Source organism: Anas platyrhynchos, chromosome 37 (assembly GCF_047663525.1).
Source record: "Anas platyrhynchos isolate ZD024472 breed Pekin duck chromosome 37, IASCAAS_PekinDuck_T2T, whole genome shotgun sequence".
NCBI lineage: Eukaryota > Metazoa > Chordata > Aves > Anseriformes > Anatidae > Anas > Anas platyrhynchos.
Window position 1 is genome coordinate 3578545 of NC_092625.1, and position 60948 is coordinate 3639492.

Here is a 60948-nt window from a genome sequence, read left to right on the forward strand (position 1 = left end):
CATGTCCCCTGTCCCCTGTCCCCATGTCCCCTGTCCCTGTCCCTGTCCCCGCAGCGCCCACGACCTGACGCCCTGGCAGCTCTTCGAGCCCTGCACCCTCCTCCTACGGCGCGCGGCCGACACGGGCGAGGTGCCCCCGCAGGTACCTGGGGACACTGGGGACACTGGGGGACACTGGGGACACTGGGGACATTGGGGACAACTCCAGGGAGGGGACACGAGGCCACCGTGTGTCCCCACAGCTCCTTGTCCCCGCCATCACCTGCGCCCACTTCCACATCCTCTGGGAGCTGTCGCGGCTGGCCAACACCGACGTCCCCCAGGTGAGCTTGGGGACATGGGGACAACTGGGGACACTGGGGACAGTTGGGGACATTGGGGACACTGGGGAAGGGGACAGGGACATGGGGGCACTGGGGGAGGGGACGGGGACATGGGGACACTGGGGGTAAGGGGAGAAAAGGGACGCTGTGGGGACAGGGACTTGGGGGTTTGGGGACGTTGGGAAGGGGGCAGGGGTGTGGGGACGGGGATGTGGGGACACTGGGCGGGGCTGGGGACATGGGGACAGAGGGACATGGGGCAGGGGACAGGGACAGGATATGGGGACAGGAATAGGACACGGGGACAGGGACATGGGGACAGGAATAGGACACGGGGACAGGACAGGGGGACAGGAACAGGGACATGGGGACAGGAATAGGACACGGGGACAGGACAGGGGGACAGGAACAGGGACATGGGGACATGGATGGGGACATTGGGACAAGAATAGGACACAGGGACAGGGATAGGACATGGGGACAGGGACATGAGGACAGGAATAGGATGTGGGGACATAGATGGAGACATGGGGACAGGATGTGGGGACAGGGACAGGACACAGGGATGGGGACAGGATATGGGAACACGGATAGGGACATGGGGACAGGAGTAGGACAGGGACAGGACTTGGGGACAGGGACAGGACACGGGGATGGGGACAGGATATGGGGACGGGGACAGGACATGGGGACGGGGATGGGGACACCACATGGGGACACATGGGGACAAGGACCCCCAGCAGCGCCACCACCCCAGGGTAGGGACAGACAACAGGGGGACAGCGGGGAGGGGACAACAGGGGGACAACCCCCTCTTTGCGAGGACGTGGCCCCGGCTTGGGGACATCCCCAGGTGCCAGCCGGCTGTCCCCAAATGCCACCCGGCTGTCCCCAGGAGCAGCTGCTGAGCCTGAAGGACAAAACCACCTCCTTCTGCGCCCTGTGCCAGAGCTGCCTCTCCAACGGCGACGCCGGCGTCCGGGAGCAGGTGACAGCGAGGGGACAGAGGGCGAGGTGGCACCTCGGTGGCCCCGTGCCGACCTTGTCCCCGTTGTCCCCGTTGTCCCCAAGGCCTTCGTGGTGCTGAGTGACCTCCTGCTGGTGCTGGGGCCCCTCGGGGACACGCGGGGCCGGGGCGCGCTGGTTCCCGCTGCGGCTGGGTGCCGACGTGGAGCTGCGCTCCCAGCTGGCCGCCATGCTCCTCGACCACATCTTCTTGGCCCTGGGGAACAGGACAGTCGCCGGTGAGGTCCCCAACGCGTCCCCAACCCCGTCCCCGGGAGGTGCACCCCGGGGGCCTGGTGGCCCCGTGGGCGTGGAGTGCACCCCGTGGTCCCGGAGTGGTCCGATCCCAAGGTGGCCCTGACATCTCCAAGACAGTCCTGGTGGCCTTGGAGATGTTCTCTGAGGTGGCCCTGGTGGCCCCAGTGTCCTCATGTGCAACACGTGCCCAACCCGTGCCCAAGGTGGCCCCCGTGGTGATGAAGTGGCCCACCGTGGCCCCAAAGTGGTCCCGATGTCCCAAGGTGAGGAGCCCCGAGACATCTCCGAGCAGTCCATGGTGGCCTCAGGATGGCTTTGAGGTGGCCATGGTGGCCCAAGATGTCCCCTTGTGTCCCCTTTAGATGTCCCCAAGTGTCCAAAAGCCCCCTGAAGGACTTCTCCATCTGGTTGTGGCTTCCCTTTGGTGCCACAAATCCCCTCAACATCCCCTTAGGTGCCCAAACCCCAGGAGGACCTCCTCAGCTGCTTCCTGGCGTTCCTCTTGGTGTTCCAGGCTGTTGCCCAGGCTGTTCCCTTGTCCCCGCAGGGAGACCCGATCCCGCCGACAGCCGCGGTGAGGACCTGCACCGCCGCCGCATGCTGCTGGCCGGCTCCTGCAAGCTGATCATCTACAACGTCCTGGAGCCCAGCGCCGCCTCCGACGTCTTGAAGTACTATGACAAGGTGGGGACAGGGCTGGGGACAGTGTCCCCGCTGTCCCCTCGGTTCTTTGGGACCCCCGTTTCCAGTTTCACGCCGAGTTCCGGGACATCATCAAGGAGACGCTGGCGTGCATCCGCCGCATGGACAGCCAGTGGGCGCGCGTCGTGCTGCTCAGCCTGCAGCAGGTACCGGGGGCGTCCTGGGTGTTTGGGGGATTTGGGGTTTAGGGGAGGAGGCTTCCAGAGGGAGGGAGGTTTGGGTTCTTGGGATTAGGAGGGGCCCTAGGGAGAGAGCTTCAGAGAGGGATTTGGGGGGCCTGGGGGGCTCCAAAGAAAGGGGGTGTTTTGGGGGTCCTCGGGGGTTCCAGGAGGTCCTGGGGGGCTTCAGGGGGATTTGGGGGCCTGGGGGGGGGCTCCAGAGGGGGTTGGGGTTCCTGGGGGGCTTCAGGATGTCCTGGGTGGGCTTCAGGGGATTTTGGTTCCTTGGGTGCTTGAGATGGGATTCAGGATTCTTGGGCTCCAGGAGGTCATGGGGGGCTCCAGGAGGGCTTTTGGGGTCCTGCGGTGCTCTGGCTTCAGATGGATTTGGGGTCATCTGGGTGCTTGGGGGACTTTGGGGGCCCTGGGGCCTCTCAGAGGTTTGGGGGGGGGGTGAGATGGATTTGGGGTCATTGGGGTCTTGCGGGGGGGGCTTTTAGGGGGTCCTGGGGGGCTCCAGGTGGGTCTCGGATTATTGGGGGCTCTGGGGGGGGCTTTTAGGGTCTGTGGGGTCCTTTGGGGGGCTTTTGGGGTGTATTTGGTGTCATTGGGGGGGGGCTAGGGGGGCTTTTTGGGGTCTCTGGGTCTCTGGGGTGGCTGCAGTGGGTCTGAGGTGATGGCTTCAGGGTCCTGTGGGGGGCTTTTGGGGTCCCTGGGGGCTACTTAGGTGGATTTGGGGTTGTGGGGGCTCTGAAGAGGGGGGATTTTGGGGTCTTTCTGACCGTGCCCCCCAGGTGATGTAACAGGAGCTGCTGATGGAGCACAGCCCCAGTACGGTGCCGCTTTTGCGGGGCTGTCGGATTTTGGGCGCCAGCCTCTCCCTATTCTTCGGCCCCCGCCCCCAACCCGCAGCCGCCAAGTGCCTGTGCGCCTGCACCGGTAATGAGGGGGACCAGGGGGAGGCCCGGATGGGGGGCGGTAGGTTGGGGTGTGGGGAGGGGGTTTGGGGGTGGGGGGTGGGGAGGGGGTTTGGGGTGATAGGGGACTTTTGGGAGGGGCTCTGGGTGTTGGGGCAATTTGGGGGGGGGTCAGTGGGTGTTTTGGGGGGGCTCTCGGTTTGGAGGTCCTGGGGGTCTTGGAGGGGCTTTGGGGTGGTGGAGGGGTTGCAGGGCATTTTGGGGGTTTGGGTCCATTTGGGGCAGGGTTTTTTTTGGGGGGGGGGTCGGGGTAATTGTGGGCTTTGGTTTTTTTTTTTGGGGGGGTCTGGGGATATAAAGGGAGCGGGGGTTGAGAGAGAGAGGTTTGTTTGGGACCTGAAGAAAATTCAAGATATGAAAGAGGACTTGGAAACCTGGGATTTGGAGCCCTGGGGGACTTGGGGTCCCGGCCCTGACCCCTGCTATCCCCCAGGGACAGCATCGCCTTTGCCCTACAAGGGTGCCGGAGGGGGTGCCGGGGGGGATCCGGGGGGGGCCCCCCTGTACCTGCCTTCCTGGAGGTGCTCAGCGGGTTCTACCCCCGCCTGCTGCCCCGACCGAGCCCTGGGAGTTGGGGGGGGCCTAAGGGGGGGGGATTTAGGGGTATTTAGGGGGGAGTTTGGGGGTTTGAGGGGGGATTTGGGGTCTTTGGGGGTATTTGGGGTGTGTGTGTGCGGTATTCGGGGTCCTCAGGGATATTTGGGGTCCTGGGGGGCGGTCATTTGGGGTCCCTGAGGGGGATTTGGGGACCTTGGGAAGGGTTTGGAGTCCTGGGGGGATTTGGGGTCCTTGGGGGGGGATTTTGGGGAGATTTGTGGTCCGGAGGGGGCGATTTGGGGTTCCTGGAGGGGGATTTGGGGTCCTTGTATGGGATATGGGGTTCCTGGGGGGGGGTTGGGTCCTGGGGGGGATTTGGGGTGCAGGGGGGGATTTGGGGTTCTTGGAGGAAAATTTGGGGGGCCCTGGGGGGTGATTTGGGGTCCCCCTAATTTTTGCCCCCCCCCAGGCTGACCCACCTGCAGCAGAGCTGCCAGCAGCTGGGGATGACCCCCCCGGAGCGGTCCCCGTGGCCCCCCCTGGCCGCCTACCACCGCTCCCTGCAGCCCCCCGAGCTCCCCCAAAAGAGGAGGTGCACGGAAGGTGAGGGGGGGGCAGCGCCCCCCCCCCGGGACCCCCCCACAATGTGCCCACCCCCCAATCTTCCCCCCTCCCTTGTCCCTGTGACCCCCCCTTGTCCCTGTCCCCCCCCTTGTCCCTGCCCCCCCCCCCCAAGGGAGGGGAGGTGACAAATTGGGGGGTGTCCTTGGAGACAAACCCTGTGTGTGGGGGGGTCTCACATCGCCCCCCCCCCCAGAGACCTGGCAGGGCCCCAGCCCCCCCTCAGCCCAGCGGTCACCTCCACGGTGCTGCGGGCCCCCCCCGCCCCCCTGGAAGCTCCGCGTTCCCGGCCCCAGCAGGTGAATTTGGGGGGGGGGGGCACCCTCAAAATGGGCTGGGGGGGGGCAATGGGGGGAACTGGGAGGTACTGGGAGGGCACTGGGATGGGATAGGGGGGGCACTGGGCATACTGGGGGGCACTGGGAGGGGGACTGGGGGGGACTGGGAGGCACTAGGGTGAGACTGGGGGGGCACTGGGTATACTGGGGGGCACTGGTGGGGGCACTGGGGGGTAGTGGGATTGGACTGGGGTGTGCACTGGGAATGCTGGGGGGGCACTGGGGGGTACTGGTATGGGATTGGGGGGGGCACTCGCGTACTTTGGGGAGACTAGGGGGGATTATTGGGCATACTGGGAGGGACTGGGGTGGCACTGGGCATACTGGGGAGCACTGGGATGGGACTGGAGGGGCAATGGGCATACTGGGAGGACACTGGGGGATACTGGGATGGGACTGGGGGTGCACTGGGCATACTGGGGGGTGCACTGGGCATACTGGGAGCGACTGGGGGTGGGCACTGGGCATACTGGGGAGGCACTGGGGGGTACTGGGATGGGAGTGGAGGGGCATTGGGTATACTGGGGGAGACTGGGGGGGTTATTAGGCATACTGGGAGGGAGTGGGGGGGGGCACTGGCATATTGGAGAGCACTGGGATGGGACTGGGGGGGCAAAGGGCATACTGGGAGGGACTGCGGGGGGGCACTGGGCATACTGGGGGGCACTGGGCATACCGGGGGGGCTCCCAGCGTCGTCCCCAGACTGAATGTGATAGAGGAGGAAGGAGGAGGAGGGGGGGGGGGGGGGGCAGCAGCGAGGAGCCCCCCCGCAGCTAGACCAGGTGAGCCCTGCCCCCACGGCCCCCCAGCACCAAGGGGGGGTCCTGGGTGCTTCCCCCCCCCCCCAGGTCCGGGACCTCTTTGACTCCACCATCCTGGGAATCGAGGTGAGGGGGGGGGCGAAATGTTGCCTCCCCCCCAAATTTCCCCCAACGTCCCCCCCTTTTTTTTTTGTTTCCCCCCCCTACTCCCCCCCTCCCCCAAATTTGAGCCCCCCCACCTTAAAATTGCCTCCATTTCCACCCTCCCCCCCCCAAATACCCCCTCCAATTTTACCCCAATCCCCCCCCAATTTTGCCCCCCCAAATTTGCCCCCCCATTTTCACTCTCCCCCCTCCCAAAGTGCACCCCCAAAAATTTGCCCCCCCACCCCAAAATGCACCCCCCCAATTTCCACCTCCCCTAAATCCTGCCCCCATTTTCACCCCCCCCCTCCCCCAGCTCCCCCCCTCAAATTTGAGGACCCCCCCCAAAAAAATCTGGACCCCCCCCACAAAATTTGAGACCCCCCAAAAAATCTGCCCCCGCCCCAAAAAACAACCCCCCAAATCCTGCCCCTGTTTTCACCCTCCCCCTTTACAGCCCCCCCCCCCAAATTTGGGGACCCCCCAAAAAAACTTTGGGACCCCCCTAAAAATTGGGGACCCTCCCCAAAATTGGGGGACCCCCCCCAAATTTCCCCCTCTGCCATTTTTTGGGGGGGTTCTCTCCCCCAGGACTGAGCGTGGAGCCGCAGCCGGAAGGCGTCGTTTCTGGTTTTGCCTGTTTTTTGCTGTTCTGAGCCCAAAAATGTTGGGGGTGCCGCCCCCCACCCCCCACCCCCGCACCCCGTTTGGTTCAATAAAGAGCGGGATTGGCAACGCGGCCTCAAAAAAGTTTAGTTTGGGGGGGAGGGGGACAGGGGGGGTTGGTCACAGTGGGTCCCCCGCCGATGTCCCCACCCCATCCCCGTGTCCCCCCCTCTTTGTCCTTGTCCCCCCCCATCCTTGTCCCGGTGTCCCCCCCATCCTTGTGCCCCCCCTCCCCAATGTCCCTGTCCTCGATGTCCCCCATTGGGGTTGTCCCCATCCCGATGTCCCCCCCCACAATGTCCCCACCCTGATGTCCTTGTCCCGATGTCCCCATCCCAGTGTCCCCCATCCCCATGTGATCCCAGCGTCCTTGTCCCAATGTCCCCACCCTGATGTCCTTGACCCAATGTCCTTGTCCCTATGTCCTTGTCCCAGTGTCCCCAACCCAATGTCATCCCGATGTCCCCATCCCAATGTTCCCATGTCCCCATCCCAGTGTCCCCATCCTGATGTCATCCCGATGCCCTTGTCCTGATGTCCTTGTCCCCGTGTCCCCACCCTGATGTCCCCACCCTGTCGTGGTTTAACCCGGCCGGCAGCTAAACACCACGCAGCCGTTGCTCAGCCTCCGCCCTCCCTCTCTGGGACGGGGAGAGAAATGCAAAGTGAAGCCCGTGAGTTGAGATAAAGACAGTTTAATAAGACAGGAAAATAATAATAACAAAAATAACAATAACAATAAGAATAATACAATGGTGATAATAGGAAAGTAATAATCATATGTACAAACAAGTGATGCACAATGCAATTGCTCACCACTCGCTGACCGATGCCCAGCCTCACCCCGAGCAGTCCGGCCCCCTCCCCCGGCTAGCCACCCCTATCTATTGTTAGCATGACCCCAGATGGGATGGAATACCCTTTGGCTAGTTTGGGTCCCCTGTCCTGGCTCTGTCCCCTCCCAGCTCTTACTGCACCCCCAGCCTGCCCGTTGGCAGACAGAGCAAAAGGCTGAGATGTCCTTGGCTTGGTGTAAGCACTGCTCTGCAACAATTAAAGCATCGGGGTGTTCTCAGCACTCTGCTCTTCCAAGCCAAACACAGCATTCCACCAGCTCCTAGGAAGAAAATTAATTCTGTTCTAACTGAAACCAGGACACCTCTCCACCCTTATTCCATACCATTTCTGTCATGCTCAGGTTACACTCTTTTCCATACATTCTAATTAGTCACCTGTAGTAGTCATGGTAGTGATAACATACAGTATTATATAATAATTAACGTGGTGCAATTCAGTTCATGGGCTATTCTCACCCAGTAGTAAATCTCCTTGAGGTACACACCGCACCTCTCCGTTCTTTGCATCACCCACCAAGTGTATCCAGGTCCCTGAGCGAAAACAATTCCACGAAGAGGTTTGCCTTTTCCTGAGGCAGGAGTAGCCCAGACTGTTTTACCCAGCGTATTTCTTACATGCGCTACAGGAACTTTATCCCCCATCTACAGTACGTAACAGGTTGGATTGGCAGGTCCCGCTCGGTTGGCAGATCCCCTAGTATTGACTAACCAGGTGGCCTTTGCCAAATGCGTATCCCAGTTTTGAACGTCCCAGCGCCCATTGCTTTCAAGGTAGTCTTTAACAGGCCATTGTATCGTTCAACTTTCCCGGAGGCTGGTGCATGATAGGGGATGTGATACACCCATTCAATACCATGCTCTTTGGCCCAAGTGTCTATAAGGTTGTTTCGGAAGTGAGTCCCTGTTGCGTTAAAGGGGTGTAGCTGATTAACCGTTACGGGTCCGGTTGGGTTCAGAGTACTGAATCAGTCGGATATTCACCAAAAACGCATTAACGGTCTGGGGGTCCGTTTGGACATTCACCAAAAACGTAATAACCGCCTGGGGATCCACTCAGACATTCACCAAAAACGTACTAACCACCTGGGGGTCCGTTCAGACATTCACCAAAAATGCATTAACCGTCTGGGGGGCTGGCTAGATTCAGAACACTGAACTATCACGGATAACCACCCTCACCCTAGTTGCATTAATGAGAGCTATCACAATGCAATCAAGTATGGTTTATTAGAGCAACAGATAATCAGGTTCTTTTGGATTGCCGGCGATAGTGACTGTCTGCAAAAGCAAGCTAGTATGCATGAAATACACAGGTGTTATAGGTGTTACAGGTGTTCTAGGTGTTAAAGATGTTACAGGTGTGTTAGATGTTATAGATGTTACAGGTGTTCTAGGTGTTACAGATGTTACAGGTGTTATAGATGTTACAGGTGTTATAGATGTTACAGGTGTTTACAGGTGTCACAGGTGCGCAGCCTAGAAATAAACGCGTTAAAAGGATTAAAGACTCTATAGAGATTTATAAGCAAATATTCAGATCTCAGCCAAAGGCATCCCAATGTGGGGGGAAGAGAGGCTCAGCCTGTCGACTGATCCCAGGAGTCAGGAGGTCCTAAGGATGTTGTATGTCCTCGGGATGGTATCTCCCCTGACGGTGGTATCTTCCCTAACATCCCCTCTCTCTTGGGCCAATTTATATTATTTTCTATCTTCTAGGTGGAGCTTGAGTGGCTCTAGTCAAGCATATCTTAGTTATGATTGGTGTAAAGTTTTCCCGTCTCCGTTTAAAGTAATAGGCTCCGAGAAATTCAGGGCGCATGCTCGGTGGGGGGTGGTCGCACCTTGGAGGCGGGTAGCTTTTGGGATGGAGGTGTGTTTTGGTATTATAATGATATTATAATGAGCAAAAAGTACACTAGGGTACAGCATTTGTCAAAAGATGACAGGTCTTTGGCTTAGGGTGGCAAAAAGTGCAGCTTTGTGCACAAGAACAATCGAGGCCCCACCTGATTACAGAGCCTAGCCGTGGTGTCTCCACTCCACTCCACGCTCCGTGGTGTTCCTTAGAGCTAGCACACCAAGTTTCCCCAGTGCGATAGCATCCAAGGTTGGGAGCCTCAGGTAATGCAGTTATGCCCTACCCTGAAAGCCTCTTCAATGCTGTATCTTTTTCTTAAAAGCATGAATGTTAATTTTATTTTCCTAGTTACTTCAGGCATTTACACCACAGAATCCACCCCGTGACTATAGTCACTCAAGCTTCACGACAGTTGGAATATGTCGGGGATATCACATACGTTCTCGGAATGAGGTTTATCGAGTGTATGTACATTGTGTAGTGATGCTAAACGTTTCATCATAAACCAGAGTTTAGCATACAAACTAATTGTCAGTATAAAACATAATACAGTATTAGCAGAACAATAACAGGGTGAAGCATCTTGCTGAAGATTCCCTTGGCAGCTGGCGATCATCCAAACGAAGTGTCCCACCAACGGTGTCTCTCATCTCTCTTCACTCTTTCCATCACTCGATGTATTTCTTGTGCATCATGATGGACAGTAATCAGAGTCTTTTGTCCATGTTCTCGGACTTGTGTCATCAGCTGCTTCAGGTCCTCATGTACCAGCAATTTCTTCACCAAGGTGAGGTTCATTCCAATAGGAGTAGGCAGCAGTTCATGAAGCAGAATATAATTAGATGCAATAAGTTGATAAGAAGTGACAGGAGCTGAGTATTTAAAATCACATCCTAGAATTTTGGTAAAATTGCAAACACAAACATTAGAGTGATTACTGTTATCTACAACTGTATCATCTATGACTATAGAATCACAATGAGTTCTCATACAAACACAACCTTTCCCAATATATACAAGTACAGTTTCAAGGGTTTCATTAGGATGTATCTCAAAGTGGCAAATGTTTTGCTCAGTGTCAAGACAAATGTCTTGAGATTCCAGCATGTTACTTTCACAGACGAAACCTTTTTGTTCACGCACAATGCATGCATTTACATCAATTGTTTGCCACTTTCCTCCCTTTTGATGGGCCCATACTTTATGCTCTTTAGGATAAAGTATAGTTCCATTGTGATTGAGTCCTAATGCAACGATTGGATCTACATTGTATATGGTGGCATTACTTATAGTAAGTATAAAGGCAACAAAACCATCAGAGGAACTACAACATAATTGTTTGGAGGTAATCGAGACCCAGACTAAAGTAAGACCTGATTTGAGAGATACTGAATTAGAGAAGGGGGAGATGCTATTCATAGATGGTTCCTCCAGAGTAGTGGAGGGAAAAAGAAAATCAGGGTATGCCATAATTAATAAATACCTGGAATCTGTGGAATCAGGCCCCCTGAGTCCATCATGGTCAGCTCAGGCTTGCGAGCTGTATGCCCTACACAGGGCCCTGGAACTATTGAAGGGAAAAAGTGGAACTATATATACAAATTCTAAATATGCATATGGAGTGGTTCACACCTTTGGAAAGATTTGGGAGGAAAGAGGTTTAATGAATACTCAAGGGAAGAATCTTATACATCAAGAATTAATAAGGAAAATTTTAAAAGCATTAAGGGAACCTAAAGAAATAGCAGTAGTACATGTAAGAGGGCACCAAAAAGGATTGGAATACCACACTAGGGGAAATAATCTAGCAGATAAAGAAGCTCAGGAAGCAGCTTTAAGAATTCAGGCTGCTAAAATTAATATAGTACAGGAAGAAGAAAGACAAGAAGAAGAAAAAGAAGAAGAAGAAAAGAGGTTCACTCCTGAAGAACGAACAAAACTGGAGAAAATAGGTGCTAAATTGGAGCGAGGAAAATGGACATTGCCAGACGGGCGAGAGATGTTACCGAAGGCTTATGCAAGACAAATATTGGAATGTTTGCATACACAAACACACTGGGGTACAAGAGCATTAAGTAATCATTTCCTTAAACAATTTGGTTGTATAGGGGTTTTTGAAATAGCAAAGCAAGTCACACAAGGTTGTTTAACTTGTCAGAAAATAAATAAGAAAATATTCCGACAGGCGGCAGCGGGAGGAAGAAAAACAGCATATCGGCCTTTTGAGAGAGGACAAGTTGATTTTACCGAATTGCCTAAAGTAGGGAGGATCAAGTATTTATTGGTAATTGTGGATCATTTAACACAATGGGTAGAAGCTTATCCTGTGGCACGAGCTACGGCACAAGTGGTGACAAAAATTTTATTGGAACACCTGATACCTAGATACGGGATAATCCAGTACATTGATTCTGACCAAGGCACACACTTTACTTCTAAAATAATAAAATTATTATGTCAATCATTAGGTATTCAGTGGGAATATCATACTCCGTGGCACCCACAAAGCTCAGGGAAAGTAGAGAGAATGAATCAAACCATAAAACAGCAATTGGCTAAATTGATGGTTGAGACACAAATGCCTTGGACTCAATGTTTACCATTGGCACTTTTAAACATAAGAACTAAATCACACAGTGAGACTGGATTATCACCATATGAAATGTTATATGGTATGCCTTATTCACAGGGAATGCCTCTGGGAGACAATGTAGTTGAGGATCGTAGTATCCAGAAATATATAATTACTATTGGGAAAAGGTTGCGAGAACTAAGAGAAATTGGAATACTGGTTCAAACACCACCTTTAGGATTTGCCATCCATAAAATACAACCAGGGGATGAGGTCTTCATAAAAACTTGGAAAGAAGAATCTTTACAGCCCCAGTGGGAGGGACCGTACCTTGTTTTACTTACCACTGAAACAGCTGTGAGAACAGCAGAAAGGGGTTGGACCCATGCATCCAGAGTAAAAGGACCAATAAATACCAAAACTTGGAGGGTTGAGTCCGCTCCTGGGGAACTGAAGTTAAAACTAAAAAGAACTAATGTTCCAGAAATAGGGCACGCTCTACATGAAATACCAGAAGAAGGGGACAAGCAAGCCTGCAATGAAGAAAGGTGAGAAGGCAAGACCGGGGCAGGACTCTCCACTGCGGTGTGTATGGTCTACCGAGGGAGGCAACCCCTACGGGTATTGACTGCCGAGTGTGAAGGCCTCTACCGGACTTCTCCCGCACTGAAATCAAGCTGTCCCAGAGAAAGAAACAAATGAGCAAACGGAAAATGTATGTATATAGTAAGAATTTTGTTTTTTTTTAACCTATTGTAATTAGTTTTCCAGGAGCTGAACCACCCTCAAAGGCTGAACAGTGACACGACTTTAAATAGATTCTGGAGGTGGATCCAACCCCAAGGCATTTCTCACACCTTTACGATACTCTCTGGACGACGCGGAAGGATGTTATACTTCCTGGTACTATTCTTACAAGGGCAATTAAGCCATGGAAATATTTTTTTCATTTTGGGGGAGGAAGTGGCTAAGGCTTTTAATCTTAGCAATTGCTGGGTTTGTGGGGGACCAGGAGGAGCTGAAAGTTGGCCTTGGGTAGCTGGCCCAGTCGAACCTAAGTGGTGGGTTAGTAATTTGAGTGAAGTTCATAATGGAACACAGTTCTGGAAAGAGGAGGAGGACCCGTGGCAATTGCATTCATCAGAAAAAGGTATATATTGTTTAAACCGAACAGGAACAGTAAAAGTAGGAGAAAGCATTTGTAAATGGACTCTGTCCCCTGGATATGAATGTACTGATCCTGAATGTGGACCTAGAAACTGTACAGCAAGTAAAGGGAAATGGAATACCACACATGTCCAGCTGAAAAATGGGACTTGGCTGAGATGCTCATCTAAGGAATTTTTTGGGCCTGGGTGTAAAGCCATGGCAAGAGCACAATCAAAAGGACAATTCGACGTTCAAATCTTGAGTTGTCAGCGTGATAACACCACTAGTGAACAGCATGTGGTAAAAGTCTACCGCTGGAGGTGGCAAAATGAGAACGGGACACAAGTTTTTTTTAAACATTTCTGGTCAGCTCGTAATATGACAAATCGTGAAGGAGAAATTAGTTGTAATTGTGAGTGGGAATCTAGTGTGGGGGCTTGGAAGTGTATATATACAAGTATTAATGAGGCAAACATTGTAACGGGGCCACTTGGTAATGAGAACACCTTGTATTTTCAGGCCCCAAGGAATAAAAAGGGTTGGGATGGTCCTTTTCCAAATGGGGTGTGGGCTTTAAGAGGACATTATTGGATATGTGGCAAACGGGCCTACAAAAGGCTACCAAAAGATTGGTCAGGAGTATGCTATGTGGGATACATAATGTTGGGAATTGGCATAATTGTTCGATCTAAGCTTGCTTTAAGCAACCAGGGGTAGGCCTTAGAAATCTCAGGGCCTGCTGTAGCTGAGCAAACCAAGCTGCCAGAGGAACTGTGAGAAGCTCCCACGGCAATGACTCCCACATCGCCCAATTAAGGAACTCAGAAAATATTGTTAGCAGCAGCTGGCCTCAAGGACTAGGCCTACGTGACCGCTAATCACAAAGGGGGTTGTTTTCCTGACTTCTAATCAAAAGGGGGGTTCTTTTCTTGCAGGTGGTGTTATTTTCTTGTAACTGTTTGTCTGAGTGCTTTTGACCAATAATCTTGTGTGAAACACTGTCCGCCCCTGTAAAGTTCACTATAAAAGTTGGGCTATTCGGGCAATAAAATGGTGAAGCATGATCTGACTCTGCTGGTGTCTGTCGTGCTTTCATCCGTGCATCGCAACACCCCACCCGTAAGAGACCCCCTGGAGACCCCCAAGGACCCCAAAATGGGGATGGGGTCAACCCTATGGGGTCACCCCAAACCCTGGGGACCCCAAAATGAGCTCCCCCATGGACACTCCCCCACCTTAGGGACCCCAGACCAGCCCCGTCCCCAGCCCCTGGGCTCACCCCACAATTTAGGGACCCCAAAACGGGGTCAGGGCCATCCCACGGGGGCACCCCAAACCCTGGGGACCCCAAAACAGGGCCAGGGGCACCCCTAAGGCCCCCCATCCCCCCACCACCTTAGGGACCCCCTGCAGCCCCCCAGGACCTCCAAACCTCCCCCCCCCCCCACGTGCTCCCCCCAAATCCCACAGACCCCAAAATGACCCCAAAGCCCGCCCCAGACCCCAAAACCCGTTTTGCCTCCACTGAACAGGGCTTTGCTTGGCAGTAGGAATACGTAGAGAAATGTTCAGGATGTGCAACCATTTTCCCTAGAAGGGATAGGGGGGTGGGGGAGATTTCCACGTGCTGCTGGTGGTGTCGGTGTCTTTGCGCCTGGGTTGGCAGTGACGCTGGGGTTAAAAAGCAATGTTGAAGAACTGCAGCAGGTGAGAGGGTTGTGCTGTGTTGTGTGATTTTGAGGGAAAAACTTCCCGAAAGCCCAGCACGTGGTGATTCAAAGATGGAAGCCGAAATTCCTTGAAGTGGTATATTCTTTATTGCAGCGCTGGATGCACGGGGGATCTCTCCACCTATCGTGCATACCCAAAGCGGAAAGCAGTCTTGAATTTCTACAAGCAATCTATCAATATTCTACAAGCGCCTCTACATATTCATTCCGTCTCCCCGCCTTCCCTGGCTTCTCATGTTAATTAGCCTTTTGGCTAATTAACACAGTGTACTTTTCACCTTTGGTCAGGAATCTGCTGAGTTGGCATGTTTCTTAATTGCAGGCGCTGGTTGTTGCTAATTCTTCCATTTGTTGTATCTTTATAATGAATTCCAATGTCCAGTTTTGAGATTTATAGTCCTTCCATTTGTTTCTCTGTCCGTCTGCCGCATCCTTATCATGAGTTCCAGTGTCTTGTTTCGAGATATACAGTCCTTGTCTGGGGATTGTCCTTGCCTCCCCAATGCCTCCTTAATCAATCCCCCCTTTTCTCTTCCCATGCAAATTCTTTTGCTTCAGATGCTTCTATTATTCGCAGTAACACAACAAAGCAGGCATCTAAACAACATGCACACAAATATTCCTAACACTACTACTGCGATTAGAGCTATGAAAACTTGTTTCAACCATTAGAAATTGGCCAACCAGGAGGTTAACTTATTCCATATTTCACTAAAACTAAACTAAATACGAAAGATCATCTTTACTGCTCTCATGTAGGATCCTTGTCTGCTTCCATATTTCTTCCAGGTCGGTAGAGATCCTTCCACTCTGATCTACATACATACAACAACTTGTGTTTATTACTGTACAGACTCCCCCTTGAGTGGCCAATAACAAGTCTAGGGCCATTCGATTTTGTAATACTACCTGGGATAAACTAGATATCTCTTCTTGTTGAGCCTTTATAGCATCCAGAATTTTCTTTCCTAACTTCTCTATAATTGCAGAAATATTAACTATTTCCTTTTCCAATTCACTCACTCCTAACCATGTGATAAACCATCGAACAGAACTATGAAAAGCGGTGTGTCTCTCTATCAATGGATTGTTAATTTTTTGTCTGGTTCTCTGGATATGAGTTCTCAAGTAACCTCGAGGCACTACATCATGTACTGTCATACTGGGGACTACTGCTCCAAGAGTGCAAGTTCCCTTCCAGTTCTTGGGCAAGACCTTACGGGCTGTATCATTGCATAGCCAATACCACCCTTTTCCTTCTGGAACTGGCCAGCTGGTTGAATTTGCCCAACTGCTAGTTGTACTAATATCAATTGTTTGATTACAAGATGTCTGATTTCCCACATAAGTAGTACCCGTATTTATACAATCCTGTTTTCCCATACCCTTAGGCGGGTTACGCCTTTGTACACATACATAGTAAGATTCCAATGGCACGAAGCTACTAACTTCTAGTTCCAAAACTTCTTCATATTTTTGACCCCAAGATGTGTTTTCCCACAAATTAGTCCAAGATAAGTTTGCAGGCAAGGGAATCCCGATTAATGATACACCCTTATTCCCATGCTGTGGCAGATGGGTGCATACCCAACAGTTGGTCTTATTAATTACTTGAGAAATTGTTTGTATCAGGGACAGGTGTAAGTTCTCATCCCAAACTGCCCACCCCGAATCTGAGAACCACATCCCTGCAATCATTAGGATCTGGAAAACTGTAATTTTGTTGGTCCAGTTGGAGTGGTGGTCCATATCCTCGCCGGGGCCTTCTTCACCCTTGAATGGTGGATCCAAGCTGCTTGCTCCTTAATCTTAATGGCGGTGTGTGTTGTCAGCAATACCTGGTATGGTCCCGTCCACTTTCCTTCCATTTTTCCTCTAGGGCTTGTCCTGAAAAAGTCTTTATATATATATGTGTCTATATATATATATATATATATATATATATATATATATATATATATAAAATCCCCGAGCTTAAAGGCGTGGATTGGTTGATCCAACCCTCTAGCCCTGGTCCCTAAAACAAACGTATGTACTTTATATAATTGTTTCTGAAGTTCAGTTATATAAGCATATAAATATTCTGATCCCAACTGCGTTAAGTCCTCTCCACTAAATAGAAATTGATACGGCCTTCCATATAAGATTTCAAAGGGGCTCATATTCCCTTTTATTCTAGGTTTAACTCTGATTCTAAGTAATGCTAAAGGGAGGGATTGAGGCCATGACAAATTAGCTTCTTGTCCGATTTTAGCTGTTTGTTGTTTAATTAAATTCGTTTTTTCTACCTGTCCACTTGCCTGCGGTCTATAAGGAGTATGCAGTTGCCAATCTATCTTTAGAATCTTACTTATCTTGCGCACAAAACTGTGAAACTATCAGAAGACATTGCTACTAGAATCCCAAAGCACGGCATTATTTCATTTAACAAGACTTTAACCACTTCTCTTGCTTTGTTTGTTCGACAGGGAAAGGCTTCGGGCCTTCCTGAAAATGTGTCAGTCAGAACCAGTAAATAACGATACCCCCCTTTTCTAGGGAGTTCTGAAAAATCAATTTGCCACTGTTGCCCCGGATAATTTCCTTTACCGATTATTCCAAATTTTATTCTCTTCTTGGTATTGGGGTTATTGTGTAAACAAATGTTACAGTGCTGAGTTACTTCTTTTATTGTTGTATATAAATTTCGTCCCACTAATGTCTGACTCCGGCTCTTATGCAATGTGTCAGCTCCCCAATGTGTTTTATTGTGTTCTGTAAGAACTCTGGGCCATGTCAAATTAGAGGGTATTATTACGCGGTTATCTTTTACATATACCCATCCATCTGGTTTCATTTTACCTTTCAAATCTTCAATTAATTTTAAGTCTTCTTTGGTATAATTTGGATATAGTTTGGATTTTACAGTCTGGCATCAAAGACAATGCCTTCACCTCCGTTATTTCAGCTGCCCGCTTAGCCTCCTGATCTGCCAATCCATTTCCAATTTCAAAATCGGCAATTTTGGTGTCCTCGACAATGCATGACAGCTACCTTTTCTGGTTGTTTTACTGCCTGTAACCATTTTAAAATTTCTTCAGCATGTCTTATCTGTTTTCCCTGAGCGGTCAGCAATCCACATTCTTTCCAAATCGCTCCATGAGCATGTACCACGCCGAATGCATATTTAGAATCTGTCCAACTATTTATTTTCCTTCCCGCTGCTAGTTCCAGTGCTCACGTAAGAGCAATTATCTGTGCTTTCTGGGTGGACGTCCCAGGGGGTAATGGTTTGGACTCGATTACCTGTTGAGTGGTTGTAACGGCGTACCCTGCCTTACGTTGTCCTTGTTTCGCAAAGCTGCTTCCTTCAGTATACCAAGATTCGTCAGCATCTTCTAAAGATTCTTCCTTAGGATCGGGTCGGTTAGAATACCCAGTCTCCATTGTTTCTCTACAGTCGTGGGTGATGGGTTCATCCAGAGTTCCACTAAGGAAAGAAGCTGGATTTACGATGGTAGTGAGCACAATTTCCACATCATCTTGTTCTACTAATACTGCTTGATATTTTAAAATCATCAATTCTTGTTTAAGTTGTTCAAAGAATTTTTGTGCTTCTCCAGTCCAGACTAACTTTGACTGGTTAATCTTTATCAAATCATATAGAGGCTTTACCATTAGTCCATAATTATAAATCCAAAGGCGACACCAACCTGTCATTCCTAAAAAGGTTCATAGCTCCTTTACCGTTTGGGGTTCTGGAGTGCGGCAAGTGACTGTCTTACGTTCAGTTCAGTTCCTAGTTCTCGTCGTCCTCCCGAAATTTCAAATCCCAACTAGGTCACGCTTTATTGATCCAGCTGGACTTTCTGTCGAGAGACTCGATATCCATTTAAACCCAGAAAATTAAGAAGACTTAGAGTCCATTGAATACAACTCCCTTTAGTCTCAGTAGCTATTAAGAGATCATCTACCTCTTGTAACAAAGCCCCTTCAGCGTTCGGAGGCATCCAAGTTTCGAGTTCCCTTGCTAATTGGTTTCCAAAAATAGTGGGGCTATTCTTGAATCCTTGAGGTAGCACTGTCCACGTAAGCTGCGTCTTTCTGCCTGAATCGGGGTTTTCCCATTCAAAGGCAAATAGGTTTTGTCTTTCTGTGGCTAAGGCTAGGCAGAAGAAGGCATCTTTTTAAATCCAGTACGGCAAACCAGACTTGACTATGCTTTAATTTAGTCAGCAAAGTATAAGGGTTTGCCACTACTGGATGTATATCCTCAGTGATTTTATTTATGGCCCTCCAATCCTGAACTAGCCTATAGCTTTTTCCATCTGCCTCTTTAATTGGCAATATGGGTGTATTGTATTCTGATTCGCATTCAATCAATAATCCATACTGTATAAATCTATCAATTCTCTCTTTAATTCCTTTCCTATCTTCTGTCCTCAAAGGATATTGCTTAACCTTAACGGGTTTCTCTCCTGGCTTTAATTTAATAATTATTGGGGTCACATTATTAGCTCTTCCAGGGACTTCAGAGGCCCAAACTCCTGGATATACTTGATTTATGATCTCTAAGTGTATTTCACTTTTAGGATCCTTTTGTATGAGTGCCAGGCTTAACGCATTTATTAGTTGTTCTTCTCCTATCCTTAATTCCATTTTCCCTTTTTCAAAGATAATTTCTGCTTCTAATTGTTCTAACAAATCTCAACCTAATGGAGATCTTGGAGATCCAGGTGGATATAAAAACCTATGTATCCCCATTTGTTACCTCTTATAAATGAGGGCTGAATTTTGTAATATCTATAAAACAAATATTTCTAAAAGGTAGAAAAGGCAAGTAAACAGTGCTGGGTGTGCGGGGAGTCTACGCTCCACCAACACGCACACACAAACATCAAACATTCTCAATACGTGTATACAGAATATTGCTTTACATAATAACCCGAGTATGCCCGGCACGGGACCGCCCAGGTAAGGGGGGGGGTAGGGGGGGATTTTGGGGGGGTTTTGGGGTCCGGGGGGGGGCTTTGGGGTCATTTTGGGGTCTGTGGGATTTGGGGGGAGCACGTGGGGGGGGGGGGGGGAGGTTTGGAGGTCCTGGGGAGCTGCAGGGGGTCCCTAAGGTGGTGGGGGGATGGAGGGCCTTAGGGGTGCCCCTGGCCCTGTTTTGGGGTCCCCAGGGTTTGGGGTGCCCCCGTGGGATGGCCCTGACCCCGTTTTGGGGTCCCTAAATTGTGGGGTGACCCCAGGGGCTGGGGACGGGGCTGGTCTGGGGTCCCTAAGGTGGGGGAGTGTCCATGGGGGAGCTCATTTTGGGGTCCCCAGGGTTTGGGGTGACCCCATAGGGTTGACCCCATCCCCATTTTGGGGTCCTTGGGGGTCTCCAGGGGGTCTCTTACGGGTGGGGTGTTGCGATGCACGGACGAAAGCACGACAGACACCAGCAGAGTCAGATCATGCTTCACCATTTTATTGCCCGAATAGCCCAACTTTTATAGTGAACTTTACAGGGGCGGACAGTGTTTCACACAAGATTATTGGTCAAAAGCACTCAGACAAACAGTTATAAGAAAATAACACCACCTGCAAGAAAAGCACCCCCCTTTTGATTAGAAGTCAGGAAAACAACCCCCTTTGTGATTAGCGGTCACGTAGGCCTAGTCCTTGAGGCCAGCTGCTGCTAACAATATTTTCTGAGTTCCTTAATTGGGTGATGTGGGAGTCATTGCCGTGGGAGCTTCTCACAGTTCCTCTGGCAGCTTGGTTTGCTCAGCTACAGCAGGCCCTGAGATTTCTAAGGCCTACCCCTGGTTGCTGAAAGCAAGCTTAGATGGAACAATTGTTCCACGGGCACATGTTCAGATCCTGTATGCCAATTCCCAACAGTGGGGGGCACCTTAGGGTTGCCCCCGGTCCTGTTTTGGGGTCCCCAAATCCCCCCCAGGGTCCCTAGGGGGTCCTATTGGGTTGTCCTCGTCCCCTTTTGGGGTCCCCAATTTGCGGGGTGACCCCATAGGAATGGCTCTGGGGTGGTTTTGGGCTCCCAAGGGGTCCTCAGGGTGGGGGAGGGTCCTTAGGGCCGCCCCCAGCCCAATTTTGGGGTCCCCAAATCCCTCCCTGGGGTATAGGGGGACCCTGTAGGGTTCCCCTGGCCGCCTTTTTGGGGTCCCTAAATTGTGGGGTGACCCCATAGGATTGGGCCAGGTCCCTTTTGGGGTTCCTGGGCGTCCCTAAGGGGTGGGGGGGACTCTTAGGGTTGCCCCCAGCCCCATTTTGGGGTCCCTAGGATTTGGGGTGCCCCCTTGGGATGGCCCCGACCCCGTTTTGGGGTCCCTAAATTGTGGGGTGACCCTATAGGATTGGGCCAGGTCCCTTTTAGGGTCCCAGGTGGCCCTCAGGGGGTCCCTAAGGGGCTGGGGGGGGCTCCTTAGGGTGGCCCCCCCCCTCAATTTTGGGCTCGTGGGGGGGGGTGTTTGGGGCATCCCCAAGCTGTGGAGTGACCCCATAGAGCCCCCCCATTTTGGGGTCGCAGGGGGTCCCTAAAATTCGGAGTGTCCCCACAAGGTTCTCCCCCTCCCCATTTTAGGGCCCTGGGGGGGGTCCCCAGGATATGGGGTGGCCCCATGGGGTTTCCCCCCCCATTTTTGGGTCCCTCACTGTTTTTTTCCCAACCCCCCAAGGAGCCGCCGCCGCTCCCCCCCAGCTCAGCCGCCGTGGGGGGAGACACCCCGGCCAGCCCCCCCCCCCACCGAGCCCAAGGGCTCCGAGGCGCCGCCGACCACTCCAGAACTCCCCCCGCTGGAGGTGAGACCCCCCACTGACCCCCCCTCTCCCCACAGGTCTTGGCTGACTGAGCCCCCCCCGGTGCCTCTGCAACCCCTTACGTTGCTGTTTGCCCCGCTCCCAGTAAAGGCGTTTGCACCGCAGCGACCCCCCCACCTCATCTGTGCCCCCCCCTCCCAAAAATTTGGGGGGGTTGGGGCTGTTTCCGGGGCCCCCCCACCCTAAAAAAAAAAAAAACAACTCACAAGGTTTCGGGGGGGGAGCATCGTTTATGTACAGCGGTGGGGGGGCAAATTGGGGGACCCCTGGGAGAAAACCCACTTGGGTGGGGGGGACCCCAAAACGCCACCCCAGAATTATTTAGGGTGGGGGGGACCGCAAAAAGCATCCCCCCCCAAGTCATTTAGGGTGGGGGGGTCCCAAAAAGCCCCCCCCAACACATTTGGGGTCCTGGGGGGGTCCCAAACAGCGGGATTTGGGGGATTTCTCCCCAAAATTTGGGGTTTGCGGGGGGCATAGGAATCAGAAATTACTTTTTTTAGGGGATTTTCCCCCAAATTTGAAAAGGGGGGGATGTGAAACTGTAGGTTTTGGGCGATTTCTCCCCCAAAATTAAAGTTTCTTGGGTTTGGGGGGGGGGGGGGGGTGTCCCAAAGTGAGGGTCATGAGCGGGTTTCTGGGGGGATTTCCCCAAATTCTCCTGGGGGTGTTCATTTGAGGCCTCCCCCTCGAGTTTTTATGGGGGCAGGGGGGGGTGTCAAGGTCTCAAGGGGGGGGCTCCTTTGGTCCCCCTTCGATAGTCTGGGGGGGTAGGGGTCACTTGTGGCCCCCTTGAAATATTTCATGGTGGGGGGGGTCTCATTTAAGGCCGTCCCCAAAAATATTTTCTTGGGGGGGGCCTCATTTGGACCCCCCCTCCATTTCTTTTTTTTTGGGGGGGGCTCATTTGATGCCCCCCCCCCGAACATGTTTTTTGTGGGGGGGGTCTCATTGGGGCCCCCCCTCAACTTTTTTATGATGGGGGATCCCAATTTCCAAAGTTCAAACCTTTGTACGTGGAGCGGCGCCCTTATCCTATTACAGCCAGACCGCCCAAGGAGCCCACCAACACCTCTGTGTCTGGGACCCGGACAGACCAAGGGGCCGGCTCTATCAATCGCCAAAAGCCAAAGCTCAAACCCAGGCTCCCGACACCGCGGCCCCGTCCACAGTGAGCCGAGCTTTGATTGCCCGGAGCTGCAAGAACGCCGTCAGAGGTGGCAAAACAGGTGCGTGATCCACATCCCTGTTCCTTTGGGGGCTCAAGCCTTGGAGGCAAGTAGTTCTGGGGACAGCGGGGCCTCTCCAACGAGATCTCAGTTTTGAGCCGGGGGTTGGCTCGATCCAAGCAGAACCTTGGGCTCCTCCATGGCTAGCCTCAAGTCCCTCCAGTTCCCTTCTGTTGCCACGCAGACACACCTCCACGTCACACCCACATCCCATTTGGAAAAGGACCATGCCATCCTTCTTTATTTATAGGAGCGTGAAAATACAGTGTTCTCGTTACCGAGTGGTCCTGTTACAATGTCTGCCCCATTTGTACTCGTATCTGCACACCTCCAAGCTCCCGCATCGGATTCCCGCTTACAAGTACAATCAAGTTTTCCTTGGCGGCCTGTCATATTACGAGCTGACCAGGAATGTTTAAAGAACACTCACCTCCCGCTCTCATCCTGCCATCTCCAGCGGTAGACCCTTACCACGTGCTGTTCCTTAGTGGTGTTATCACGCTGACGGCTCAAGATCTGAGCGTCAGATTGTCCCCCTGCTTGTGCTCTTGCCACGGTTTCACAGCCAGATCCCAAAAAAGGTGCGAATGGTGCTAAGCTGAGGCAGGGGAGGTTTGGGCTGGACATCAGGAAGAGGTTCTTCACCGAGAGGGTGGTCACACACTGGAACAGGCTCCCCAGGGACACAGTCACTGCACCGAGCCTGTCTGAATTTAAGAAGCCATTGCACTGTGCACTTAGTCACAGGGTCTACATTTTTGGGTAGACCTGTGCGGTGCCAGGTGCGGAGTTGGACTTGATGATCCTTATGGGTCCCTTCCAACTTGGGACATTCTGTGATTCCATTTCCATTATCCTTTTCTGATTTCTACAGTCCTATCATTCTAATTTCTACAATTCTACAATCCCAGTTTCTACAATTCTTACGATTCTACGATTTCTACAATTACCTGTGATACGTTGATGTCCTCCCCCCAGCACAGAGGTGCTTGGGCAGGCAGCAGCCTGTTGGTGCCGGCGTCACCGTGGGCAACAGCCAGCACTGCCCGCGTCACTGTGATGTCACAATGCAATGACACATACGTCACAGTGGCAGGACCATATAAAAGGGGCTGCGCGACGGGTCCTGCACCAGAGGTACCGAGACGTTCGGGCAGGATGAGCTCAAAGATGGCTGATGCCAGCAAGGAGCAAGCTGCTCGCACGAGGCGTACCACATTAGACTGTTGGGAGAGCAGTGCGATGGAGCACGTCCCCGCGATACGAGGCGTCACTGACCAAGGTGCGAGCACCCCCAGCACTACAGGAGCGCGCCTGACCCCCGTCTGGGGCTTTCTGTGGGGAGGACCTGGCTCCGTGGTCAACTCGGGGGGGGGGGGGGGGGTCTGCGTTTGGGGACGGAGATGTGACGGCTTTTTTCCTCTGCCACCAAAACGCGGGGGTGGGGGTGCTGGAAGGCTGGCAGCCACCAGAAGCAGCACGGGACCTGATTTTCTTTGCCTTCCAGAGCGATCATCTGTCTGGGATGCAGTGTCAGCCTACATCCGGGAGCACCTCCAGCTGCGCCAGGTAGGTTGGCCCCTACGTCGCCCTTGTTCCCCACCCCAAAAGCAGGAAACTCACCCCCAAAGGCCCCACCAAGAGACCAATAGGTATCGCACAAGTGCGGTGTTGCTTCTGGTAGGTGGTGTGGCATCTCAGGGCTGACCCCGGTCGCTGGAAGCCCCTGGGTCCCCTCAGCCTGGCTCCCGACAGCAGGAAGTGCACAGCAGGGCCCGAAGCACCGTTCCCGGATGGGACCGCCTCCAGCTGATCCTTAACCTTCGGCCCTTCCGTTCTCTGCCACTTGCAGGGCGTCCGAATTCCCACTCTTGGCTGCTTTGACGTCGTTTCCAAACGGGTCGAGGATGGGAACAAGTCCCTGACGGTGCAGTGGCCCACGTTCTGCCTGGCCAGGAACCTCGTTGTCGCCCACAACCTCACAGCCGACCAGGAGTACCTGCCAGGTAAGAGGGTGCAGGAATCCCTTGCTGCATGGATCTCAGGTGCTTCTCAGAAGCAAAGCGTTGCCTGCACAGAGCAGGTCCCAAACCAAAGCCTTTCTGGGTGACGACTGCCATGAGCAGCACTGGGGAACGCGGGGAAGGGCCGCTGGTGACCGACTCCATCCCTCTCGTGTCGTTTTCCAGGCCATAAGGAGCTGAAGCCCCTCCAATACCCTGAGGTGGCTGCAGCTGCCTCCATGTCCTGGAAGAAGGTGGAGAGCTGCATCCGAAGCACCACGTCCCTCATCTCTCACAGCCTGGGGAGGGGGGAGAACATCGCCCTCGTCCTGAGGGATGTAGGGGTGCTCCTCATCGAAGGCACGAGAGTGCAAATCAAGTTCTATTATGACTTTTTGGAGAGCCTGTCAGAACAGGAGAGCCTTCAGAAGGCTCTTTTCAAGGTGAGGGTTTTGTTCTCCCCACGGCCTGGGCAGCCTCACATGGGGGCAGCAGCAATGCTTGCCCTTGGCCCACCAAGACCTCTTGGGTTGGAGCTCTTGGCCAGCCTCTTGGGGTGGCCAAGAGCTGCGGTCCTGCCGGCTCCCGCTGCCCTGGGCTCCTCCAGGACCTAGTGGAGGCCAGGCAGAGGACATTTGCCATCTCCTTGCTCCTCCCCTGCAGGTCCCCCAGCTGATGGACATGGTGGTGTCCCGGGTGTCAGCCGTGGCCTCCCTGACCTTCTCTGGCCGTGTCATCGTCTTCCCCAAGTGAGTATGTTTGCGGCTGTGGCCGCTGCTCGGGCTCGGCAGCGTTTGCTCCTTGCCAAATGTCTCCGCGAGCGGGTGAGCATGGGGAGTGGTGGTGCCCTGGGTCACGCCGATCTCTTCTTTTGCCAGCTTTAAAATGGACAAAGCGCCCCACCTATCACCCGGGGAGCGTCTCAAGGCCCGCAGGGATGACAGGCAGGAGAAGGAACGGGCTGTGTTGTCGTCTTCCAGCCAAGGTGAGAGATACAACGCGGCTGCTGGCTCCTCGTGTGCCACAGCTTCATGCCAGCTCGGCACAGCCTCTTGTCTCCGGGCCTCCAAAATGGAGCCCCCGCGTGTGACGTGCCCAAGGTGCCCAGCCCTGGGTGCTGCAGGAGGTCGGGGATCCGAAACACCCCTAAATTGGCTGTACCCAGCTCCTCTCTCCCAGAACTTGGCCCCCAAACCACCTCACAGCCTAAGATTGAGCCGGCTGAGGCTGGTGCCAAGGAGGGCCGAGGCCCCTGGAGATGGAGGCTGGGAGGGGAGCACAGCGGCCCTGGGACAGCGCAGGAGGAGGCCTCAGCACCCGGCGTGTCCCGGGTACAGCAGAGACATGGAAATGTGCTTCTGACATCTCTCCTTGCCGATTCCAGAGAAACAGCCTGAACTGCCACCCTTCCCGGGCACCTTGGACATCATTTATCAAGAAAAAGTGCAGCCCTGGAACAGGAAGGCCCAGCAGAAGAAGGAGCCTTCGTTGAGGTGAGGCTGGAGGCTCCGGGAGGGGGGAGGAGGCTGCCAGGAGCCCCCCACTTCTCAGGGCTGGCCCCTCTGTTTGGGGTCTGCAGCCACGGGCGCTGCATGGAGGGGTACAAGATGGGGCCCCAAAGATGTCGTGCAGGTGGATGAATTCTTTTGGCTTTGTCCTTTCGGCAGGCTGCCGGTGATGCCCAAGCTGCCTCCTGCCATAACGGAGCATTTGCGCAACCAGCTGCAGAAAGGAACTGCGCCCAAAACAGAGCCCAGGAGCAAATCCAAACAAGAGCCCAAAACAGCACCCAAAGAGCACGTGCAAGACCAGGGCCGGGAAAAGGCTGAAAAATCTGAAAAACATCAGGAGAGCAAGGGCCAAAAAGCAGCAAAAGCCCCTCCTGAAGTCAGGACAGTACCCATCCTGGAAGCCCTGCCTGTGACGGAGCGAGTGAAGCGCCCCAAATCTCAGAAAGCCCCAGGCCCGCTAGAAACACCCATCGTGCCCATGCTGTCCCTGTCGAGATCGGAGGGCAGCATACTTCAGGAGCCCAGCGACGACAGCGGCAGATTCCAGCGAAGGAGCTCCAGCTTCCAAAGTCTGCCGAAGTTACGGGCTGGGAGGTTCTGGTCCGTGCTTCCAGACCGCCCAAAGATGGAGGCATCCAATTGCAAGCCCTCTACTTCTGGCACACAGAAGGACCAGGGGGCCAGACCTGCGCAATGTCAAAAACCAAAGCTCCTACCCAGGCCCTCTACGCCGTTGCCTGTAGCTAAGAAAGCCAGCCTGCTGAAGGAGCCCAGCGACCCCTCTACTTCTCAGACAGCGGCGGACAAGTGGGCCAGCTTCGAGATTCAGCCACGACCAAAGCTCCAATTCGGGCCCTCTCCGCGAATGCCTACACCTAGTAGAACAAGTCCGCCCAAGACGTACAAAATGCCAAAGTTCAAACCTCTGTATGTGGAGCTGTGCCCTTATCCTATTAGAACCAGACCGCCCAGGGAGCCCAGGGACACCTGTATTTGTGGAACACCGACGGACCAGGGGGCCAGCTCAGAGCATATGCAACCACCAAAGCTCAAACCCAGCATCCCGACGCCGTTGCCTGTAGCTAAGAAAGCCAGCCTGCTGAAGGAGCCCAGCGAGCCCTCTACTACTGGGACAGAGACGGACCAGGAGGCCAGCTCTGTGCATCCTCAGCCGCCAGAGCTCAAACCCAGGCTCTCAGCGCCGCTGCCTGTAGGTAAGAAAGCAAGCCTGCTGAAGGAGCCCAGCGAGCCCTCTACTTCTCAGACAGCGGCGGACAAGTGGGCCAGCTTCGAGATTCAGCCACGACCAAAGCTCCAATTCGGGCCCTCTCCGCGAATGCCTACACCTAGTAGAACAAGTCCGCCCAAGACGTACAAAATGCCAAGGTTCAAACCTTTGTATGTGGAGCTGTGCCCTTATCCTATTAGAGCCAGACCGCCCAGGGGGCCCAGCGACACCTGTATTTGTGGAACACCGACGAACCAGGGGGCCAGCTCTGTGCAATTAGAACAACCAGAGCTCAAACCCAGGCTCTCAACACCGCTGCCTGTAGCTAGTAGAGCAAGCCTGCCCAAGGAGTCCAGCGACCCCTCTACTTCTCAGACACAGACAGACCAGGGGGCCGGCTCTGAGCATCTGCAACCACCAAATCTCCAACTCGGGTCCTCTACGCCGTTGCCTATTAGACCCAGTTTGCCCAAGAAGCGCAAAATGTCGCATGTCAAAGCTTTGTACGTGGAGCGGCGCCCTTATCCTATTACGGCCAGACCGCCCAAGGAGCCCACCAACACCTCTGTGTCTGGGACCCGGACAGACCAAGGGGCCGGCTCTATCAATTGCCAAAAGCCAAAGCTCAAACCCAGGCTCTCGACGCTGCGGCCCAGTCCACAGTGAGCCGAGCTTTGATTGCCCGGAGCTGCAAGAACGCCGTCAGAGGCGGCAAAACAGGTGCGTGATCCACATCCCTGTTCCTTTGGGGGCTCAAGCCTTGGAGGCAAGTAGTTCTGGGGACAGCGGGGCCTCTCCAACGAGATCTCAGTTTTGAGCCGGGGGTTGGCTCGATCCAAGCAGAACCTTGGGCTCCTCCATGGCTAGCCTCAAGTCCCTCCAGTTCCCTTCTGTTGCCACGCAGACACACCAGGCACACACATGCAGACACACGTTATTTGGCAGCATTTAGAAGGCCTAACAAAGCAGGAGGCTGCTCTTGGCCCGAGAGGACAGTGTGTGTTTGCAGCTGGGTGCTGGTTTCCAGGCCGGGTGGGAAGAGAGGGGCTTTGTGGGTGGGCCTGGCAGAGCTGAACCCTGCTGCTGGCCAGGTCTGGGGATGGGGTGAGCAGAGGGAGGGAAACGGCGGGACCTGAAGCCATCCACGGGGTCCGCGTGTGGGCAAAGAGCCCCAAAAACCTGTAGCAGTTTTTGCTCAGAGTCTCACTCCCTTCACAGAAATCCATCTGACAGCAGACTACGAGATACTGGAGGAAAACGCAACGACCTCTTGCCAGAGACGACCAACTCCTCGTCTGTCCACCATGAGCATGAAGATTTTCCAGCCGTGGCACTGCAATCAGCCCAAACTTGCGCTGGGACAGGGACCATCACAGGGATGATTCCAGCTGAGGGACCTTCTCCACGGCCTCCATGGCCAGGAACCTCCCCTTGCTGGGACAAGAGCTGGGAAGCTGCCCTCAGAGCAACGTGGAGAAAACCTGCACATCCCTGGAGGGGAAAGGAGAGGATGCGACGGCAGCTGGGGAGAAAAAGAGAGCACCATTTCCATCCTGCTGGGCTGCGCTTTCACAACGGAACCTGCCAATTAAAATGATTTTTCAAAGTGCTTCTGCTTGTAAAGTAAAATTCCGTACTGCAGTTGCGGCACTTAAGACTCACTTGGGTTTGAGGGGGATTCTATTGCTCGAGAATTTCAACTTTTGATGGCTAGCCTTGTTTGGGTAAATGCTCATTGGTGGCTTTTGATGGCAAATTACAGGCTTTGATGGTCGGCTTAGTCCAAGTACTGAATGCTTCTGCCCCTGAGCCCCGCGTCTGAAACTCCCAGCACAGCAAAGAATCAGCTACCGTTTGCTGCTAACCCTCTAACCTTGCTTAGCTTTCCGTCTTCCCTTGACATTTCTCTCTGTCTTTTGTTCCCCGGACCTGCTCCTATTTCTTTTTGTTCTGTTTCCTGACTGTGTTTTTGCAGCCCTCTGCACCCTTTCTGATGAGTGCTTTTTACTCATCAGCCCCGAGGGAAGTGGCAGAGTTGAGGGCACAAATCTTTTCCTTCCCTATTTCACCAGCAGCTTTCTTAATGCTCCCCCTGAGGCCTACTGTCATCATTTTGCCTCGACTCCCCCCAAATCCTCATCCCAGTGGCGGAAGGCTCTCTCAAGCACCTCTGGGTGCAGGGGAGGAGCAGCTGGTGGAGGAGCTCTGTTTCTCCCCCCTCAGTTCTCCTGGAAAAGCTCTTCCTCTGTGCTGGCTTCTCCCCTTCTGCCGTGGCAGTGCCCCCTCCCCTCCTGCCTCGTCCTGGTGCTTCCCTGCTCGGAGAGATGGAGCAAGGACGTTCTCGTCTTGACACCCTCTCAGACCTCCCTACCTCCTCTTCTCACTGCTGGCCACTTTGGGAGAGCAGAGCGGGAGCAATTTGCTCAGACACCAAGCGATGGGAGAGAAGAAAGGACGAAATAGGCACTTTCCTCTAGGAAATAGGAAAGGGGTGTTTAGAGCTGGCTTACCTGAACCATCGCTGGAGGACCGGAGCCCAGTCCCTTGCTCTCCACGTGCTGCTGCCTCAGCACCACAGAGGAGATGGGCATCTCCTTTTGGGGGGGTGTGCGCGTGTCTACCTTCTGGGGACAACTTCCAGGCTGCAAAACATTTAAAAAGTCAACCTAAGATTTCCCCTGGGGGGCAGAGGGCGCAAAATGGCTCCGTATCAAGTTCGCCAGCGCTGGGGCCGTGGCTCCAGTGCCAGAATGCTTCCTTCTATGAGCTCACCCGTCACCTTTCGTTCTTAACTGTCCCAGGCCCTACCTTTCCTCAACCCTAACTGCTAACCCAAACTCAAAATAACAACCCCAAATCCAAACCACATGCCTAAACCCAAACCAGAAACCTTAACCACCAACAGGAAGCCCTATCCAGAATCTCAACCCAAAACCCAGTCCTACACCTTCTAACCCCTCCCCTCAGGATACCTGCCATCCCTCAATGCCAAAACAGAACTCGAGCCTTTCACCCGAACCCTTAACCCCATGCATAAACCCCAAACTTAACCCGTATTCTTGCACTCCAACTCGAAATCCTGAAGAAATAGTCACAAACCATAATCCCCAACCCAGAACTTTGCCCCTCAACCCCTTTCCCAAACCACTACCCCTAGCACTAACCTCTGCCCTAACCCTAAACCAGAACCCGAACGCAGGGACCTCCGGGCTGGGAGGTGTCTGGGAGCACAGCTGAGGGGGGACCAGCGCCTGGTGACGCTGGCGACGCCGTCACCCTGCCTGGCCACAGCAGAGCTGTGTCACCCACCCCAACGGCTCCATCGACCACAGCTTCCCCCAGCACCTCCCAGTTGGGGGACCCCAAACTGCTGACACACGAGGGCAGTGCAGCCCTCCAGGGACCCAGGTGGGCTGGGACACCGGGGACAGGGACCTCAGGACACTCACCGATGGTCTGGGGCAGACACCACGTCCTGCCACCACCACCCAGGGGTCCTGCTGTCCCCAGGGACCCCCAGGACCCAGAGAAGGTCCCCACTGCCCCCAGGGAGCCCATCAGCAGCATGAGGGCAGATCCAGCCATGTGCTGGGCTTTCGGGAAGTTTTTCCCCTCAAAATCACACAACACAGCACACGCCTCTCACCTGCTGCACTTCTTCAACATCGCTTTTTAACCCCAGCGTCACTGCCAACCCAGGCGCAAAGACACCGACGCCACCAGCAGCACGTGGAAATCTCCCCCACCCCCCTATCCCTTCTAGGGAAAATGGTTGCACATCCTGAACATTTCTCTACGTATTCCTACTGCCAAGCAAAGCCCTGTTCAGTGGAGGCAAAACGGGTCAAGAAAGGGCTTCTCCACTCATTGCTGACTGGGAAAAGCTACAGAAGAGCTGGTGCTGGGTATGGACACGGAGGGCTGGAAATGGCACAGCCAGCTTTTGCTTTCTGTTTTCCGCCCCCAGAATCACAACTTTTGGCTCCCCAAGGCTGGGGCTGCCCTGCAGGAGCACACGGACGAGCAGCTGTGGCAGCCGGCAAACGCAGCCACAAATAACCCAGGACAAGCAAAAGCGAAGAAAACCACCCTAAGCACAAGGTGACCTCCTTTCGCACCCGCTCCCTCTCTGCCTTTCTCAGCTTTTCACTCCCCAAAACGACAAATGCGGCTTAGCCAGGCACCACAGCCTGCGGCTCAGGACCAAACCCAGCAGATTCGGGTTTTCAGAGGTTTGCAATTCCCCAAACGGTGCCTTCTGCATGCGTTCTAGCGCCCCCCCCTCAGCCAGAGACCACCCCCGCAGTTATTTCTGGGGGAGGGTAACTGTAAAGGAGAATACAAATGCAAACCAGCGGCACCTCTCTGGCCTCAACATGGCGGCCGCGCGTGTGGGGAAAGCCCCCGTGAGGGGACGCCTCTGCTCACAGCGCTGCCCCCCGGGCCCCACAACCGAAGAGAAGAAGAAAACCGAGAGAAAAACGCGAAAAAGCGGTGAAAACGGGGTAGTGGGCGGGCCGGGGAGGCTGCAGCAGGGCTGCGACACGTGCCCGAGGCGGCGGCGGGTCTCCAACGCCTCAGCCGCGGCCCGTGAGCGCCGCCATTGGGGAGAGGAGGGAAAGCGGCGGAGGGGGCAGTGGGCGGGAAAACCCTCGCCCCTGATTGGCTGGTGATGGCTGGAGGCGGGCAGTGGCAGCCACTCAGGAAGCGGGGCGGGCAGCAGCCGCACCTTGATTGGCTGAGAGCTGCCGCCTCAGCGAGGGCGGGAAGCCTGAGGCGCCTCCGGAGCCTGGGGACCCCAAAAAGGTACCCCCCAAACACCCCCAGGGACCCCCATCCAAAACCCCTCAGGGCTCCCCCCAAACACCCCCTGGACACCCATCCAAACACTTCCAGTGCGCCCCTAAACACCCCCAGGACCTCCCCAACTCCTTCTAGGGCCCCTTCAGGCACCCCCCCAAAAAACCCAGCCCCCCCCCAACCTCTCGGTGTCCCCAAACCATCCCCAGGACCCTCTCGAATCCCCCCGTGGCTCCTCCAACCCCCCCAAAGGCCCCTGGACTGCCCCCCAAACGCCTCCAGGACCACTACAACCCCCTCCCAGGATTCCCCAGAACCCTCCCAGGTCCCCCCAAATCACCCAGCCCCCCCCGGCAACCTCTCAGGGACCCCCAGACATCTTCAGCACCCCTCCCAAAGCCCCTCCAAACCCCCCAAGGGACCCTAGACTGCCCCACAAACGCCTCCAGACCCCCCCAGCCCTCCCCCACCCCCTCAGGTCCTCCCCCCAACACCCCTGGGGCCCCTTCAGCCTCCCCCCAAGGGTCCCCAAACCTCACCGCTCTCCCAGGCTCCGTCACCAACATGGCCGCCCCCCCTTGGGAAAAGCCCCTTTATTGCCACCGAGCGCGGCCCCTCCCCTGCCTGGAAGCGCTGCGATTGGTCGGGAGAGGGGAGAAGGGGCGGGGCTTGTGCTTGGAGCGCGGAGCCAGAGCCCCGCGGCAGGGGGCGTGGCCCCCGAGGAGGGGCGGGGCTCATGCAGGATCGGACCAATCCGGTGGGAGGGGGGCGTGGGTTCACGTGGCAAGGGGTTGGTAGCAGGGGGCCAGAGGGGTGGTTGCTGTGAGCAGGGGCTGGGAGCTGCCCCGTGGTTGGGAAGGGCCCCGCTGTTTCGCGGAGCTGAGCCACTAAGCGATGTTGTTCTGCGCCTCTGTGAGAGCAGGTTTAAGACAGGGAAAAAACCGCTGCGCCACACAGCAGCTGCGAGAGTGAGAGGAGCGAGGAAGAGCCTTGCAGGCGCCAAGGGCAGTGAAGAGGGAGGGGGAGAGGTGCTCCAGGCATGGAGCAGAAGTCCCCTGCGGCCTGTGGTGAGGCCCGTGGTGAAGCAGGCTGTCCCCCTGCGGCCCATGGAGTAGCACGGGGGAGCAGGTGGCCCTGCAGCGACGGAGGCTGCGGCCTGTGGCAGACCCCTGCCCGAGCAGATTCCGGGCCGGACCTGTAGCCCGTGGAGAGGAGCCCACGCAGGAGCAGGGGGTCTGGCAGGAGCTGCTGCCCGTGGGGGAGCCAGGTTGGAGCAGTCTGCTCCTGAGGGATGGACCCCGTGGTACAGTTCTGGAAGAGCTGCTGCCTGTGGGAAGCCCACGCCGGATCACTTCATCAAGGACTGCATCCCGTGGGTGGCGTTGTAAGTTGCCCCCTTAATTAATTTTCAGAGAGCATTGCATTAATAACAGAAAGGAATTTACTGAGAAAGCAACAGCAAGCAAAACAGCGCTGGGCGGCCGGGGAGTCTCGGCTCCGCCAACGGCGCACACCTCACCCCCGCCAGGGTCCCTTTTTCTGTCTTGGTAATTCCAGGATTACGCAGCACATCCTGGTATGTTCTGCGACTGCGCGCACTGTTGCTAGGGGGTCGTCTCTGTCCCTCTGGTGGTCGTGAAGATGAAGGCCGTAGTCTTCCTCGGCGTTGTGGTTCAACTTCTTTTTTGTTTTTTTTTTGGTCATGTTGGCCCAGCATGAGACAGGAAGGCAGGATGTTGATATGCTACTTTAGCAACTTATCAGGAGATGGTTACATGAGCTTTGCAGCAGTGTCTTTGAACAAAAGAGGCAACTGAGATGCTGAAGGAGAGAAGGGGAGGGGGTTCTCTTTTTTTGTTACATTAAGCAAAGGAATTTTCATAGTGTCTAGCCAAGTATTAGACAGCTCCTTACTTCAGCAGGAAGCTTTTGCAACTCCCGCTCCTCAAACAGAACTCCTTGTTTTTATGATACAAAAGACAATGAACAAACATTTATTGTGTATTACAGGTGGGACCCCACAACACAGGGGACGAGAGTGACCGAGAATCATTAGGATCTGGAAAACCCCGTTTGGTTCAATAAAGAGCGGGATTGGCAACGCGGCCTCAAAAATGTTTAGTTTTGGGGGGGGACAGGGGGGGTCTGGTCACAGTGGGTCCCCCGCCGATGTCCCCACCCCATCCCCGTGTCCCCCCCTCTTTGTCCTTGTCCCCCCCCATCCTTGTCCCGGTGTCCCCCCCATCCTTGTGCCCCCCCCCCAATGTCCCTGTCCTCGATGTCCCCATTGGGGTTGTCCCCATCCCACTGTCCCCACCCCAATGTCCTCGTCCTGATGTCCCCACCCCGATGTCCCCATCCCACTGTCCCCATCCCGATGTGATCCCAGTGTCCTTGTCCCAATGTCCCCATCCCAACGTCACCCTGCTGTCCCCATCCCGATGTCCTTGTCCCCGTGTTCCCGTCCCACTGTCCCTGTCCCAATGTCCCCACCCCGATGTCCTTGTTCTGATGCCCCCGTGTCCCCATCCCGCTGTCCCCACCCTGATGTCCTTGTACCCCTGTCCCCATCCCAGTGTCCCCATTACCAATGTCTTTGTCCCCAATATCCCCATCCTGCTGTCCCCATCCCATTGTCCCCCTGTCCCCGTGTCCCCATCCCAATGTCCTTCTCCTGATGTCCTTGTCCCGTGTCCCCACCCCAATGTCCCCATCCCAGTGTCCCCATCCCGATGTCCTTGTCCTGATGTCCCTGTCCCCATGTCCCCATCCTGCTGTCCCCATACCAGTGTCCTTGTCCCTGTGTCCCCATCCCGATGCCACCATCCTGCTGTCCCAATTCTGATGTCCTTGTCCCCCTGTCCTCATCCCAGTGTCCCCATCCCAATGTCCCCACCCTGATATCATCCTGATGTCCTTGTCCCCGTGTCCCCACCCCAATGTCCCCATCCCACTGTCCTTTTCCCCCTGTCCCCATGTCCCTGTGTCCCCATCCCGATGTCCCCATCCCATTGTCCTTGTCCTGATCTCCTTGTCCCCAATATCCCCATCCCGCTGTCCCCGTCCCATTGTCCCCCTGTCCCCATGTCCCCGTATCCCCACCCCCATGTCCTTGTCCTGATGTCCTTGTCCCAATGTCCCCATCCCAGTGTCCCCATTACCAATGTCCTTGTCCCACTGTCCCCATCCCAATGTGCCCACCCCAATGTCCTTGTCCCCGTGTCCCCACCCCAATGTCCTTGTCCCCGAGTCCCCATCGCAGTGTCCTTGTCCTGATGTCCTTGTCCCCATGTCCCCATCCCAGTGTCCCCATCCTGTCATCCCGATGTCCTTGTCCCAATGTCCCCATCCCGATGTCCCCATCCTGATGTCTCCATCCCAATGCCACCACCCCGATGTCATCCCAATGTCCCCATCCCACTCTCCCCACCCTGATGTCCCCATCCCTGTGTCCTTGTCCCAGTGTCCCCATCCCAACGTCCTCATCCCAATGTCCTTGTCCCGATGTCCCCACCCCTATGTCCCCGTGCCAATGTCCTTGTGCCAGTGTCCCCATCCTAATCTCATATCGATGTCCTTGTCCCCATGTCCCCATCCCATTGTCCCCGTGTCCCCATGCCCCCATCCTGCTGTCCCCATTGTCCCCCTGTCCCCGTCCCCCCCCTCAGAGCCGCAGGACGTAGGAGTCGCTGTGTGTCAGGTGCCGCACCCAGCGCTGGGTGGGTCCGGGGGGGGCGCGGGGGGGGGCACTGGGAGGGGCTGGGAGGGTGCGGGGGGGGCAGTGGGAGAGCCTGGGGGGCGCTGGGGGGGAGCTGGGAGGGCGCGGGGGGGATCTGGGAGAGACTGGGAGGGAACTGGGAGAGACTGGGGGGAACTGGGAGTATTGGGAAAGCTTTGGAGGGGCACTGGGAGGCACTGGGGGAGACTGGAGGGGCACTGGGAGCACTGGGAAGGCTTTGGAGGGGCACTGGGAGCACCGCCCCTGGGCCATAGGAGGCTATAGGGACCCCAGGCCATAGGGGCCATAGGGACCCAGCTATAGGGCCCTATAGGGACCCACGCCATAGGGCCCTATAGAGCCCTATAGGGACCTATAGAGCCATAGAGGGCCATAGGGACCTATAGGGCTTTAGGGACCTATAGGGACCTATAGGGTCCTATAGGGACCCTGGGACATAGAGGGCCATAGGAAGACGCCTATAGGGTCCTATAGGAACCCCAGGCCATAGGGCCCTATAGAGCCCTACAGGGAACCTGGGCCAATAGGGGGCTATAGGGGCCCACCTATAGGATCCTATAGGGACCGCAGACCACAGGGTGCTGCTATAGGGACTTGGTTATAGAGCGTTATAGGGAACTGGCTATAGGGCTCCATAGGGACCCCAGGCCATGGGGTACCATAGTGACCTGGTTATAGGGCGTTATAGGGACCCGGCTATAGGGCCCCATAGGGACCCCAGGCCATAGGGGCCCACCTATAGGGTCCTATAGGGACCCCGGGCCATAGGGGCCCACCTATAGGGCCCTAAGGAGACCCCAGGCCATAGGGGGCCATAGGGGACCACCTATAGTGTCCTATAGGGACCCCAAGCCATAGGCGGCCACAAGGACCCAGCTACAGGACCCCATAAGCACCCCAGGCCATAGGGCCCCATAGGGACCCGCTTCTAGGGGCCACAGGGCCTCCCCTATAGGGCCCCATAGGGACCCCAGGCCACAGGGGCCCTCCTCTGGGCCCCGCAGGCCCCGCCCCCCGTCCCCAGGCCCCGCCCCCTGTTTGTGAGCGTGCGCGCTGCGGGCCGGGCGCAGGTGCGGGCAGGGGAGAGGTGAGGCGGCGCGAGGCGAGGCAGGCGGGGGGGGGGAGAGCCCCCTTCACGTGACCCCAGGGGGGGCTTGGGACCCCCCCACATTACCCTGAGGGGTTTTGGGGCCTTGGGACGCCCCCCAGTGTGACCCCGGGGGGCCTTGAGGGGCCTTGAGGGGCCTTGGGACCGTCCCACACTGCTCGGGGGGGGGATTTGGGGCCTTGGGACCCCCCCCAAATGGCCCCGGGGGGGTTGGGGGCTTTGGGTCCCCCCCCGAGTGACCTTGAGGGGCTTTGGGACACCCCACAATGTGACTCTGGGGGGCTTTGGGTCCCCCCCGTGTAACCTCAGGGGATGTTTGGGGTCTCCCCCCAAACGACTCATGGGGGGTGTTTGCCCCCCCCACATCCCCATTCTGCAGGACCTGGGGGGGGCCCTCTCCAAATGGGGGGGCTTCCAACACCCCCCAACCTGTGTCCCCCCCCCCACCGCAGATTTCACCATGTCCTCAAAGCGACCAGCTCCTCCCCAGGACCCGCCCCCCAGCTCCCCCCCCAGCACGTGAGTTGTTTTTTTTTTTTTTTTTTTTTGGGGCGGGAGAGAATTTGGGGGGGGGGAAGGTGACAACAGCCCCCCCCCCCTCGCTGTCCCCACTGTTTCCACAGGGACACCAGCAGCAGTGACAACGACTCCGGCAGCGACTTCGAGGCCACCCTGCAGGAGAAGCGGGGGGCTCAGGGGGGGCCCGGCCCCCGCCCTGTACGTGTCCCCTTTGTCCCCTTTGTCCCCGTCCCCAAAGCCGTGCCCTCGCTTGTCACCCCCGTGTCACCTCCGCAGGTCCCCAAACGTCCCCGGAGGGAGCCCAGCGAGGACGGCAGCAGCTCGGAGGAGAACGTCCTCTGCCAGGCTGTCATGGACGGCAGGGTGGCCATCGAGGTGACACGGGGACAGGGGGGGACATGGGGACAGGGGGGGACATGGGGACATGTTGGGGGGCACGGGGACACACAGGGATAAAGGGACACGCGAGCAAAACCAGCTCCCAAAGGGACACGGGGACGTGTCCACCTTGGGAAGGGGACATGGGGGGGGGGGGGGGGCATTTGCTCAAATGTGGGGCCACCACGTGTCACCACGTGCCACCACATGTCACCACGTGCCACCACGTGCCACCACATGTCACCACGTGTCACCACGTGTCACCACGTGTCACTGTGCCCGCAGGTGGCGGTGGACGAGTGGCTGCAGGGCTACAAGCGGGACCGGGAGCCGGCCTTCCTGGAGCTCGTCAACTTCATCGTCCGCTCCTGCGGCTGCCGAGGTGCGGCCGCCCCGCTCCCCGTCCCCCTGTCACCCCCCCGGGGGACGTCCCCGTCACCCGCCGTGTCCCCTCCCGGCAGGCACGGTGACGCTGGCCATGCTGCGGGAGCAGCAGAACACCGAGATCATCCAGCGGCTGACCGAGACCTTCAGCGAGGTACTGGGGGATGTGTGGTGGTGTGGGGATGCCGCCATCTTGTCTCCTCTGTGAGGCGGCCATCTTGTCTCCTCTGTGAGGCGGCCATCTTGTCACCTCTGTGAGGCAGCCATCTTGTCACCAGTGTGACGCCGCCATCTTGTCCCCTTGCGTCCCTGCCACTTCATCCCTTTGCGTCCCCTCCATTTTGTCCCTTTTGTGACTGCAGCATTTTGTCCCTTGTGTCCCTGATACTTTAGTTTTATGCGCTGTTACCGTTTTCTCACCTCTGTGAGGCAGCCATCTTGTCACTGCTTTGACGCCGCCATCTTGTCCCTTTGCATCGCCACCACTTTGTCCCTTTGCGTCCCCACATTTTGTCCCTTTGCGTCCCCAAATTCATCACCCCTTTCTGCCACCCATTCTTTCCCTTTTTGTCCCCATTTTGTCCCTTTTTGTCCCCACATTTTGTCCTTTTACGTCCCCATTTTGTCCCTTTATGTCCCCCCCATTTTATCCCTTTCCATTCCCAATTTCACCCCTTTCTGCCACCCATTTTTTCCCTTTGTGTCCCCATTTTCCCCCTTTGCATCCCCACCACTTTGTCCCTTTACGTCCCCCTCATTTTGTCTCTTTCCACCCCCATTTTCTCCCTTTCCGCCCCCATTTCCCCCCTGTCCATCCCCGCCGCCTCATCCCTTCGTGTCCCCGTTCTGCCCCCGTGTCCCCCCCCAGGACTCCTCCGACTACCCCCTGTCCCTCTCCACGGGGCCGTGGCGCCGTTTTCGGGCCTCTTTTGGGGCCGTGGTGACAGCGGTGGCCCTGCGGAGCCGCCACGCCGTCCTCTACGATGGCTTCCTCCTCGGCGGCCTCACCGCGCTGCTCACCAGCCTCGCCGACTCCCAAGTGCGCGCCTTCCGCCACACGGCCACCTTGGCAGGTAGGTGACACCCCCCACCCCCAACTTGTCACCCGCCGGGTGTCCCCGACGCCCCCCCGCCACCGTCCCGCTGTCCCCAGCCATGAAGCTGATGACGGCGCTGGTGGAGGTGGCGCTGGGGCTGAGCCAGCGCCGCGACAACACCCGGAGGCTCTACGAGGCCGAAAGGGGGAAAAGCCCCCCCCGGAGAGCCCCCGGCAAGCTGGAGGCGCTGCAGGAGACGCTGCGGGAGGTGGGTGACGTTTGGGGACGTGGTGGGGACACGGGCACGGGCGCCCCGGTGACGCCCATGGGTGCCGTCCAGCTCCAGGAGCAGCAGGAGGAGATGGAGGCCGTGATGAACGCCATCTTCAAGGGGGTCTTCGTGCACCGATACAGGTCGGGGGGCGCTGGAGTGGTGCTGGGCGGAACTGGGTACCACTGGGTGGCACTGGGTGGCATTGGGGTGGTGCTGGGGGGCACTGGGTGGCATTGGGATGGTGCTAGGGGGCACTGGGGTGGTGCTGGAGGGCACTGGGGTGATGCTGGAGGATACTGGGTGGCACTGGGGTGGCTCTGGGCGGCACTGCATGGTGCTGGGCAGCACTGGGGTGGTGCTGGGGGCACTGGGTGGCAGTGGGTGGCACTGGGAACAGCGTGGTTAGGGACTGGAGCCAGTGGGGAGAGCCCAGTTGGGGACTGGGACCAGTTTGGAACTGGGATGCAACCAAGTTGGGTTCTCCTTGGAGAAGGTTGTCACCGGGAGGGGTTGTCACTGTGGTGGCACTGGGGACAGCCCAGTTGGGAACTGGGACCAGTTTGCATCTGGGAATGAAACTAAGTTGAGTTTTCCTTGGAGAACGTCACCAGTTGTGGTTGGGACCTGGGACCAGTCTGGAACTGGGATGGAACCAAGTTGGGTTCTCCTTGGAGAACGTCACCAGGAGGGGTTGGGGACTGGGACCAGTTGGGACCTGGGACCAGATTGGAACTGGGACGAAACCAAGTTGGGTTCTCCTCAGAGAACGTCACCAGTAAGGGTTTGGAACTGGGACCAGTTTGGAACTGGGACGGAACCAAGTTGGGTTCTCCTCGGAGAACATCACCAGTTGTGGTTGGGAACTGGGACCAGTTTGGAACTGGGATGGAACCAAGTTGGGTTCTCCTCGGAGAACATCACCAGGAGAGGTTGGGGACCGGGACCAGGACGTTGTCACCAGGACACGGGGGTCCCTGGGGTGGCCCTGGGGACTCCGAGCGTGTCGGGGCCGTGGTGTCCCCGTGGCGGTGTCCCCAAGGCGCTGTCCCCGTGGCGGTGTCCCCGTCGGGGTGTCCCCGTGGCGCTGTCCCCGTGGCGCTGTCCCCGTGGCAGTGTCCCCAAGGCGCTGTCCCCCCCCCAGGGACGTGGTGCCCGACGTGCGCGCGCTGTGCATGGAGGAGCTGGGGACGTGGATGTGCAGCTTCCCGGCCTCCTTCCTCACCGACGGCCACCTCAAGTACCTCGGCTGGACCCTGCACGACAAGGTGGGGACATCCTGGGGACACCTCGGGGACACGGGGACAGCTGGGGGGCGTGGGGACACCGTGGGGACATGGGGATGCCTTGGGGACACAGGGACAGCTATGGGAGCGTGGGGGTATCTTGGGGACACAGGGACACCTTGGGGACATGGGGACACTGTGGGGACACCTCGGGGACACCTTGGGGACACACTGGGGACGCGGGGACACCGTGGGGATGCCTCAGGGATGTGGGGATGCCCCGGGGACATGGGGGCACCTTGGGGACACCTCAGGGACATGGGGGCACCTTGGGGACACCTCAGGGACATGGGGACACCTCGGTGAAACATCAGGGACATAGGGACACCTGGGGGACATGGGGACACCGTGGGGACACACTGGGGACACGGGGACACTGTGGGGATGCCTCAGGGATGTGGGGGCACCTTGGGGACACAGGGACGCCTTGGGGGACACCTTGGGGACATGGGGTTCCCTGGGAGGGACACTTGGGGACCTTTGGGACTGGGAGAGGGGACACTTGGGGACCTTTGGGGCCAGGATGGGACACTTGGGAGCAGGAGGGGACACTTGGCATCAGGAGAGGAGATACTTGGGGACCTTTGGGGCTGGGAGGGGACCCTTGGGGACACTTGGGGACACTTGGGGCCAGGAGAAGAGACACTTGGGGTCCTTTGGGGCCAGGAGGGGCTGGCTGGGGACCACAGGGTCCAGGATGGGGGACACTTGGGGACCACTGGGGCTGGGAGAGGGGACACTTGGGGACACCTGAGGCCAGGAGGGGACCCTTGGGGATCCATGGGGACACTTGGAGCCAGGAGAGGAGACACTTGGGGACCTTGGGGCCAGGAGGGGACGGCTGGGGACCTTTGGGAGCAGGATGGGGGACACTTGGGGCTGGGAGGGGACACTTGGGGACCTTTGGGGCCGGGAGGGGACACTTGGGGACATTTGGGGTCAGGAGAAGAGACACCTGGGGACCTTTGGGGCCAGGATGGGGGACACTTGGGGACGCTTGCGGACACTTGGGACCCGGAGGAGCTGGCTGGGGACCTTTGGGGCCAGGATAGGGGACACCTGTGGACACTTGGGGCCAGGAGTGGAGACACTTGGGGACCTTGGGGCCAGGAGGGGACGGCTGGGGACCTTTGGGAGCAGGATGGGGGACACTTGGGGCTAGGAGGGGACACTTGGGGACCTTTGGGGCTGGGAGGGGACACTTGGGGACATTTGGGGTCAGGAGAAGAGACACCTGGGGACCTTTGGGGCCAGGATGGGGGACACTTGGGGACGCTTGCGGACACTTGAAACCCGGAGGAGCTGGCTGGGGACCTTTGGGGCCAGGATAGGGGACACTTGGGGACCACTGGGGCTGGGAGAGGGGACTCTTGGGGACCTTTGGGGCTGGGAGGGGACACCTGTGGACACTGGGGCCAGGAGAGGAGACACTTGGGGACCTTGGGGCCAGGAGGGGACAGCTGGAGAACTTTGGGAGCAGGATGGGGGACACTTGGGGCTGGGAGGGGACACTTGGGGTTAGGAGAGGAGACCCTTGGGGACCTTTGTGGCCGGGAGGGGACACTTGGGGACACTTGGGGACCCGCAGCAGGGGGAGGTGCGTCTGCGCTGCGTGCGGGCGCTGCAGGGGCTGTACGCCCGCCGGGACACGGCCGCGCACATGGAGCTCTTCACCGGGCGCTTCAAGGTGAGCGTGTCCCCCCCCCGTGTCCCCAACGCTGTCACCTCCCTGCCGAGGTCCCCAGGGGGTGACAACGGGTGTGTCCCCCCCCCCCAGGCCCGCTTGGTGTCCATGGTGCAGGACAAGGACCCCGTGGTGGCCGTGGAGGTGGTGAAGCTGCTGACGGTGATGCTGGAGTGAGTTTGGGGACGTTGGGGACACGGGGGGGATGTTGGGGACACTGGGGACATGGGGGGGGGCCTGGGGGATGTTGGGGACACTGGGGACATGGGGGGGACCTTGGGGACATCGGGGACATGGGGAGCATTGGGGATTGGGGGCAGGGGGATGTTGGGGACATGGGGGGGGACATTGGGGACAAGGGGGGGACACTGGGGACATGGGGGACATTGGGGATAATGGGGACATTGGGGATGGGGGACATTGGGGGACATGGGGACGTTGGGGACATGGGACACTGGGGACATGGGGACATAGGGGCGTTGGGGACATGGGGGGGACACTGGGGACATGGGGGACATTGGGGACATGGGGATATTGGGGATATGGGGGGGACAAGGGGGACATTGGGGATGTTGGGGTCATTGGGGACATTTGGGACAGGGGAACATTGGGGATGGGGAGATAAGGGGTACATTGGGGACGGGGGGGCATGGGGGACAAGAGGGACATGGGGGGGACATTGGGGACAAGAGGGACATGGGGGGGACATTGGGGACAAGGGGGACATTGGGGGCATTGGGGACGTTGGGGACACGGGGGATGGGGACACTGGGGACACCGGTTAGGGTCTGAGAGCACCAAGGGGGACACAAAACGGGCGAGACGAAGCCAGGCAGGACACGGGGCTGGGGGGTTGGGACACGGCTCGGGGACAGGGGACACAGCCGGGGGACAGCGGTGTCCCCGTTGTCACCCCAGCACGGTGGCCGAGGCGCTGACGGAGGCCGATTGTCACCGCGTCTACCCGGCCGTCTTCTGCAGCCGCCGTCCCCTCGCCACCGCCGCCGGCCTCTTCCTCTACCGCAGGTGAGGCCGGGCCACCCCCTTGTCCCCTCCTGTGTCACCTCCCCTGTCCCCTCTCGGTGTCACCCCCCGGGTATCGTCCCCAGTCGGTGCTGCCACCGGGTGCGAGGCTTGGTGGCACCTGGGGATGTTCCCGTGGGGATGGTGGCACCCGGTCCTGCCTTGTCCGCTCTGGACCCTTTGTGTCCCCAACTCTGTCCCCACACCCATGGGACCCCCTTGTCCCCATCCTGTGTTCCTTTATGTCCCCAACCCTGTCCCCATCCCCATGGGACCCCCCTGTCCCCATCCCATGTCCCTTTGTGTCCCCAACCCTGTCCCTGTCCCCACAGAATCCCCCTGTCCCCATTTCTTGTGTCCCTTTGTGTTCCCCCCCCCCCGCTGTCCCCTCCCCAATGTCACCCCCTGTCCTTGTCCCCAGCCTGCTGTCCCCGCGGCACGAGGGTGACACCGAGCCGTCCCCCGGCAGCGGGGACAACCGCACCTTCTTCCGCCTGCTGCTGACCTTCTTCATCGAGAGCGAGGTGACACCCTGGGGACACCCTGGGGACAGTCTGGGGGCACCCAGGGACACCCAGGGACACCCTGGGGACACCTAAGGGACTCTGGGTGACACCCAGAAGACACCCAAGGGATCTCTGGTGACACCCAAGAGACCCCGGGTGACCCCAGGGGACACCCAAGGGACCCCGGGTGCCAGCGCTGTCCCTGTCCTCAGCTCCACCAGCACGCCGCGTACCTCGTGGACAGCCTCTGGGACTGCGCCGGGACCCAGCTGCGGGACTGGGACACGGCCGGGGGGCTGCTGCTGGAGGAGGCCCCCGAGGAGGGTGGGCAACTGGGAGGCACTGGGAGGGGACTGGGAGGCACTGGGAGGGCGCTAGGGGGCACTGGGAAGGACTGGGAGGCACTAAGGTGGCACCAGGGGGCACTGGGAGGGACTGGGATGGGACTGGGGTGCACTGAGATGATGCCAGGGGGCACTGGGAGGGCACTGGGAAGAACTGGGAGGCACTGGGGGGTACTGGGGAGTACTAGGATGGGACTGGGAGGAACTGGGGATAACTGGGAGGGCACCAGAGGGCACTGGGGGGGACTGGGATGGGACTGGGGGGCACTGGGAAGGCACTGGGATGGACATGGCTGGGGCGGGGACTGCTGCTGGAGGAGGCCCCTGGGGAATATGGGCAACTGGGGGCACTGGGAGCCACTGGGAGGGGGCTGGTGGGAACAAGGGGGCACTGGGACGGGACTGGGGAGGGCACTGGGATGACACTGTGGGGAACTGGGGTGGCACTGGGAGGGAACTGGAAGGCACTGGGATGGCACTGGGAGACAATGAGGGGAACAGGGATGGGACTGAGGGGCACTGGGGATAACTGGAAGGGACTGGAATGGGACTGGGAGGGTGCCAGGGGGCACTGGGAAAGACTGGGAGGCACGGGGAGGATGCTAGGAGGGAACTGGGAGGCACTGGGGGGTACTGGGGAGTACTGGGATGGGACTGGGAGGAACTGGGGATAACTGGGTGGGCACCAGGGGTCACTGGGAGGCACTGGGATGGCGCCAGGGGACACTGGGATGATACTGGGGGGAGCTGGGGGGCACTGGGAACCTCCTCAACCCCCTCCCAGTCCCCCCCAGTCCTTCCCAGTCCATCCCATTCTCCCCCCAGCCCCCTCCCAGTCCCTCCCAGTCCATCCCAGTTGTCCCAGCCCCCATCCCAGTCCATCCCAGTCCCCCCCCAGTCCCCCCCACCCCCCTCCCAGTCCCGTCCCAGTCCCTCCCAGTCCATCCCAGTTCCCCCCCCAGCGCTCAGCGACCAGCAGGAGAAGGCCCTGGTGGAGATCCTGGCGGCCAGCGCCAAGTGGGCGGCGGGGGAGGGGCCCCCAGTGGGACGGGGACCCCCCCGCAAGGTAGGGGGGGGCGGTGTCACCTGGGGGGGGGGGTTACTGTCACCTGGGGGGGTCTCACTGTCCCTGGGGGGGGGTCTCAGTGTCACCAAGGGGGGGTCATTGTCACTTGGGGGGGTCTCAGTGTCACCAAGGGGGGGTCAGTATTATCTTGGGGGGGGTCATTGTCCCCAAGGGGGGGTCTCAGTGTCCCCTTTGGGGGGTCGCTGTCACCTGGGGGGGGTCAGTGCCACCTGATGGGGTGTCAGTGACCCCCGGGGGGGTATCATTGACCCCCAGGGGGTGTCATTGTCCCCGGGGGGGTGTCATTGTCCGGGGGGGGGTCATTGTCGTCATTGTCACCTGTGCCCCCCCCCAGGCGCCCCCCAAGGGGAGGCGGGCGGTGACGGAGCAGCGCTCGCGGCTCAGCCTCTGCCTGGCCCCCATCCTGCCCCGGCTGCTGGCCAAGGTGAGGGGACCCCGGGGGGGCCTCGGGGACATTTTTGGGGTGGGGGGACACCCGGGTGACCCCCCCTCACTCCCTGTGACCCCCCCAAAAAAAAAGTTTTCGGCGGACGAGGAGAAGGTGACGCCGCTGCTGGAGGTGCTGAGCTGCTTCGAGCTCAGTGTCTACTGCACCGCGCGGCTGGAGAGGGTGAGCGCAGGCCCTATAGGGTCAGCCGGCCATATAGGGTCACCTGACCCCAATCCTATAGGGTCAGCTGGTCCTTTAGGGTCACCCAGTCCTTATAGGGTCACCTGACCCCAATCCTGTAGGGTCACCTAGTCCTTTAGGGTCCCCTGGTCCTTTTAGGGTCACCTGGCCCCAATCCTATAGGGTCAGCCGGTCCCAACCCTATAGGGTCACTCAGTGCTATAGGATCACCTGGTTCTTATAGGGTTACCTAGCACCAGTTCTATAGGGCCACCTGGTCCCTACAGGGTCACCTGGTCCTATAGGGTCACCCTGTCCTTATAGGGTCATCTGGTCCTTAGAGGGTCACCTGGCCCCAATCCTATAGGGTCACCTGGTCCTTTAGGGTCACCCAGTCCTTATAGGGTCACCTGGTCCCAATGCTATAGGGTCAGCTGGTCCTAACCCTATAGTGTCACCTGGCTCCAGTCCTATAGGTTCATCTGGTCCCTATAGGGTCACCCGGTCCCAACCGTATAGGGTCAGCTGGTCCTATAGGGTCACCCAGTCCTTATAGGGTAACCTGGCCCCGATCCTGTAGGGTCACCCAGTCCTATTGGGTCATCTGGTCCCAACCCTATAGGGTCACCCAGTTCTATAGGGTCACCATGTCCCCTCACCCTTTGGGGTCCCCTGGCCCTTTGGGGTCACCATGTCCCCAATCATTTTAGGGTCACCCATTCCCCATAGGGTCCCCATGTCCCCTCACCCTTTGGGTTCCCCGTGTCCCCAATCCTTATAGGGTCCCCGTGTCCCCTTGCCCTTTGGGATCCCCGTTCCCCATAGGGTCCCCGTGTCCCCTCACCCTTTGGGATCACCATGTCCCCCAGTCCTTATAGGGTCACCCATTTCCCATAGGGTCCCCATGTCCCTTCACCCTTTGGGGTCCCTGTGTCCCCTCTCCGTTTGGGGTCCCCGTTTCCCCAATCCTTATAGGGTCACCGTGTCCCCTTGCCCTTTGGGATCCCCATGTCCCCAATCCTTATAGGGTCACTGTGTCCCCTTGCCCTTTGGGTTCCCTATTCCCCATAGGGTCCCCGTGTCCCCTCACTCTTTGGGGTCCCTATGTCCCCAATCCTTAAAGGGTCACCCCTTCCCCATAGGGTCCCCGTGTCCCCAATTGTTATAGGGTTCCTGTGTCCCCAATCCTTATAGGGTCACCATGTCCCCTCACCCTTTGGGGTCACCATGTCCGCAATCTTTATAGGGTCACCATTTCCCCAATCCTTATAGGGTCGCCACGTCCTCTTGCCCTTTGGGATCCCCATTCCCCATAGGGTCCCCGTGTCCCCTCACCCTTTGGGGTCCCCATGTCTCCAATCCGTATAGGGTCACCATGTCCCCAGTCCTTATAGGGTCACCGTGTCCCCTTGCCCTTTGGGGTCCCCGTTCTCCATAGGGCCCCCGTGTCCCCTCACCCTTTGGGATCACCATGTCCGCAATCCTTATACGGTCACCCATTCCCCATAGGGTCCCCGTGTCCCCAATCTTTATAGGGTCCCCGTGTCCCCTGGCCCTTTGGGGTCCCCGTTCCCCAGAGGGTCCCCTGGCCCTTTGGGGTGGCCGTGACCCCCACCCCATACCCCGCAGCCCCTGGAGCAGGCGCTGGCGCAGCTGCAGGAGCTGGTGCAGAAGCACACGGGGCCGGAGGTGCTGGGGGCGGCCTCCCGAGCCCTGGGGGCCCTCTGCGACCCCCGGCTGCCGCTGCGGGGGCGCGGGGAGCTGGTGAGGAGCCGCCTGGGGGACCTGCTGGGGGAGCGCTGCCACCGCCTGCTGCGGGTATAGAGGGGATTGGGGGGGATTTGGGGGGGATTTGGGGGGATTTGGGGAGATTTTGGGGGGTTAGAGGGGATTGGGGGGGGTGAGAGGGGATTTGAGGGGGTTAGAGGGGATTTGGGGGGGATTTGGGAGGATTACAGGGGGTTTTGGGGGGATTTGGGGGGGGTAGAGGGGATTTGGGGGGGTGAGAGGGGATTGGGGGGGTGAGAGGGGATTGGGAGGGTTAGAGGGGATTTGGGGGGGATTCAGGGGGATTATAAGGGGTTTGGGGGGAGTTTAGGGCGGATTATAGAGCATTTTGGAGGGATTTAGGGGGGTTATAGGGCATTGGGGGGGGTTAGAGGGGATTTGGAGGGGTTAGAGGGGATTTGGAGGGGATTTAGGGGGGGTTAGAGGGGATTTGGGGGGATTTGGGGTGGGTTTGGAGGGATTTGGGGGGGTTAGAGGTGATTTGGGGGGGATTTGGGGTGGGTTTGGAGGGATTTGGGGGGATTTGGAGGGGTTATAGGGGATTTGGGGGGGATTAGGGAGTGTTTGGGGGGATTCAGGGTGGGTTTGGGGGTTATAGGGGGAGTTTGGGGGCATTTATGGAGGTTATAGGGGATTTGGGGGGGATTTCGGGGGGTTCAGGGGGATTTGGGGTGGGTTTGGAGGGATTTGGGGGGGTTAGAGGGGGATTTGGGGGGGATTCGGGGGGATTCAGGGGGATTATAAGGGGTTTGGGGGGGATTTGGGGTGGGTTTGGGGGGTTATAGGGGGAGTTTGGGGGCATTTATGGAGGTTATAGAGGGTTTGGGGGGATTTGGGGGGGATTTGGAGGGATTCGGAGGGGCTATAGGGGATTTGGGGGGATTTGGAGGGGGTTATAGGGGTTTATAGGGGGATTTAGGGGGGGTTAGAGGGGATTTGGGGGGATTTGGGGTGGGTTTGGAGGGATTTGGGGGGGTTAGAGCGGATTTGGGGGGGATTCAGGGGGATTATAAGGGGTTTGGGGGGAGTTTAGGGGGGATTATAGAGCATTTTGGAGGGATTTGGGGGGGGTTATAGGGGATTTGGGGGGATTCAGAGGGGTTATACGGGATTTGGGGGGGATTATAAGGGGTTTTGGGGGGATTTGGGGTGGGTTGGGGGGTTATAGGGGGAGTTTGGGGGCATTTATGGAGGTTATAGAGGGTTTGGGGGGATTTGGGGGGGGATTTGGAGGGATTCGGAGGGGTTATAGGGGATTTGGGGGGGATTTGGGGGGATTTGGGGGGGTTATAGGGGGGTTTGGGGGGGTATAGGGGATTTGGGGGGGATTCAGGGGGATTTGGGTGGTTATAGGGGATTATAGGGGGATTTAGGGGGGGTTAGAGGGGATTTGGCGAGATTTGGGGTGGGTTTGGAGGGATTTGGGGGGGTTAGAGGGGATTTGGGGGGATTCGGGGAGATTATAGGGGGTTTTGGGGGGGATTTGTGGGGGGTTTGGGGGAGTTAGAGGGGATTTGGGGGGGATTCAGGGGGATTATAGGGGGTTTTGGGGGGGCTATAGGGGATTTGGAGGGGACTCAGGGGGATTATAAGGGGTTTGGGGGGAGTTTAGGGGGGATTATAGAGCATTTTGGAGGGATTTGGGGGGCGTTATAGGGGATTTGGGGAGGATTCAGGGGGGTTATAGGGGGATTTGGGGGGGTTATAGGGGATTTGGGAGGGTTTAGGAGGAGTTTGGGGAAGATTTGGGGTGGTAATGGGGTGGGGATGGGGGTATGGGGGACCTGCTGGGGGAGCGCTGCCACCGCCTGCTGCGGGTACGGGGGACTATAGGGGATTTGGGGGGGTTAGAGGGGATTTGGGGGGATTTGAGGGGATTATAGGGGGTTTGGGGGGGATTTGGTGGGGTTAGAGGGGATTATAGGGGGATTTAGGGGGGGTTAGAGGGGATTTTGGGGTATTTGGGGAGATTATAGGGGATTTGGGGGGATTCAGGGGGGTTAGAGGGGATTCGGGGGGGATTCAGAGGGGCTATGGGGGATTTGGGGGGATTTGGGGTGGGTTTGGAGGGATTTGGGGGGGATTTGGGGGGGATTCGGGGGAATTATGGGGGGATTTGGGGAATTAGAGGGGATTGGGGGGGGTTAGGGGATTTGGGGGGATATTTGGGGTGGGTTTGGAGGGATTTGGAGGGTTTATAGGGGTTTGGGGGAGTTTAGGGGGGATTATAGAGCATTTTGGAGGGATTTAGGGGGGTTATAGGGGATTTGGGGGGATTCAGAGGGGTTATAGGGGATTTGGGGTGGGTTTGGAGGGATTTGGAGGGGATTATGGGGGGATTTGGGGGGGATTCAGGGGGATTATGGGGGGATTTGGGGGTTTAGAGGGGATTGGGGGGGGTTTAGGGGATTTGGGGGGGATTTGGGGTGGTTTTGGAGGGATTTGGAGGGATTATAGGGGATTTGAGGGAGTTTAGGGGGGATTATAGAGCATTTTGGAGGGATTTAGGGCGTGATTCGGGGGGATTATAGGGGGTTTTGGGGGGATTTGGGGGGGTTGTATGGGATTTGGGATGGATTTGGGGTGGGTTGGGGGGCTTAGAGCTGGGCTGGGGGTGTTGGGGTGTCCCCAGCCCCCCGGGGTGTCCCCAGCTGTCCCCAACCCCCTGTCCACTCCCCGCAGTTGCCGTCCCTGGACGAGGAGGAGCTGTACAGCGCTGCCGCCACCCTAAAGCGCCTCTCCGTCCTCTTCAAGTGTGCCCCGTGTCCCCAACGTGTCCCCAACGTGTTCCCCCTGTCCCCAATGTGTCCCCAACGTGTCCCCAACGTGTCCCCAGAGTGTCCTCAATGTGTCCCCAATGTGTCCCCAAGCATGCCCCCCCATCCCCTGGGGCACTGGCCCCATGTCCCTGTCCCCTTTCCCCCTATTCCCATGTCCCTAGTATTCCCTGATGTCCCCTTCCCAATGTCCCTGTCCCATTCCCAGTATCCCCGTCCCCTTCCCAGTGTCCCTGTCCCCATTTCCATGTCCCTGTCCCCTTCCCAGTGTCCCCATCCCCTTCCCAGTGTCCCTGTCCCCATCTCCCTGTCCCCTTGTCCCCACCTCCATGTCCCCATATCCCCATGTCCCCTGTCCCCATGTCCCCTGTCCCCATGTCCCCTGTCCCCATGTCCCCTGTCCCTGTCCCTGTCCCCGCAGCGCCCACGACCTGACGCCCTGGCAGCTCTTCGAGCCCTGCACCCTCCTCCTGCGGCGCGCGGCCGACACGGGCGAGGTGCCCCCGCAGGTACCTGGGGACACTGGGGACACTGGGGGACACTGGGGACATTGGGGACAACTCCAGGGAGGGGACACGAGGCCACCGTGTGTCCCCACAGCTCCTTGTCCCCGCCATCACCTGCGCCCACTTCCACATCCTCTGGGAGCTGTCGCGGCTGGCCAACACCGACGTCCCCCAGGTGAGCTTGGGGACATGGGGACAACTGGGGACACTGGGGACAGTTGGGGACATTGGGGACACTGGGGAAGGGGACAGGGACATGGGGGCACTGGGGGAGGGGACGGGGACATGGGGACACTGGGGGTAAGGGGAGAAAAGGGACGCTGTGGGGACAGGGACTTGGGGGTTTGGGGACGTTGGGAAGGGGGCAGGGGTGTGGGGACGGGGCTGGGGACATGGGGACAGAGGGACATGGGGCAGGGGACAGGGACAGAATATGGGGACAGGACAGGGGGATGGGGCATGGGGACAGGGATAGGACACGGGGACAGGACAGGGGGACAGGAACAGGGACATAGGGACATGGATGGGGACATTGGGACAAGAATAGGACACAGGGACAGGAATAGGACATGGGGACGTGGATGGGGACATGGGGACAGGACATGGGGACAGGAATAGGACACAGGGACAGGGACATGAACATGGGGACAGGGATAGGACATGGGGACAGAAATAGGACACAGGGACATGGGGACAGGGACCGCAGCGCCACCACCCTGGGGTGGGGACGGACAACAAGGGGACAACGGGGAGGGGACAACAGGGGGACAACCCCCTCTTTGCGAGGACGTGGCCCCGGCTTGGGGACATCCCCAGGTGCCAGCCGGCTGTCCCCAAATGCCACCCGGCTGTCCCCAGGAGCAGCTGCTGAGCCTGAAGGACAAAACCACCTCCTTCTGCGCCCTGTGCCAGAGCTGCCTCTCCAACGGCGACGCCGGCGTCCGGGAGCAGGTGACAGCGAGGGGACAGAGGGCGAGGTGGCACCTCGGTGGCCCCGTGCCGACCTTGTCCCCGTTGTCCCCGTTGTCCCCAAGGCCTTCGTGGTGCTGAGTGACCTCCTGCTGGTGCTGGGCCCCTCAGGGACACGCAGGGCCGGGGCGGCGCTGGCCCCACTGCGGCTGGTGCCCGACGTGGAGCTGCGCTCCCAGCTGGCCGCCGTGCTCCTCAACCACGTCTTCAGCCCTGGGGACAGGGACGGTGACGGTGAGGTCCCCAACGCGTCCCCAACCCGTCCCCAAGGTGGCCCCGGTGAGCACCAGGTGGCCCCTGTGCTCGTGAGGTGGCCCCAAAGCGGTCCAGGTGGCCCCGATGGCCCTAGGGTGGCCCCAGGACATCTCCGAGCAGGCCCTGGTGGCCTCAAGATGTCTTTGGCGTGGCTCTGGTGGCTCGGAGATGTCCCCTCGTGTCCCCAAGGTGTCTCCTATGTCCCCAGGGTGTCCTCTTGTGTCCCCAAGGTGGTCCCCAGGTGGCCCTGGTGGTCCCCAGGTGGCCCAAGTGGCCCCAAAGTGGCCCCAGGACATCTCCGAGCAGTCCCTGGTGGCCTCAAGGTTTTTCTGACATGTCCTTGGTGACCCCAAGATGTCCCCTCATGTCCCTAAGGTGGTCCACAGGTGGCCCTGGTAGCCCCCAGGTGGCCCTCATGGCCACAGGTGTCCCCTCAGTGTCCCCTTGCCCTCCCAAGCCCCCTCAAGGACCATCCCCAGCTGCTCCTGGCATCCCTTTGGTGCCCCAAATCCCCTCAACGTCCCCTTAGTGCCTCCAAACCCTATGGAGGAGCTACACTGGCTGCTCCTGGTGTCCCTTTAGTGTCCTTTCAGTGTCCCCAAGATGTCCTCTGTGTCCCTCTGATGTCCCCAAGATGTCCCCAAGCTCCCTGGAGGACTTCTCCCATCTGGTTCTGGCTTCCCTTCAGTGCCCCAAATCCCCTCAACATCCCCTTAATGCCTCCAAACCCCACGGAGGACCTCCCCCAGCTGCTCCTGGCATCCTTTCTGTGTCCCCAAGATGTCTCCTGTGTCCCTTTGATGTCCCCAAGATGTCCCCAAACCCTCTGGAAGTCTTCTAGCTGCTCCTGGCATCCCTTTGGTGCCCCAAATCCCCTCAGCATCCCCTTAGTGTCCCCAAACCCCATGGAGGATCTCCCCCAGCTGCTCCTGGTGTCCCTTTAACGTCTCCTCAGTGTCCCCAAGATGTCCCCTGTGTCCCCTTAATGTCCCCAATATGTCCCCAAGCCCCCTGGAGGACTTCTCCCAGCTGCTCCTGGCATCCCTTTGGTGCCCCAAATCCCCTCAACATCCCCTTAGTGCCCCCAAACCCCATCGAGGACCTCCCCCAGCTGCTCCTGGTGTCCTTTCCGTGTCCCCAAACTGTCCCCAAGCTGTCCCCAAGCTGTCCCCTTGTCCCCGCAGAGCCCGATGCCGCCGAGGCACACATGGAGGACCTGCGTCGCCGCCGCATGCTGCTGGCCGGCTTCTGCAAGCTCATCATCTACAACGTCCTGGAGCCCAGCGCCGCCTCTGACGTCTTGAAGTACTATGACAAGGTGGGGACAGGGCTGGGGACACTGTCCCCCCCCCCTGCTGTCCCCTCGGCTCTTTGGGGACCCCCCGTGCCGCCCCGTTTCCCCCCAGTTTCACGCCGAGTACGGGGACATCATCAAGGAGACGCTGGCGTGCATCCGCTGCATGGACGGCCAGGAGTGGGCGCGCGTCGTGCTGCTCAGCCTGCAGCAGGTCGGGGGGGGTCCTGGGAAGGCTTCAGGGGGATTTGGGGTTGTGGGGGGGCTCCAGAGGGGGATTTGGGGTTGTGGGGGGGCTCCAGAGGGGGCTTTAGGGTTCCTTGGGGGGCTTCAGGATGTCCTGGGTGGGCTTCAGGGGAATTTGGGGTTCCTTGGGTGCTCCAGAGGGGGATTTGGGATTCTTAGGGGGCTCCAGGAGGTCATGGGGGGCTCCAGAGGGGGCTTTTGGGGTCCCTGGGGTGCTCTGGGGGGCTTCAGATGGATTTGGGGTCATCAGGGTGCTCCGGGGGGACTTCTGGGTTCCCCTGGGGGGTTCTCAGAGGTTTGTGGGGGGGGATCAGATGGATTTGGGGTCATTGGGGTGCTCCAGGGGGGGCTTTTGGGGTCCCTGGGGGGCTCCAGGTGGATCTGGGATTATTGGGGGGGCTCTGGGGGGGGTTTTGGGGTCTCTGGGGTGCTCTGGGGTGGGCTTCAGATGGATTTGAGGTCATCAGGGTACTCTGGGGGGGCTTTTGGGGTCCCTGGGGGGCTTGAGGACATCCGGGGGGGGGTCAGATGGATTTGGGGTCATTGGGGGGGGGCTCCGGGGGGGCTTTTGGGGTCCCCTGGGGGGTTCTCAGAGGTTTGGGGGGGGGGGATCAGATGGATTTGGGGTCATTGAGGTGCTCCAGGGGGAGCTTTTGGGGTCCCTGGGGGGCTCCAGGTGGATTTGGGATTACTGGGGGGACTCCGGGGGGGGGGATTTTGGGGTCTTTCTGACCGTGCCCCCCCTAGGTGATGACAGAGCTGCTGATGGAGCACGGCCCCGGGGTGCGGGGGGTCCCCGCTTTTGGGGGGCTGCGGGATTTGGGGCGCCGCCTCTCCCTCTTCTTCGGCCCCCGCCACCAACCCAACCGCCAAGTGCTGCTGCGCCTGCACCGGTAACGGGGGGGGCACCGGGGGGGAGGGGCACGGATATTTGGGTGGGGGGTCCTGGGGGTGTGGGGAGGGGGTTTTGGGGGTATAGGAGGGGGTTTTGGGGTGATGGGAGGGGGTTTTGGGGGGGCTCTGGGGTGTTGGGGCAATTTGGGGGGGGTCAGTGGTATTTGGGGGGGGGCTCTGGGGGTTTTTTGGAGGGGTCCTGGGGGTCTTGGGAGGGGGTTTAGGGGTGGTGGGAGGGGGGTTGCGGGCATTTTGGGGGGGTTGGGTCCATTTGGGGGAGGCTCAGGCTTTTTTTGGGGGGGGGGTCGGGGTAATTGGGGGGAGCTTGTTTTTTTTGGGGGGGGGGTCTGGGGGTGTGGGAACGGGGTTGGGGGGGTTTGGGGGCCCTGAGGAATTTGGGGGGGTCTGAAGGGATTTAGGGGAGTCTGGGGGGGTTTGGGGGGCCCTGGGGGGATTTGGGGGTCCCGGGCCTGACCGCCCCCTGCTCTGTGCCCCCCCCCAGGGACAGCATCGCCTTTGCCCTACAAGAGGGTCCAGAGGGGGGTCCGGGGGGGGATCCGGGGGGGGCCCCCCTGTACCTGCCCTTCCTGGAGGTGCTCAGCGAGTTCTCCCCCCGCCTGCTGCCCCCCGACAGAGCCCTGCTGTGAGTAGGGGGGTCCTGGGGGGGGATTTGGGGTCCTGCGGGGGGTTGGGGTCCTGGGGGGCATTTGGGGTTCCTGGGAGGGGGATTTGGGGTTCCTGTGGGGGATTTGGGGTTCCTGGGGAGGATTTGGGGTCCTTGAGGGGGGGGCTTGGGGTCCTTGGGGGAAGTTGGGGGAGGATTTGGGGTCCTGGGGGGGGGGATTTAGGGTCCCAGGGGTGGGATTTGGGGTCCTTGGGGGGGGATTTTGGGGAGATTTGGGGTCCGGAGGGGGGGATTTGGGGTTCCTGAGGGGGATTTGGGGGGGATTTGGGGTTCCTGGAGGGGGATTTGGGGTCCTTGTATGGGAATATGGGGTTCCTGGGGGGGGTTGGGTCCTGGGGGGGATTTGGGGTGCAGGGGGGGATTTGGGGTTCTTGGAGGAAAATTTGGGGGCCCTGGGGGGGTGGATTTGGGGTCCCCCCCTAATTTTTGCCCCCCCCCCAGGCTGACCCACCTGCAGCAGAGCTGCCAGCAGCTGGGGATGACCCCCCCGGAGCGGTCCCCGTGGCCCCCCCTGGCCGCCTACCACCGCTCCCTGCAGCCCCCCGAGCCCCCCCAAAAGAGGAGGCGCACGGAAGGTGAGGGGGGGGGGCAGCGCCCCCCCGGGACCCCCCCCCCAATGTGCCCCCCCTCAATCTCCCCCCCTCCCTTGTCCCTATGTCCCCCCCCTTGTCCCTGCCCCCCCCCCCCAAGGGAGGGAGGTGACAAATTGGGGGGTGTCCTTGGGGACAAATCCTGTGTGTGGGGGGGTCTCACATTGCCCCCCCTCCCCTTTTTTGTGCCCCCCACCCCCCCCAGAGACCTGGCAGGGCCCCAGCCCCCCTCTCAGCCCGGCGCTCACGTCCACGGTGCTGCGGGCCCCCCCCGGCCCCCCCTGGGACCTCCGCGTTCCCGGCCCCAGCAGGTGAGTTTGGGGGGGGGGCACCCCCAAAATGGGCTGTGGGGGGCAATGGGGGGAACTGGGAGGTACTGGGAGGGCACTGGGATGGGATATGGGGGGCACTGGGCATACTGGGGGGCCCTGGAGGGGGACTGGGGGGGACTGGGAGGCACTAGGGTGAGACTGGGGGGGCACTGGGTATACTGGGGGGGACTGGTGGGGGCATTGGGCATACTGGGGTGGCAATCAGCATTCTGGGAGGGACTGCGGGGGGGCACTGGGCATACTGGGGGGGCACTGGGCATACTGGGGGTGCTCCCAGCGTCGTCCCCAGTCTGAGCGTGATGGAGGAGGAAGAGGAGGAGGAGGAGGAGGAGGAGAGGGGGGGGGGCAGCAGCGAGGAGCCCCCCCCGCAGCTGGACCAGGTGAGCCCCCCCCCCACGGCCCCCCCAACACCAAGGGGGGGGTTCTGGGTGTTCCCCCCCCAAAAAAAAAAACCCTAATTCGTGCCCCCCCCCCCCCAAGGTCCGGGACCTCTTTGACTCCTCCATCCTGGGAATCGAGGTGAGGGGGGGGACCCAAAATGTTGCCCCCCCCCAAAAATTTCCCCCCAACGCCTCCCCCTTTTTTTTTTGTTTACTCCCCCTACTCCCCCCTCCCCAAATTTGAGCCCCCCCACCTTAAAATTGCCTCCATTTCCACCCTCCCCCTCCAATTTTACCCCAATCCCCCCCTCAATTTTGCCCTCCCCAAATTTGCCCCCCCATTTTCACTCTCCCCCCTCCCAAAGTGCCCCCCCAAAAAAATTGCCCCCCCCACCCCAAAATGCACCCCCCCAATTTCCACCTCCCCCTAAATCCTGCCCCCATTTTCACCCTCCCCCAGCTCCCCCCCCTCAAATTTGAGGACCCCCCAAAAAATCTGCCCCCCCCAAAAACAACCCCCCCCCAAATCCTGCCCCTGTTTTCACCCTCCCCCCTTTTACACACCCCCCCCCAAATTTGGGACCCCCCCAAAAAACTTTGAGACCCCCCCAAAGTCTGGGGACCCCCCTAAAAATTGGGAGACCCTCCCCAAAAATTGGGGGACCCCCCCCAAATTGCCCCCCCCGCCATTTTTTGGGGGGGTTTCTCTCCCCCAGGACTGAGCGTGGAGCCGCAGCCGGAAGGCGTCGTTTCTGGTTTTTGCTGTTTTTTGCTGTTCTGAGCCCAAAATGTTGGGGGTCCCGCCCCCCACCCCCCACCCCCACACCCCGTTTGGTTCAATAAAGAGCGGGATTGGCAACGCGGCCTCAAAAAAGTTTAGTTTTGGGGGGGAGGGGGACAGGGGGGGGTCTGGTCCCAGTGGGTCCCCCGCCGATGTCCCCACCCCATCCCCGTGTCCCCCCCTCTTTGTCCTTGTCCCCCCCCATCCTTGTCCCGGTGTCCCCCCCATCCTTGTGCCCCCCCCCCCCCCCCCAATGTCCCTGTCCTCGATGTCCCCATTGGGGTTGTCCCCATCCCGATGTCCCCCCCCACAATGTCCCCACCCTGATGTCCTTGTCCCGATGTCCCCATCCCAGTGTCCCCATCCCGATGTGATCCCAGCGTCCTTGTCCCAATGTCCCCACCCTGATGTCCCCATCCCAATGTCCTTGTCCCTATGTCCTTGTCCCAGTGTCCCCAACCCAATGTCATCCCGATGTCCCCATCCCAGTGTTCCCATGTCCCCATCCCAGTGTCCCCATCCTGATGTCATCCCGATGCCCTTGTCCTGATGTCCTTGTCCCCGTGTCCCCACCCTGATGTCCCCACCCTGTCGTGGTTTAACCCGGCCGGCAGCTAAACACCACGCAGCCGTTCGCTCAGCCTCCCCCCTCCCTCTCTGGGACGGGGGAGAGAAATGCAAAGTGAAGCCCGTGAGTTGAGATAAAGACAGTTTAATAAGACAGGAAAATAATAATAACAAAAATAACAATAACAATAAGAATAATACAATGGTGATAATAGGAAAGTAATAATCATATGTACAAACAAGTGATGCACAATGCAATTGCTCACCACTCGCTGACCGATGCCCAGCCTCACCCCGAGCAGTCCGGCCCCCTCCCCCCGGCTAGCCACCGCTATCTATTGTTTAGCATGACCCCAGATGGGATGGAATACCCCTTTGGCTAGTTTGGGTCACCTGTCCTGGCTCTGTCCCCTCCCAGCTCTTACTGCACCCCCAGCCTGCCTGTTGGCAGGACAGAGCAAAAGGCTGAGATGTCCTTGGCTTGGTGTAAGCACTGCTCTGCAACAATTAAAGCATCGGGGTGTTCTCAGCACTCTGCTCATCCCAAGCCAAAACACAGCATTCCACCAGCTCCTAAGAAGAGAATTAATTCTGTTCTAACTGAAACCAGGACACCTCTCCACCCCTTATTCCATACCATTTCTGTCATGCTCAGGTTACACTCTTTTCCATACATTCTAATTAGTCACCTGTAGTAGTCATGGTAGTGATAACATACAGTATTATATAATAATTAACATGGTACAATTCAGTTCATGGGCTATTCTCACCCAGTATTAAATCTCCTTGAGGTACACCCCGGACCTCTCCATTCTTTTGCATCACCCACCAAGTGTATCCAGGTCCCTGAGCAAAAACAATTCATAGAATCATAGAATCATAGAATCATAGAATATCCTGAGTTGGAAGGGACCCTTAAGGATCATCAAGTCCAACTCTTGACACCGCACAGGTCTACCCAAAAGTTCAGACCATGTGACTAAGTGCACAGTCCAATCTCTTCTTAAATTCAGTCAGGCTCGGTGCAGTGACCACTTCCCTGGGGAGCCTGTTCCAGTGTGCAACCACTCTCTCTGTGAAGAACTTCCTCCTGATGTCAAGCCTAAACTTCCCCTGCTTCAGCTTAACCCCGTTCCCGCGGGTCCTGTCGCTAGTGTTAATGGAGAAAAGGTCTCCTGCCTCTCGACACCCCCTTACGAGGAAGTTGTAGACTGCGATGAGGTCTCCCCTCAGCCTCCTCTTCTCCAGGCTGAACAGGCCCAGTGCCCTCAGCCGTTCCTCGTACGTCTTCCCCTCCAGGCCTTTCACCATCTTCGTAGCCCTCCTCTGGACACTCTCCAACAGTTTCATGTCCTTTTTATACTGTGGTGCCCAGAACTGCACACAGTACTCAAGGTGAGGCCGCACCAGCGCAGAGTAGAGCGGGACAATCACCTCCCTCGACTTACTAGTGATGCCGTGCTTGATGCACCCCAGGACACGGTTGGCCCTCCTGGCTGCCAGGGCACACTGCTGCCTCATATTCAACTTGCTGTCTACCACGACCCCCAGATCCCTCTCTGCGGGGCTGCTCTCCAGCGTCTCATCGCCCAGTCTGTACGTGCAGCCAGGGTTTCCCCGTCCCAGGTGCAGGACCCGGCACTTGCTCTTACTGAACTTCATGCAGTTGGCGATCGCCCAGCTCTCCAACCTATCCAGATCCCTCTGCAAGGCCTTTCCACCCTCATTCGAGTCCACAACTCCTCCAAGTTTGGTGTCATCGGCAAACTTGCTCAAAATACCTTCTATTCCACGAAGAGGTTTGCCTTTTCCTGAGGCAGGAGTAGCCCAGACTGTTTTACCCAGCGTATTTCTTACATGCGCTACAGGAACTTTATCCCCATCTACAGTACGTAACAGGTTGGATTGGGCAGGTCCAGCTCGGTTGGCAGATCCCCTAGTATTGACTAACCAGGTGGCCTTTGCCAAATGCGTATCCCAGTTTTTGAACGTCCCAGCGCCCATTGCTTTCAAGGTAGTCTTTAACAGGCCATTGTATCGTTCAACTTTCCCGGAGGCTGGTGCATGATAGGGGATGTGATACACCCATTCAATACCATGCTCTTTGGCCCAAGTGTCTATAAGGTTGTTTCGGAAGTGAGTCCCTGTTGCGTTAAAGGGGTGTAGCTGATTAACCGTTACGGGCCCGGTTGGGTTCAGAGTACTGAATCAGTCGGACATTCACCAAAAACGCATTAACGGTCTGGGGGTCCGTTCGGACATTCACCAAAAACGTAATAACCGCCTGGGGGTCCACTCAGACATTCACCAAAAACGTACTAACCACCTGGGGGTCCGCTCAGACATTCACCAAAAATGCATTAACCGTCTGGGGGTCTGGCTAGATTCAGAACACTGAACTATCACGGATAACCACCCTCACCCTAGTTGCATTAATGAGAGCTATCACAATGCAATCAAGTATGGTTTATTAGAGCAACAGACAATCAGGTTCTTTTGGATTGCCGGCGATAGTGACTATCTGCAAAAGCAAGCTAGTATGCATGAAATACACAGGTGTTATAGGTGTTACAGGTGTTCTAGGTGTTAAAGATGTTACAGATGTGTTAGATGTTATAGATGTTACAAGTGTTATAGGTGTTTTAGGTGTTATAGGTGTTGTAGGTGTTTTATAGG

General features: G+C 57.7%; 3 protein-coding genes across 6 annotated transcripts in view; all 3 read left to right on the top strand.

Annotated features, from left to right (window-relative positions):
• LOC140001076 (cohesin subunit SA-3-like) overlaps window positions 1–6422 on the top strand; it is an 18625-nt gene extending 12203 nt beyond the window's left edge. Inside the window, exons 17-24 of the mRNA XM_072032215.1 lie at window positions 55–142; window positions 243–323; window positions 1219–1311; window positions 1395–1452; window positions 2134–2270; window positions 2336–2434; window positions 5769–5807; window positions 6417–6422. Coding sequence (XP_071888316.1) covers window positions 55–142; window positions 243–323; window positions 1219–1311; window positions 1395–1452; window positions 2134–2270; window positions 2336–2434; window positions 5769–5807; window positions 6417–6422 — 601 coding nt within the window. The remainder of the gene's footprint in view (window positions 1–54; window positions 143–242; window positions 324–1218; window positions 1312–1394; window positions 1453–2133; window positions 2271–2335; window positions 2435–5768; window positions 5808–6416) is intronic.
• Window positions 6423–23580: 17158 nt separating this feature from the next.
• LOC140001062 (coiled-coil domain-containing protein 81-like) lies at window positions 23581–25446 on the top strand. The gene is made up of 4 exons (XM_072032199.1): window positions 23581–24259; window positions 24543–24696; window positions 24880–25136; window positions 25357–25446. The coding sequence occupies exons 1-4, from the start codon at window positions 23654–23656 to the stop codon at window positions 25444–25446; spliced, it is 1107 nt and encodes a 368-aa protein (XP_071888300.1). The 5' UTR covers window positions 23581–23653.
• Window positions 25447–37541: 12095 nt separating this feature from the next.
• On the top strand, window positions 37542–57779 carry LOC140001101 (cohesin subunit SA-3-like). 4 transcript variants are annotated; one of them, XM_072032241.1, is made up of 32 exons: window positions 37542–37598; window positions 37703–37796; window positions 37875–37973; window positions 38262–38358; window positions 38438–38514; window positions 39229–39433; window positions 39514–39665; window positions 39738–39811; window positions 40813–40936; window positions 42543–42641; window positions 42732–42811; window positions 43557–43664; window positions 44083–44185; window positions 44380–44491; window positions 45462–45577; window positions 45933–46022; window positions 46119–46208; window positions 47838–48026; window positions 50679–50749; window positions 51195–51282; window positions 51374–51454; window positions 52138–52230; window positions 52314–52527; window positions 53688–53821; window positions 53910–54011; window positions 54791–54936; window positions 55440–55580; window positions 56064–56197; window positions 56418–56523; window positions 56822–56924; window positions 57025–57063; window positions 57641–57779. In XM_072032241.1, the coding sequence occupies exons 3-32, from the start codon at window positions 37950–37952 to the stop codon at window positions 57644–57646; spliced, it is 3198 nt and encodes a 1065-aa protein (XP_071888342.1). In that variant the 5' UTR covers window positions 37542–37598; window positions 37703–37796; window positions 37875–37949; the 3' UTR covers window positions 57647–57779. The 4 variants fall into 4 exon arrangements, with proteins under 4 accessions (XP_071888342.1, XP_071888344.1, XP_071888343.1 ...); XM_072032243.1 differs by having other exon boundaries at window positions 52314–52482; XM_072032242.1 differs by having other exon boundaries at window positions 45474–45577.
• The last annotated feature ends 3169 nt before the right edge of the window (window positions 57780–60948 follow it).

What these genes read in the sequence shown, in the direction of transcription:
- LOC140001101 (XM_072032241.1), top strand. Translation starts at nt 37,950, where the DNA reads ATGGACGGCAGGGTGGCCATCGAG. An exon ending in TCTTCACCGGGCGCTTCAAG is followed by an intron (nt 42,642 to 42,731) that starts GTGAGCGTGTCC and finishes CCCCCCCCCCAG; the next exon opens with GCCCGCTTGGTGTCCATGGT. An exon ending in CGCCTCTCCGTCCTCTTCAA is followed by an intron (nt 50,750 to 51,194) that starts GTGTGCCCCGTG and finishes CTGTCCCCGCAG; the next exon opens with CGCCCACGACCTGACGCCCT.
- LOC140001062 (XM_072032199.1), top strand. Translation starts at nt 23,654, where the DNA reads ATGTCCTCCCCCCAGCACAGAGGTGCTTGGGCAGGCAGCAGCCTGTTG. An exon ending in AGCACCTCCAGCTGCGCCAG is followed by an intron (nt 24,260 to 24,542) that starts GTAGGTTGGCCC and finishes TGCCACTTGCAG; the next exon opens with GGCGTCCGAATTCCCACTCT. An exon ending in CGACCAGGAGTACCTGCCAG is followed by an intron (nt 24,697 to 24,879) that starts GTAAGAGGGTGC and finishes GTCGTTTTCCAG; the next exon opens with GCCATAAGGAGCTGAAGCCC.